The sequence below is a fragment of the Balaenoptera acutorostrata genome, chromosome 1, assembly GCF_949987535.1.
Source record: "Balaenoptera acutorostrata chromosome 1, mBalAcu1.1, whole genome shotgun sequence".
Taxonomy (NCBI): Eukaryota; Metazoa; Chordata; class Mammalia; order Artiodactyla; family Balaenopteridae; genus Balaenoptera; species Balaenoptera acutorostrata.
The window spans coordinates 97952874-98024962 of NC_080064.1; the positions used below are offsets into that span (position 1 = coordinate 97952874).

At 40.6% G+C, this 72089-nt stretch overlaps 1 protein-coding gene across 1 annotated transcript; it reads right to left on the reverse strand.

Annotated features, from left to right (window-relative positions):
• Positions 1-21222: 21222 nt before the first annotated feature.
• KCNA3 (potassium voltage-gated channel subfamily A member 3) lies at positions 21223-41490 on the reverse strand. The gene is made up of 2 exons (XM_007169627.2): positions 38136-41490; positions 21223-26887 (listed from the first exon to the last, which is right to left on the reverse strand). Exon 1 carries the CDS (start codon positions 41488-41490, stop codon positions 39748-39750), a length of 1743 nt encoding a protein of 580 aa, XP_007169689.2. The 3' UTR covers positions 21223-26887; positions 38136-39747.
• Positions 41491-72089: the final 30599 nt, after the last annotated feature.

The following is a 72089-nucleotide window of genomic DNA, read 5'->3' on the forward strand; positions in this document are numbered from 1 at the left end:
TTTAGACCCATCTCCCCCAACCAGATCCTCGAGAGCAGAGATGGGTTGACTTGTGCTCAGTGGAGGACAAGTGAGGGCTAGATTATTTCTGGGTGAGTGCACACAACTTCACACACTGTTGATTGACTTAGGGCTTAGGAGGGCCCATTCCTTGAGGGTCATGGTCTTGTCCTTCAGACTCAGGAGCAAGTCCCTGGCTGCAGGACCTCCCATGCTCTCCTCAAACTTGCATTTGATTCCATTCATCTCCCAGGACAGATCCTTGAGGATCTTCAAGAGTGGTTCTCAAACTTGGCCTCCTGGGAGAACTTTTAAAATTCCTGGTATCCAGACTACATTTCAGATTGATTAAATCAGAGCATCTGGGTTGAGAACCTGACATGAGATTTTTAAAAGATCCCCAGGTGATTCCAAGGGCTGATAAGTTTTAGAAACACCTGTTTGGGAAATTGAGTAAGTCTCAATAAAGCAGAAAATTAAATAAACAAGGACACCCATGCCTCTGACACAGCATAAATAGAGGTACCATTGTAGGACATTTATTAAAGAGCCAAGTATCTGGTGTGATGACCAGAATTTGTCCAGATGCTGCCAACGTTTGCAGATCACCCTGAGAAGTAGGCCCTGTTGGGTACCTCCTTGTTAGCACACTTGTTCTCTCTTCCCCTGTGTGTTTATTCAGCATTTGAATATTTCTTGCCATGTTTCTCCCCTCACTAGACCATGAGTAACCTGAGAGCAGGAACTGTGTCTTCATAAGCACACTGTCTGACCCGTGGTAGATGAGTGACATATATTTGTGACATAAATGTGTCCATGAATTCATTCATTCATTGATTTACTCATTCATTTATGCAAGCATGTATTCACCAAACGATAATAATGACAGAGAGAAAGGTATTGCATTGGCAGAGAAGGGGAATTAATCAGGAAGAGAGGAAAGAGAATAGATCCCACAAGGAGAGAGAATCGAAAGTAGGGAAGTAAAAGCTGAAGAAGAGAAGAAAAGAGAAAGGAATATTCATCTGTGTAATGCGGTGGTAGGTAAGTCAGGCTTGGAGAAGCCAATGTTTTTTAATCAAATGGACTCAAAAGTTAGTTAATAACATCTGTAAGTACTCTGTACTTTTCCTCCTTTTTAGAAAATCCATTAATTACTATGGAGTTATTTGCATCACCTCTCTCTTCTCCAGGGGGTTAGCTCTTGAAGAGCTCCCACCTCTGGCATTTCCCTCCCCGTCCCCAGTGTCTAGCACAGTATGACACATAGTGAAAGCTCAGGAAATACTCACCAAATGACTCAATGAATTGCTCAGTTTCAGTTCCCTCCTCCATTAAAAAAAAAACTCATACCTATCCTCACCTCAGGGTTGTTATGGGAAATAATTTAGATAGTATACATAGGCACCTGCTGCATGGTAGGCATCCAACAATTGTTAGTTCATTATTAGTGTTAAGAAAAACAATAAATACTAAGTGCCGACTCTGCGCCAGGCCCTGTGCTAAGTGGTGGCCGACAAGAGATGACCAAAAGTGCAAAGAAATTGCCCCTTTTAGAAAAAGTAAGGATTTGAGGACTCCAGTGTCACCACCTCTCCCTTCACCCCCAAAAGAGCCTCAGCAAACTCCCACATCCACCCCCAACACCCTCCCTGGCCACGCCCTCCCTGCAAGTCCTGGAACCTCACAAACTGGCCTTGCACTCCACCACCACCAGATGGCAGCACAAAGCCCATGGACTGCTCAGCCTATGGCAGGCCAGGCACAGTCAAAGCCCTGTGCAGGGTGTCTGTCTGAGAAGGAGGAGACCCAGCCCCTGCCCCTCTGGCCTTGATATGCTGGTTGGGACTTATAGTTAATGTTTTGGGATTGGCCCCTTCCTTTCCATTTCCAACGCCCAGATTCTAGCCCCTCATCCTGGGGTCACCACCCACCTGCAGGGTCCTTGCTCAGAATCCTTCCCAGAGCACCTTCCTTTCACCTCCGTTTGCTTACAGATCCCCTGCTTTTGTGAAGACTCAGAATCCCCTGTATGGCTCTTAAGGGACACCCCCATCAAAGCTCACCTTCTCAAGCCTTGTTACACCTCAACATGACCTGCGATTCATCTCCCGTCCTCTCTGCCTTTACTCACATCACTCCTTGTCTGATAATATCCATGCTCATATATGCGGCCCCTCTTTTTCTCCCACCCCCTCGGAAACCCAGCTGAATGCTCACTTTTAGGAAATCTTCTAGATTGACACCGGATGATGGCTTACTCTTCTGTGTGCCCCATCAGCACTTCCTTTCTTGGTAACTACTCTCTGGGCTTCAGGTTTGGGTTGACCTGTTTGCATAATGCTTTATCAGCAATCTTCAGGTGTTTCCTGTCACCCCAGCAAGGGAGGGCAAGAATGGGTCTTTCTCTTAAAAGAAAAACAAGCCCTTTCTCACTGCCCTAGTCTGTACCCTGAATAGTCCTTAATAGCCCTTAACAGTCACTGATGGGCTGAAAGGAGAAAGAAGGAGGTCTGTGAGTGATGACAGCGCACAGGAGCCTGGACGTCAGGGTGATGCCTGGACTCGAGGGGAGGACTGCGGGGCAGATGCCAAGGCTTGCACTGACTGGGGAGGGACAGATTGTTGACAGACGGCCAAAAAGGAAGGGAATCTGGTGCTGTACCGGGTCCAGGAGCCTCCTGAGAGCAGGGTTGTTACAGGAGGGCCGGGAGCAGTGACTCTGGGGAGAGGGGCGTGGGGAACAATAGCCTTCACCATTTGAAAGGGCAGCAGCTAAGTGCGGGCAGAGGAGACAGGTTTCCTTAGGGTGAGGAGTGCAGGAGCAGCATCAGGCAGGTGAGGGTCCAGATGCAGGGGGAACACATGGGAGAGAGGAGAGCCGAGGTCGGCTGGCTGAGCAGAATCTGGTTGCAGGCAGAGGCCCTGGGGTGCTGCCTTCCCTCCCAGGGCTCTGCCCCCTCCTTCATCCTCTCCTCTGCTTCCTCTTTTTTCTCCACTCCCCACGGCCAGAGCAAAGCACCAGTCTGTGGCATGTGAGCGGTGCCCTGATGACAGCCGCGGTGGCTAAGAGCTAAAGGAGAAATGCTGAGCCCTCGAGGGCGGGGGTGGCCCGGGCACGGCGCCTGCCAACTGGGCGCACCCTCTCATCTGGATCCCTGTTCTCCACTCACCCAAGGCTCTGTTCTGCTGAGGACTTGCCATTTTCTAGATGCTGAAGTTTGAGCAGGAGAGGCCTCAAGAAGACACTGGACCTAGCCCCAGCCTTAAGCCAGCTGAGATGGGTGGCTGGTCTGAGCACAGGCAGCTGCAAGGTGGCAGAGACAAAATTAAAATGAACCTAATGTGTGGATTCACCTCCTCTTCCTACCTGTTTTAGCTGCCCGTTTGTACAGATGTTTTGGTTTACTGAAAGCTCGGTTTACAAGCCCTTTTATTCTGTTGAATCTGTAGTATGTATTCACCACGTGACCTTGGGAAATGCACAACATGTACTCTGGCCCTCAGTTTCCCCCTTTGTACAGTGAGGCACTGAACCAGAGCAGTGAGTTTTCAGCCATGTCAGGTGGAGCCCAGGACTCAGCAGAAGAGGCTAAGGGACCCCTGGGGGCGGGTGCTGGGGAGAGTCTGAGTGGGGATGTTTCCCGGTTCCATCTGGGTTTCCACCTGAGCAGCTGCTCTTGGACCTGCCTGAATACTGTGGTTCTGCATGAGATTGTGTTTGGAATGAGGATTCAGCTACTAAAACAATGTTAGGATTTGTGGTCTTGCCTAACCCTGACCCTGCATGAGCCTGTTGCAGCTGTGCTGTAAGGCGTGTCCTTGGTGGTGTGTCCCCATCTGTGGGCCCCTGTCCATGTGAATGCCTAAACACTTGGGGGGCACACAGGCAGCTTCAGGACCTCTCTGCTCAGTGAAAAGCTGACGCTCTTTGGTGGTGGTTGGGATGCTCTCTCAGAAATCTGCTTTTGCTAAAGTGGTTTGATGGGCCCAGGGCTTAGGTGCTCCATAGTAACCCTGCTGATAAATTACATCCCAAGTCTAGCGAGCAGGGCAGACAGGTCCTGTAGCCAAGGCACAAGGCCCGGACCTGTTCTTTGTCACCTTGCACCGGCTGGAATCCCTCATCGCCGGGCTAGCAGCTGTGAGGGATCGCTTGGCCACCAGGAAAACTCCCCAGCTGGGACCTTTCTGAGAATCTGTGACAGAGATGCGACATCTGTGAGTCTGCTCAGGGGAAAATCCAGCTGCTTGGCTCGGTCGCGGCCCCAGTGGCCACGGGGAAGAGCCAGGAGGCAAAGAGAGAGCAGAAGATGATGGACTGCTTTGCTTTTCTCAGTTTCCACGGCAGCTCACCAGATCTGCATTTCCCCCTTTTCATAAGGGAAGCTGGCAGGAGGGGCTGGAACCGAGAGAGGCCCCACCTTGTGGCAGCCGGTGAAGCCCACAGCTGTCGAGTATGGGAGGTTTCTGTCCTCTGACCCTCTGGGTTCTCACCTTTGACTCATCCCTTTTGCTTCTGACCCACAGCGGCTCCGGCCAGGCTTTTAGTCTGCACGTGGTACGTCGGGACAGTGAGTATCAGGCAATGGGGCGAATCTCTGAGCGTGATGAATCATAGAAAAATCCCCCAAATGTTGGGACAGAGGCACCAGGAAGGAGGACGGGGTTTGTTTCACAACTCAGTGGGATGGATCCTTGGTGCCACAGGCTGTCTTTTCTGAAGGGAGTGGTAGCCAAGTGTGGGTCTGACAGCCATGGGTGTTTAGAGGGCTAACCCTGGAGCAGTCCCTGTAAGGACTGGGGTGATTGTTCAGGACCAAGGTGGGGAAGGGCTGGTGGCTGGGGGTGTCACTTCCCACAACAGTGACAATCAACACGGGGGAGAGGGACCAGAATCCCTTCACTAACCTGACGCAAATTCTCAGCTGCCGAGGAAGCCAAGTGACTTTGGGTTCCATTCTTGGACAAGTCTTGGTGGGGCAGAGAGCCAGCCTTGCTCTGCATGGCACAGGCCAGATAGAGAGGGTAAGGCTCAGCTCCAAGCAGTGGATTTTGGGAGTCACGAGAGAGGGCAAGAGTGTGTCTGGGGCCAGCATGGCAAAGGTCCTGCCAACCAACCAAGACAGGTTGCTTGAAAGGGTTGGGGTATTTAGTCCAGAGAAGAGGATGGGAGAAGAGTGGTTTGGAACCCCCGTCGCTCCCAATGGCAGAACTGAGGCCATAGATGAAATAACAGGAAGAAAAATTCCAATTCACCAGAGCCAGACCTATCTGATCATTTGAAGACAGCAAATCCCTGTGGCTAAGACCCTGGGCTCTAGAGTAGTGTTACAATGAGTACCGTCAGGAGCTGCTCTCACATGTGGTGTATGAGACCCACTCAGTGTTGGCCTGCATCGTGAGTTTTTAAAAATTGTATCAACAACCAAAACAAATTGGGAGAGTATGCTTACAAATCTATATTTATAACCTCTTTTGAAAAATCTGAAGGTCTGATCACCTAGGTTCATATTCTCTCATGGAACAAGAAATGGAACCTAGGCGGCCGCTGCCTCCTCTGAATAAGGTAATTACACCCTAGATCATCATAGGTGCCACCTCCCTCCACCTTTCTTAGACCTGCATGGCTTCACTGATCCCCAGGTAAGGATGGTAGTTCACAACCTTGTTCTAGTTAAGAGCTCAGAGTCTGCATCTTGGCTTGGCCACTTTAAACTACTGTGATTTTAGACAAGGGGGTCAACTTCCGTAAGCCACAGCTTCTTTACCTGAATCTGGGAATCATAACAGTACTTACCTGGGAGAGTTTGAGAACTCCTGGAAAGCAGCTGGCCCAGAATATGGCGCACGATGAGAGCTCACCAACTCTTAGCTACTGGGGAACTGTCCAGCAGTGGAGGGGGCAGTCTCACAAAGCTTTGGGAGCTCCATCACCAACATTGGGCCTGCAGAGGATGGAGAGCCCCCAGGAATCTCTGAAATGAATGGGCTATGCATCAGTTCTCCTTGAACCTTTCCCAATGACCAAGTCAAAGGTGTTGGTTTAGGGCTGCCCTTGATGCTTACTGAAATCAGATTTGCTCTGGAAAAAACTGTGAGGAGTAGGAAAGAATGTGTCACTTAGAGTAACTTGCACCCACTTGGGAGGCTGCTGTGTGCTCAGTGAGGTGAGGGCTCCAGCCCCAGCTGACTGGGAGGTGGGAGTGGCCCCCTGCCACTTCCTTTTCTGCTTCTGGGTTACTCTGCGCACCCTGGCAGCACTTCCTCCCTTGGTAGCCAGCATGGGCTCATCAGTCAGCTCTGCAGGCAGCCGAACCCATCCCCATTCCTTGGCTCCATGATAGAGCATTAGTACATTAGGACCTGCCTGGGCCCTGGCTCTCCCCCTGGATGGGGCCTTGGTGGTGTGGGTGTCCTTCCGGAGGTCTGGACCCAGTCTGATGAGAGACACTTTGGTAGCTGGCTCCCTCCGGGCTCTGAGAAGTCCCCTGCTGGTGCATCATGGAGCGTCTGAGGGATTCAGTTCTGTATCCTAAGCCTCCATGTATTTCCTGGCTCTGGGAGCCAAGTCTGCTTTATGGACTTGGAATGCTGAGCAAGGAGAGGACACCTCCTTCTCAGGGAGGTATCAGAGGGGAGGAAACTGGATCTAGAGGCTGTGAGCATAGCAGTATAAGGGAAGAAAGTCCCTGGGCAGAAGCGTGGGAGAGAGAGAGGAATCATCTGAAGGCCACAGGAAGGCAGCCTGTTGGGATCAGAGGACAGTGGCTAAGATGACATGGGTGCCAAGAACTAGCAGGGGAAGTGGGGTGAATTGAATGAGCTGGGGAATCCATGCTCTGAATCTGCTTCGCTCACTGTGTCTCCATTCCCCCATCCTCCATTCTCTCTCCTCTTTGGCATTCACCGTGGTCCTGACACCTAAATATTGTTACAGCCAGAGAGCAATTCTCAGTAACTGGCCCACTCGCCTCAGCCCTAGGTGGTGCTTCCTGTGCTTGTATCTCCTTTCTGGTTGGCCTGGGGAGAACGGAGCAGTAGGAGGCTGGTGCTGATGCTGGTCCAGAGCCCAGACTCCTACAGAATCATTAGAACAAGCCCCGACTTGGCAGGCTGACTTATCCAGATGTCAGGGCTCAGGCTCTTTGCTTTCTGTACTGGAGATAATTGGTCTCCTTGGAGAAGCTTTTCAGCCTCTGCCCTCTGGGCACCTGTCCCAGGGGAGTGGCCCCTCCTTGGCCTTTGCATTGGGCCTCTATGGCTGCTGAGTATCGTCCCAAGCCATGTCTGATGGCCTCTGGCTTGCATTTGGGAAGCTGGAAAGTCATTCAGACAGTAAGTCTGAATTAGATATTAGGTCTAAGAGAGTTTCACATACTTCATAGCATGACCTTGTTGGGATATTTACTTGCTGTTCTCCCAAATTAATAATCGATTAAATCTTGTTTTGACATTCAGAGCTGATTTGCTTACATTCTACTGAACTGCACCTGCTCTGTGAGTGGGTGTGTGTCAGGAGGCTGGGAAAAGTCAGGGCAAACAACAGAAGCTTTAAAGGAGATGCATGGCTTGGGAACTGATTTTGTACATCAAAATACAATCGAGCCCTAAAATTGTGGGTCATCTACCGTATGAAAAGCCTTAGATTAGACTCCAGTGGCAGAATAAAATCATGGAAGGTACTGCCTTCTCTCTGGAAACTTGTGTTGGGGGAACAATAGCAGATATACAAACACCAGCTAGATTGCATAATGCAACCCCACACCCGTTTCCACTGTTCCTACACTCACAAACACAATCAAATACACATCTGCGTGTGTCACGTCATACATGTGAAGATCAGCCCAGGCTGTGGGTTTTGAGATTTTGGCCATCAAAAGCTACAAGTAAAATCTCCCCTTTTTGAATCTGCATGTCATTACAGCACTGTGGTCAGAGGATGGGCTCTGAAGCCAGAGGGTCTGGGTGAGAATCCAGCTGCCTCCATTCTAGCTAACTGAGCTTAGACATGCCATTGAACATCTCTGTGCTTCAGTTTCCTCATCTGCAAAACAGGGTTTACAGTGCTAACTTTGCAGGGTTGCTGAGAGGTTTAAAGAAGCTAAAACAGGTGCGTGGCAGTGCTCAGTAGCTATGACCATCATTCTTAAGATCTCACTGCTTGCAGAGGCAAATGGTTAACATAGAAGCCTGTTTTTAAGATAGGAACGTGGGGCAAATAAAGATAGGAACGTGGGGCAAATAAGAGAATATTTGCCTGGTTTCAGGAGAAGCGTGAGCCCTGGAAACTTGGTGCTTCCCACACAGCTGCTGAGTCCCACCTCAAATTCATTTATTAAACATATAATGAAGATCAGCCCTTTACAAGTTATGTAAGGATTGTGGGAAAACAGATGCTTGAGGCATGGAGTCTATAGGCTACTTCAGGAGGTGAGACAAACAGATCAAAACAAAGAGTACAACAAAAACTTAGGAAGCCTCATTAAGTTGTGGGTAAGAAGGTCAGGAAAGGCTTCATGTGTGTTGGAAGAGGAGTTCAGGTATCAGGAACAGCATGAGGCAGAACAGGGAGGCAGGAAGGCTCGGCATGTGTTTGAGAACAGGGCAGTGGCTAGTTTGGTGGGAGCACACTTTGGTAAGCAGTGTTGGTTTGGGCTACCAATGGAGAGATGAAATGCAAAGACAGGGTGAGCACTGGCTCTTCATCAACAAGCAGTGCAAGACCACTGAAGGTTTTTGAACAGGGTGCTAATAAGAAATATGTAGTGAGAATTTTTTACTATTTCAAAACTAATAGAATACAGTGAGTGAGGAAGAGGGAGGAATCTAAGATTACAACACATTTTTCTACCTGGGTGACTGAAGGTGGTATTTACTAGGAATAGGGAAGACAGAATGTGCTGGTTCAGTGAGAGACAGTGAATGCTTTGCTTGGGCAGTTGGGATCAGAAGGGCCAATGAGTCATCCCAGTGATCATGCCTGGATTGCAGAGTTAGTCCTAAAGAGAGTGAAGCCATGGAATGAATTTGATGGCCCAGGAGGGGATTGGAGGAGAAGAAAAGAGGACTGAGGGCTGAACCTTGGAGACAGAACATTGAGGGGAAAGGCAGAGGAAGAGGACCCATGAGGAAGGTGAAAGAGGAAGAATTAGTATCGAGGGAAGCAAGGCAGTACAGTGTTGTGAAAGCCAAGAGATGGAGATGTCAGGAGAGTAAGACCCGAGAAAAAGCTACTTGGAGGCTGTGGTGACCCCTGAGAGGCATCTGCGTAGGATTCTGGGATAGTGCCCTATTGGAAAGGGTCTAAGTAGTTGTTGGTTATTGAAAAAAAAAGAGGTACTGAAGAATAAGGGGAAGTAAGGAGAGTGAGACAATATGGTAGTATGGAGAAGAGGCGGGTCAAAGGATTATGGGGAAACTAGAGAGGCTTTGTAGAACTAAAGGAAGAGATCAGCTACTCGGCTCATTCAGTCCTGCCTACCTTCCCAATGTGTGAAATTAAGATCGGAGAAGAGAACCAGAGCAAGAGGCCAGGTGGTTGCTGGATACCAGAATATTAAGAAATTCATGTGGGTGGCAGAAATGGGGAGTGTGAGAGGGCATATGTTACCCATCACTGAGAAAACAAAGAAGATTATCTACAAAACAGAATAGCCTGATTATGAACTGAATGTTGAATCAGTTAAAATATTTTAATATGAAACATTTATTCTTGAGACAAGAGAGAATTCTACCATGGAACCACCCATGCACCGACACACTTATCCTTGAGGAAAACAACTTAGACAACGTCAGATATATTTTCAACATTGGGTAGGTAAAGGGGAAGCAGTTCATGTTTCCCTCACCCCGCCATTTACCAGCGCTGTGAGTTTCTGTGAGTTACCCACCCCTCTTTGCCTCAGGGTCTCATCTCTATAATAGGGACAGTAACACTTCCCAAGGTGGTGGCATAAGTAAGGACTGAAGGAGATATTCAGGAATCTGAATGCATGAGAGTTATTACCCCAGTGCCTAGCACATGGTAAGTAGGTGCTCAGTAAATAGTAGTTATCATTACTGTAAGCTTTTCTTGGCTGTCTGTTAGTTAATGCAGTCTTGGTGGGAGCAGCTTGGTAGTTGCAGCCTTGGGATTTAGCTGGACAGATGTTCAAACACTTGTCCTGAATTGATAAATGCAGCTGCTGTAGAAGTGAAAGACTGTGTGTGACTAAACAAAGATAAAAAGGAAGAGAAAAGAGAGGTTTGGGAAATAACAGAAGTACATTGTGTGAGTTTCTGTGTGTGTGTGCACGCACATGTGTGTGTGTGTGTGAGTTTGTGTGTGTGTAGGGAGAGAAGATGATAAGACTAGGGAGAATTTCAGGCAGCATTTTATGACTGGTAGAAATGGATCATTTCAACCATTTCACGGTTGACTTAAGTACAGGAAACCCACAGGTTATGGCTTCATAACTTGCAGTTGTGAATACTGGTGCCCTTCATCCACTTCCCCAGCCAAACCCGCAAGCATATATTCCAAAGCCACAGATTCCTCTCATTTTTACTTTGTAGCCATGTCTTCCTAATTAATGAGTATCTATCCTCTCCCCACCCCAGCTGCAACCTCCACCTCAAGAACTGTGAGAAATACTGAGAGTATCAAACGCAAGATTTGGTGTATGGTTCAAATTCATGGTCTGCCTTCTCTGAGTCTGTTTTCTCCTCTTGACAATGACCTGATATGTTCCATTTTGAACGTCTGTGTACTTACTAAACTTACTTCCCCAAGTGTTCAGCTCTTCAGGAAGAGCATTCTGGGACATGATGATCAAGTGTGCATTTATCTCACCCAGAACTTTCCCTCTCATTCATCATGTTTTTCCAGTCTAAGGAGGCCCTTACTCTGCTTGGTGAGGCAGCTTTTCTCTGGCAATACTCCTCCCTTCAGCCACGATGTCAGCTTTCTTGAGCCCTGCCCAAGGCTTATGCGGCTTGTGCCTGAGATCTGACCTGTGGGGAGGCACAGGAGTGGATGCTGTACTCCAGATGTATGTGTCATGGCTCACTGCCCTGCAAGGTGATCAGTGGATTATCTGGGGCCAGTTTTCAATTCCTGCCTGCTTCCTCCCTAACCGCCCCCTGTTTGCTATTTCTTGCAGAGTGCATGGGGGAAAATGCAGTCACACTTAAAAATTATCTCAAACATCTACTAGTAGCCTCCACTACAATATATGTCATGAATTACAAAGTCCTAAAATGATTTTTGGATGATCTTTTATCTCCAGCGTTACTCCCCTCCATTAGCAGAAATGATGTAGAGCTGCTTGTGTGTTATCTACATGTACCTGTCTCTCTCTCTCTCTCTACATACACACACACACACATGCACACACACACACGAATCTCAAAAAACTGAAGTGTTAATTAATGGGGGTAGTGCATTGTTCAAGCTGTCATAATGTGTGATGAAGGCAGACTGGAAATGCTGTAAAGCATCAGCATTAATTCCATTCTCCAGGAGAGTTGGAAAATTCTTGCATGTAGGGGAGCTTAATTACTTTATTTCAGTCTGAGTTGCACACCAGGTTCTGTGAGCTGCTGCAGGGCTAAGTAGTCCCAGGTTACTGAGACTGCTCCCATGCATCAAATGAGATAATGTGCAAGTACTTCGTGTCCTGTAAAGTGCTGAAGAAAGGTTATCCTTTCACCCTAGTTTCCCTTAAAAACATATTTTGAATTTGTTATATGTGAATTCATCTAATGTATTATGAGTGGGTAGAGTTCTGGATGGTCCTGATCTTTCTTGATCTGCCTGGAGTCAATCAACAATCCTAAAGTGAGGGGTGGGCATGAAGAATAGTGATCCCAGAGCCAACATATTAAAATATGCCCAGAGATCATGGAGGATAGTTCCTAGGAGGATGCCGGGAGAACTCCTGCTTCCTTGTGAGAGACAGTTGTTTATCCATAAATCATTTGTCGAGAGCCGCATTGTTTGGTGACCTCTGTAGCCGAGCCATGCTGTGAAGCTGATGATAAAGATTTGCCTCCGCCAGGCTCCTTGCTCTTTGAGGAAGGGCATACCCATGTGAGGCCCGCCTCTGCTTCCCAGATCATCACTCAGTTTGAAACTTGTTCCTCTGAGCTGTCTCATTCCATTTGCGATCACGTGTCATCCAGACTTCCTCTATCTCCTTTTCTTTATTTACTATTCCTTGGTCTTCCCCACTCTTTGAAAACTGAGGGATGGTTGAGTTGTCATGGCAACCTCCTACCCCATCGCATTTCTGTTTCTCAACAATTTGTCTACATTTTAATAAAATCACTATAGTGTGCAAAGCTTCATTCACCTCCACCGCAGCTCTGCAAGGGAGGTTTCCTATCTGACCAGAATACTAATGACTAAATCATGGCTTTCTAGTGAGGCAGCAAGGAGGTCCTCTAGAGTGAGCACTTTGGTAGAGGTTTGGGTTCAGGATCAGGGTTTGACCCGTATACATGATCACAGTTGACAGGGCTGCAAACCCATCCTTGTAAAATACACCGTGCTGGATACATATAAAGTATACATGTTGGATATGGCTGGAGGGGAGGAGGTGTGAAGTGAGGTGTTCTTACCTTTGTTACATTGACAGAAGGAACTGAACTCCTGAGCTCTAACAGTACCAAGTTGAGATGTCATAGGAAGAGCTGGGATTTGCAATATTGAAAGTGGCTGGGGGGTAGCATGAACTCATGGAGGGGGGAACACAGGGGCTTCATCATTTCCTAGTCTATGAGACCCCAGTGTTCTCCACTACACACTATGTACCCCGTAGAGCTGTTGTGAGGGGCAGAGATACCATACCACTGGCGTTCGGTGGTAATTACAGCCTTGTGACTGGGTGTCTGGGCTCTGAAACAGGCCTCAGATCCCAGCTCTGACATGGCGTAATTTTATGACCTAAGACAAGTTACCCAACCTCTTCATGCATCAGTGTCCTCATCTCTAAAATGGGGATGGTAATGATAGAACCTATCTTTTAGGGTGGTTTTGAGGATTCAATAAGTTAATATAGGTAAAGATTTAGAACCATGCTTGATAAAACTGTTGTCATTGGTTATTGGCATTTGATAAATGAGAACTACTATTTTACCAGTTGATCAACATCCATGAAGACTAGTCCAAACCTGGGCTTTACCAAGGGTTTACAGCTGTTGAGGGGTAGGCTTGGGGGAGAGGTTTGGTAGAGGTCATTTTGTAATGAAATGAAAGGTTTCGGCTACGTTGAGAAGTAGAATCTGATTCTAAATAGAAAAATGTAGTAGCTTTCCAATGCTTAGGGTTCAATAATGATAATATTCGTTCTTTGCCATGTTGTTTCTAGACTTTAAAAAAAACAAATTTATATAGGAGCAAGATGGCTTATTTTAGCTTAAGTCTAATTTGAACTGAAGATACTGTTATCTGTTCTGATGGTTCACAGATGGAATGTCTCTGAGTGAGGTTATGTAGTAGCACTCTGAGAATAGTGCTTCTGGAACTTTCATGTGTATATGAGTCACTTTAGGATTTTATTAAAATTCAGATTCTAATTTAGTAGGTTTGGGGTAGAGTCTGAGATTCTGCATTTCTAACAAGCTCTTAGGTGATGCGGATGCTGTTGGTCCATGGGGACCAGTATTTAGCAGAATAGTGAGGTTTTTGAGGCCAGCTCTTCCAAAAGACATCTTGAAACAAAGGTGTGGGTTTAGAGGAAAGGGTTCTTCCATTTCCTATTCAGATACAAAGCTGGAATTACCCAATAATAATAGAACTGAGCCCTCATCAGGGAATGAGATTGAGAGTAACCAATGGAAGCATGAAGCCTCTTTTCTTCTGAGGTCTTTTGACAGAGGAATTCAGGTAAAGCTATATACAATTGTTTGGCTTTTTGTCCAACTGCATATTGTAAGGGTTTTTCTCTTGCTTTACAAGTGTGTGATTACTAGCTTTGTTTTCTTCTTGAAGTGTTTTCAGAACTCAATAAAACTCATCATTTTGAGGATTTTGTTTTTTAGTGTTTGATTTATTCAGAGTACTTTGAAGAGATGATTATTGGACCAAAACCCAAGTGAAATTGAGCCAAATAAAGATGTAATTTTTAAAACATTAACTTGAAATTTCAACTCCTGCTTAAAAGCATTGCTTTCTGGCAATATCTTATTTCAGTCTAAGCTTTTATTTATTTATTTATTTATTTAAAAAAACACCTCAACACAAAACTCTTGACATGTTCTTAACAACTAACAATAATGGTGACATATAACAGCTGCAAGCTGACTTCTGAATTACCAGTGGAGGAATTAAAGGTCTGTGTTATAAGATGAGGGGTTTAGCAACTTTATAAGATGAATCAGCCAGAGACTCACAATTACAAGTTGTGTGATTTAAAAATCCAAGTAATTGTGAGCTTCTTTTTGGAGAATGCGCAATCTTCAAAGGAATATTTGATGTTAGAGAAAGAAACAGGAAATATACTTCTTTAAATTCTAGACTGACCATGATTCAAAAGAGCATGGTAGGACATCTATGTATGCTCATTTCATTAGAAATGTCATCACAATTGGATTTAGACTTCTAGCCATGTAATATTCCCCTTTATGCAAGGCAGTTATTGGATCCTAGCACAGAAAAATGGTCATTTCTCCTAGGTTATTAGACAAGATCTGCGTCATTTCTCAAAAAGGCCCACAGATCAAGATATAGTGATGCCAGTTAAGGGGAATTTGGCCTTTTAGTGGCACATTTAACCATTGCAGATGCCTATTCAATTAACTAGTAACAACTCAAATGGGGGATGGGAAAATATGGCAGAGATGGACAAGAATATATATTTCAAAATGCAAAGTTTTAAGCAGCATTAGATGTTAAAATCTTTCAAATGAAAACCACACATTAGGATTCCAGATGAAAGTCTCCTCAACTGACAGATAACTGGTGGGAAAAAATGAAATGAGACTTATCTGAGAATGGCTATTATGACCCATTCTTAAAGCAGAGAGCTTTGTTTCTTCTAAGCTAGTGGGGACTTTTTACAGTAGCAGCCTTATAGTTTGTAATTGAATAAATCACCAAGTGACATTAATTATATCTTCCTCTTTGGCTCCCGAAATTCCTCTTTAATAGATCTGAAGCAGTTGCAATGAATAATACGGATTGAGAGCCATTTGAAACTTTTAGGCTCAGTATTTTACTTTCTAATAAATCTATATTCTTTCTCTGTTATTGCAGGTAGCAAAATCCATATTTTTAATTTCGTTAAGGAGTTTTCTTAGAATTACCAGTAACCAAAATCTTACTCTAAGTTAGTTAATGGTTCTTGGTGGTTATAATGATCTAAAGTTTGGTGCCTCCTAAAGGCTAATTTCTGGTAGATTCCACACGAATAAGAGAATGTGTGTATATTTTTGAACTGGGAGTCATTTTGACTGAGGATTTATAGAGATATCAACAGGAAAATTCTGTACAATTTAAACACAAGAGCTTTTGTCCAAGTGGAATACTTCAAAGGACTAGAGATTGAAGTAGTGCTTTGATGAAATCTAGAAAGTACTGGAAATGTTTAAATACTGAGGTTAAAATTACACTAGATAAAATCTGATTTCCTGTTTCTAAGTCTAAAAGATTACAATAAAGTCTCTGGAGGTTCCTGGAATAATACACAGATCTTCTAAAACAGCAACTGGATGAGGTAAGTGTGGTTGACTTGAAAGTACAGATTAATTTCTTCCACACTACTCATGTGTTTCAAAATTAAGAGGGAAAATTTCCAAGAGTGAGACATATTTGGGGTTTTATTGAATCCAAAATATTTTTAAGTACTGCAATAGCTTGAATTTTTTTTTTAAAGGTTTTCCACTGCTAAGACAGCAATCTAGTTTCCCTGGAGTAAATTTATGTATGAATCTAGTGTTGAGATCCTCTAAACAGTGGTACATCAATGCATAGCAGCTTTTACAACTTGTGAAAGAGAAGTAGGCTGGCATTGGCTGCAAGTGGCTGAACACCCTTTCCTCTCTCCATTTGCCTTACTCAGTCCTTTCTACTTTCTCATCAAACCTAAACTCCTGTCTTATTTCCTGAAGGTCCTTGGACAGAGCTAATTGCTCTTTCCCACTTCTCATAGTACTCCAAGTCTACCTGGTATAGAACTTAACACCATGCCATAATCATAGACTTTCTCATTTTCCACTACTTCTATAAGGTCTTTGAGTGCAGAAGTTACATCTTCTCGGTGTCCCATTTATTCAACAAATGTTTATTGAGCTTCCACTATAAACCCAGCACTGTAATTACAACGATGGCTAGGGCAGCTTTCAAGTTGCTCACAGTTTTGCAAAGGAGACAAAAGAGTAGAGAGTTATATCTGAGTATACATCAGAGGAATACTTAACTTAGGTCTTCCTGGAGGAGATGTCATCTAGAGAAAGTCTTGAAAGATAGTTAGCCATCACCCAGCTGAGGAGAAGAGTGTGGGTGGGTGGAGTGGGGCAGAAGAAGATGTAAGCAGAGGAAGCAGTAAATGTGAAGGTACATAGAAGAGAGAACATATTACATACAAGGAACTGATAACAATTCAGGGTGACTGGAGCAGAGCCTATCTGTTGGAGAATGACAAGGGATGAGGTTAGAAAGGCGACAGGAGCTAGATTATGAAAGGCCTTGGATGTCATACTAAAAAGTTTAGGCTTTATTCTTAAAGAATAAAGGAGTCATTGAAGTATTTTAGCCAGGAGAGTCACTAGCATATTTGCTGTTTACCCAGATCATTTTTGCTGTAGTATGAAAATCTACAAGGCTACTGCAGCAAAATAGGCAAGAAATGACAAGACACAGAAACAATTCAGAGGTGGAGGTGGGGGAGGAAGTTGCATCAAGAATTTATTGGCCATGAGGAGTGAGTGAGAAGGAGAAGTCTGAGATTAGAAGATTTCCAGATTTCTAAATGGTAGCATTAAGAAGTGGTTCCTTTCCCCAAGATAAGGATATGGTTAGGGTTGGATGTGGTGCTGAGTGCAGGAGATGAGTCATTCTGGGTTGGACATGTTGAGTTTGAAGTACCTTGGATAGTCTCGAGATCACCTAATAAGATATTTCTAGCAAGGAGATTGGTATACAAAAGATAAATCGTGCATGTGGTCAGGAAACCCCGTAAAGCTGGCTAACAAAATCCTGGCATATTGGAAGGTTATAGAAGAATCTCATAGAACCCAACAGCAGGGGGTAGAGTTGGACCTCCCACATACTGGAAATTTGTCTGTAGTTACTTTCCATTTTTCACTGAGGCAATATGATTGTTCTGCTTCATTTCTGTTTCATTCTCTAAGCTTCTCTAGCAGGTTTAGTTACTGCTTCACCAGAACATGGATTACATGGATTCAGGGTTGTCAAGAGGCTGACCTTGGCTCAACTCCATATGACTTATATCTCTGCCTACTTGTTTCTACCTCTAAGTCTCCAAGTCTTGATTATAAATTCCAGGGAGAGAGAATCTGATTGGCTCAGTTTGGGTCAGGTTACCACTTGTGGACGGAGAATGGGCTTATGTGGGTTCTAGGGCTGTCCCTTCTAGGCTGTGGATTGGGGAGTTCTCTAAGAATGGAATGTGAGCAGAGAGGAAATGATGGGCTGAGAAAACAGGCACCTGGAGTACAGTAAGAAGAGTATTCAGGATATAGATCTGAGCTGGAGATAAAGATTTGGGGAAGTAGTTAAAATAAGGTATTGGTTGATATTACCTGGGGAGAGTGTAGACTCTAAGAAAAGGTCAAGGTTGAAATAAGAACCTTGGGGAACAGTGGTGTTTAAGAAGCAACAAGAGGAAGACAAATCCGTGAAAGAGACAAAGACAAGATGGAAAGAAGGTTAGTGTTGCAAAAACCAAGAAAGAGGGAGAGACCAACAGGGTCAAACCCTGCAGAGACTGGGTAAGATGAGAACTGAAGGATGACAAGGAAACTAGTAGTGAGGAATTATTCAGTGAGAGGTGGAGACAGAAGCTAGATTACAGTGGGAGGACATGATAGTAGAATAGCAAATAAATGAGAGGTGAAGGAGTAGAGACAACTCTTTTTTAAAAGTTTGGCTTTGAATGGAAGGGGGAAAATAGAACTGAAGATGGATTTATGGTCCAGGGAACATTTATACGCTAATCAAAGATTCTGGGGTGGGAGATATCAAGTATAGATCCAAGGCAGTCAATATTTGATGAAGGCAAGTTCAGGAGGGGGTTGAACAATCTGGACCAGAGCTCCAGAGATTGGGACAACTTTTCCACTGAAGTGAGAGGGAGATATGGCATATAAGGGGTATTCAATAACTATTTTTGAATAATAAATGAATAGACTCGTGGAGTGATGGTTGAGCCAGTTTGCAGAACTTAGGTTTGCATTTCTCTGGGGTCTCACTTTAAGGCAAGGGGATTGGGTGGTGAGGGCAGGCTGAGGCAGGACGAGGCTTGCCAGCATAAATGCAGAGTAAGACAAACACAGTGGAAAGGCCTTTCTTCTGCTGTTCTTCTAGATATCCCTACGACAACCCCCTCAGTTACCTCACTTCTTAGGGAAGCCAGAACTTAAGATAGCAGGGGTGGTGAGGAGTGGGGAATGTGGTTGTGAAAAACAACCTTGGCTCAGGAGTCAGGAAACGTTGGATTCTAGTCACTTTTTAAAATTTACTAACCCCATGGTCTTAGACAAATTGTATAACTATGTATCCAGTTTCTGTATTTGTAACAAGTATGTAATGTGACCTTCTCTGCCTATTTTACAGATCACAGATTTTACAAAATGCTTTTAAATATACATATATATGTATGTATTGTAAATATTGTAAAGCACAGGCCAGCTGCAAGGCCCCATTCATTTATACTCTAGATATTCTGAGAATGTGGCTTGCCTGCGCAGTGTCCCCTGTGGAGCTAATTCTAACTATACGCATGCATGGCATGGCCCTGGAGGACTGTGCGCCAGGTTCCTTCTTGGCTACTACACGTGTTGAGAGCTTGGCCTGACTGATAGTGTAGAGCATTCCTGCTGGCACAGAAAGTGCCTGGAGGGAGAAGCATATTAAAATCACAAGCTCATTACTTTCTCAAGACCAGGATATATAAAGTTCAAACAGCTTTATAAACTGCCTCCAGAAATTGTAAGGCAAAAATTAACTCTGCCTCCCAACTTTACATCCACATTATAAATGCCACTTCCCTCTCTCGCCTAATTATTTCCATCGTCATCACCACAAATCAAAGACAATACAAGCACTTCCCTCTGCAGACTTCCCCAGATTTCCTATAGAAATGAAAGAAAACTAAAGACATAGGTATATTTATCATCATTTAGCTCAGCTTCCAGATTCCTGTTAGGCCCTCTGACTAATTCCCACCATTGCTTGTAGATTCAGGTCATGTGGAAATAACTGTTTGTTTTCATGGCTGGCATAATGCGTATAAATTAAACTAGTAATACGTGGCATCTACTTCTCACTGACGTTGTAAAGGTTAATGAGATAGTGCCTGGGAATCAATTTGTGTTCCTCATCATCATCTAAAAGCATTTATTATGCCAAATTGAACCAGACATGGGTGAGGACTGTGCCACATACACACATTTCCTTATCAATTGTGTGTTTTGAAATCAGATTTCTGGGTTCTCTGTTTTGTTCCTTCTCTGCAGCTTCATTTCCAAAACAATGACTTCACTGACCTTAAATTGTAAAAGCCAGTAGTGTCACCAGAGGTTTTAGTTCTTCATTTGGCCTTTTCTCCTCTACCATGACTCAAATTGCCAGGTATCATTTAGAGTGAACAAAGAAGGATTAATGGAACTTACAAAGAAATGATAAATGGACCTAAGGGAGAGAAAGGCTCGATATTGATAAAGGTTATAATACAAAAGAGAGTACAGGAAAATGAACTGAGGATTGTGTGGTCCCTAACCCATAGGAGATGTACAGCAATAATTATATATAAATTTGTTTCTGTCGAAGTCCAACAGAAATGTAAAAATTCTCTTGGATGGAGGCATGGTTCAAAGAGGATAGCTATAATCCATTGGAAACCACCTGCATCTCTTAACTCACCCTGTAAATGTTTACAAAAGACTTTAAGATTTGGCTCCTTAAAATGAAATACTTACAAATTACGGCTCATGGAGTCCACAACTAAAGCTGCATGGCCAGAAAGCTTAAAAACAGCTATTTCTTATATCAACTGGAGACTCAGAAAAATACGTTTTGTTCTTTTCTCTAATAGCTAATTACTACATGTGTAAGGCAGACTAATCTGCACTTTTTTTTTTTTTTTTTTTAAGACAAAGTAAAATTCCAGATGGAAACAAGAGGGCCTCTGTTTTGGTGATGTAGCATTTGTTGACATTCCAAAAGCACAAACACATTTGAGTAACTAGCTGCTACTAGGAAAAAGATTTAGGATCAACACTGCTAAGTACAAAATAAGAACAATGGGTATGTAAAGGCTGATGCATAGAAATTATAGTCTGTCATGGTACACAAAATATTGTACTTACATAGATGATACATATGGAAAACAAAATGTTCTTATTTAACACTTGACTGTTCTGGATCTAAATGAGAATCCTAACCTATAAGCTCAGGAATATATATATATCACCCACTATACTCTAAGTTCTCTGAGAGCAGGGTCACCTTCGTATTCACCTTCACATCCCCTCACAGTGTTTTGAACAGAGCAGTTTACACAATTGATGCTCAATACATATTTTTGGATGAAATGATGTACATTTGCTTTCTCACCATTTTCTCGTATAATTGATAGTATGAAGGCACAGACTTATTACATAACATTTTTTTTCTTCCTTGAGACTTTCCTGGGCCCTCAACAGTGTACAGTTGGGAGCAATAAAAGAAACCTAGGCAATGCTGGCATCCAAAAGACTTGCTAAGTGTAATGCACAGAAGTTTCACTATAGTCATGTGAGAGGACACAAAACAGTCTGTAGAACTGTCCAAATGTAGCTGACACTTGAGCTGTTGCCAATAGCTCAGCTTTGGTGTTTCCTCTTTTGCAAAGCAAACAAAGAAAGAAAAGAGAAGGAAAGGAAGGAAGAGAGAGAGGGAGGGAGGGAAGGAGGGAGGAAGAAAGGAAGGAAGGGAGGGAGGAAGAAGGATTTGGAGCTAATTATTAATATGAGTAACAGGATATTGTTTTTTGGTATTTTTATTGAATTCTGCACATAACATTTGCAATGAAAACACTTTAAATCCAATGACAAATTTATAAAAGGAATCAGAGGAAAATATCACATAATCAACTCACAGGTATTTACTGTTATTTACCTAACAGAAGGCCCAAAATTATTATGTCAAGAACATTACAGAACATGGCATAAGAGCTTATTTTAACTTTACATTAATATGTGATAAATCAACATAATTCAATGACAAAGGAAGACAAATATAGAAAAATACAAAATATGGTTTGATTTTACACTTTATTCAGAGTTCCATTATTTATTATGTCATTGTTTAAGAATGATTATTATTTCATTCCATACAAAATAATACTTGTTTGACATATCTGTCTGATGAAGAGAACTAAATTTAAGGTTACAAAATTTTAAATTCTGATATCCTATAGCTTATGTTCCATTTAATTGTTTACAGTAACACTGCATTGCTAGTCAGTAAAAGTAGAGAATGTATCACAGACTGTTGATTTACAAGGGAAAGCAATTACAGTGTCTCTCTGTTGTTTGAGAAAAGAATTAAAATGTAGTATTATGTCATGGATTAACACATGAATGTTCTCCATATTCAAACTGAGTGGTCATCAAATTTTAATTTTATCCAGGAAATTACTTAAGTGGATTTTTAAATATGTGTATCAACTTTACCACATATTTGAACTATGGCTAAATGTTAATAATCCTGTTATCTAATACTTGATACCAATTCTTTTTGAATAGTTACAGGAAATAATGAGTTTTCTCAAAATAAAGGCAGTTTTTCTACCCACTCCACATTCCCTGTCCTCCCCTAATCACAGGATACATGTGATGAAAAACAATAGGCTGAAAAATGGCTAATATGGTGGGTCTCACAGTATGTTTTCTTTGAATTAGAATGTTTGTGGTTTCTTGGGTTGATTATTGCTTCTTTCAACTGTTCAGAAATCAGTCATTGTGATGGACTTTTTAAAAAGGAAATTAGAAAGGAGACCAGTGGAGAAGATAATCTTTCAGTCTAGATTTTTGACATCATACGATTTAATGCCTGTGGTCAGAGTGTGGGGACTTAGTATGTTTTAGATGGAAAATGTTTGCTATCTACCTGAGGGAGGACTATATTTTGGAAGTATCTAAAAAGGTCTGACAATATCAGCAGCCATGCCTTGTAGCTTAGACCTGAAATTTCCCAATGTATCATTTAGAATTAAATTTTAGTCAAAGTTTTAAAGATCATGCCAGTGGTAGAAAAAAAATAACTTGACATAGAATGAAAAGTGTAAAGAACATGAGATTTAAGGTCATTTGCTGGCCATATGATCTTGGACAAGTCACGATCTTTCTAAATCTTGGTTGTTTAATCTGTAAACTTCAGATAGTATTATTACTTCATAAGGATATTTTAAGATTAAATGTTAATGATCTTTGCAAAGTATGAGATAATAAACAAATGCAAGACATCTCTGAAAAAACTGAAGTGTTGTAGTTGTATTTGTTATTCTGATATGTGCATACTTTCTATCTGCATAAGATTTCAAAAATGAATTCTAAAACATTTAGCATATTACACAGAAATACTACACACACTGTTTGCTTTCCCTCATATGCGTAGAAACTTTTTAACAGAAATTATATCATTTCAAAAATGGTCTATACAGTGTCCTTAATAGGATATTCCTATTTGGTTTATAATCATACACTTTCATGGCATTTAGGAAAAACAGTTTGACAGTTAGTTTTACGTAAACTAAATACTTAATCTCCCCACCCCAAACCTGGTATTAAGAGATCACACCATGGAAACAATTTACTGGAAGAGATACTACTATGTTTTGTTTTCATATGGTCAGTTCACAAATTGTTGTAAGATACACTATTAACACAGTATGCTAGGATCACCATTTAGCAAATTTCATCAACTTTAAAAAAAAATAGTTAAATTACTTCTTACAAAGATCACTAACACTAATACATTAAGAGACTTAATTACACCTAAAGTGAAAATTCAGATTCACATAACCAAAATTATCAGATTAAATGTTTTAATGAATTGCTCCACTAGTCAAAACATACATTTCCTATTATGATAGAGGCCTTAAAAACTGCCCCCTTTTCTGAATGGAAGGATATAAGATTATACTTCTGGACAGATAATCTCAGTATGACAAAATATTTCTGTATTATTCAAATGGACCATCATTTTAACAATTTCTGTAGTGTCCATATTTTAGCATCTTTCTATACTAATCTCTTTCTACCATAAACCAGCAACCAGAATATACTCTTCTTTTACAATGGGTATAATTACCTATGGGCATCTTACCTATGTTGTACAAAACCTATAACCTTTCGTTTTCCCAACTGTCCACTAAAGCCAAACAGAAGCGTTTGGGTTATCCCTGAATTTTGTTTCTCACTCCTGAGCAAAATTAATTACAATGTGGCTCTATCAAGTCTCTTTTGTATTCACAAAAATTTACAAAATTCTGTGAATATTATTTTAAGTCATAGCCATTGTTTCTGGGACCAAAAGGGTATTAACTTTTAAATGTGACAAAAATGCACCTTAAAATCAGCTACAGTTCACTGGGAAGCATAATATACTTAATTTTGATTTGCTAAGTGTTTATTCAACTACAACATTTTTAAAAAAGGTTCACTCGAACAGACATTTCATTTAGACAATTAACAACATTCAAAGATGAAATGATAAATCATAATAATTAAACCGTGGTCAAAATCAAAATATTTCCATGTTTTACATCTTGCTGAAGTCAATTAGCAAATATTGGAAACGTGAATGTTTGGATTTGCAGTCTGTTCAGTCACATGAGTAGAGATGTGGCATCTAAGTGACTGGAGGGGAGCGACATGGACATGTATATTACAACCATCTGAAAACAATATAGAATTTTCAAAGATGTAAAGAAACGTACAGATTACTAAAAGAAACTGGGGCTCAGTGACGTTAAAGGGACTTTCCTAGGGCACATGAGAGTTACTGGTAAAGCCAGCACGAGAGCACAGACACCTGCTCTACCAAACTGCGGCTTATGCGGAAATAATCAAGAGATCATAAGGCAAACACTCCTATCCCTCTAACCTTTTCCCACCTTCTCCTACTCCCAGGATTATAATGTTGAATATGATAAAGCTCTGTTATAGTTTTAGCATTTCATATATGATTTCAAATCACCTTAACATCAAATTAAATTAAAAAAAATAACCCCCCCTCCTTTTCAGGTAATACATTCATCTGTTTCCATTCCGCAGAGTGATTTTTTCTACTTTTTCATGATCCCATTTATAGACCAGTGACAATTCTCAGAGGAGAAAAAAAATCCCATATTCTCTCTCACAAGCAATTTGAAGAATGATATATTTATGACACTTTCAAGACTTAAATCTTATTTTAATTTATTCATTCCTTCAGAAATTCATAAAAAATCAGAGTACTTAAGTATGCTTCAAAGCCTTTTCAAATGCATATAATGAGAATTTGGGGGCTGGAAAGGGCTTTGGAGAGTAACCCAGAACATCCATTTTGCAATTAGGAAACTGAAGCCTAGCAGTGGTAAGTGACTTATCTAGGGTCCCACAGGCAGAAAGTGGGTAAGAATTCTGGTTTCCTGATATCTAGAATAATACTATTTTTACTACCCATTTGGTGAACCATATTTGATATGACAGTTTCTTCATCTGGTACCATTCTGTGCTTTTATTGCAAAGTCCAGATTTTGTCTTTATTTGAAACTGTAGGCTATAATAATAATGTGGATATGATATTAAACATACTATAATGCTTAAGGTTGTGTCATTGGTATTTTATAAAGGTAGCTCTTGTGTCTATTTTGGTAACACCTACTGATCCTTACTAAAACATCTGCATGTCTAAGACCTCCTATTAGGACAGTTGTTTGGTTTGTTTCAATCATCCCAATAGCTGATGTGACCAGGCTGTGATTATCAGTTATGAGTATTAAGGTGGCTGGAAATGGACTATTCTCTGGGCCAGTGTCTCTACTACACAGGCTAACACAGAACAAAAACACTGTGGTGGCTATATTTTCACTTTAATCACAAATTATCCAGATTGGAGGTTCACATAGCTCAAATCTGAGACATTTGTCATATTTTTAATTTCATTTTTTCCTAGAGTGATCTGGTCTCAAAGTTTTGGCCAGAGAACTTACCAGCAGATTGTGCAAAATCCATTGTAGACGTTGCCTCAAAGAAAGTTACCCAGATTGTATCTCCTGTCTGTTTCGCTGCTAGTAGGTATAAGATTGTTTCAGTTACTGATAACAGTGAAATTCATCACCTGCATTTCCTTCTACAGGACATCAAAAAGTGTTATAATTTTGGCTTTCCTACAACAATATTTTGATAGTAATTGAAATTCTACAAGTACTCGTATTATAACTTAGCATTGTTATGCATTTAAATAGCAGGAGATTGGAGTTTTACACATTTGTTCAGGTATATTTTGAAAATGAAATATGGAAATGAAAAGTCTTCTTTATATTAAATGTTCACAGTTTAACTTTCCATAAGGCTTATTAAATAATATGCAAATAGCTACCATTCTGCTGAAATGTCACAGTAAATACATTAATAATGGCACAGAAGTGAAATGTCCCCAAATGGGAAATCATTTTCATGATCTCCTAAATCTCTTTTACAAATAAAACTTTGCTTTTCTTTTTAACTGAAAAAAGTTCTATTTCTAAAAGAATATAAAAATAGAAAATGAGGCAAGAAACCTTTTACAGATACAATTTTTAAAGAAATTCTTAAAACATTAGATGAAATATTATATATATCTTTAAGAATGTGCTTTGTCTCACCACACCAAACATCGCATGAAAACTAAATTAAATGAGTATATTATATATGAACTGTTGAAAGGTATAACTAAATGTTAAAATTTTAGTTAAGATAGACAACTTAAACATATAAGTACTACTATATTTTTTAAAGCTAAGCTCAGCTAAAACCTACCTACAAGACTAATTTGCAAATCTATCATTTTGAATCAAAAAATAAAAGAATGTTTAATCAAGCAAGGCACATTTCTTTTAGGCAAGTCTGTCTTTAATACCATTCATCTGGGCACAGTATAGACTTCGCTTATTTACGTATAAATGGGCTAATTTATGTATGAGAGGCTTTGGTACAAAACACACTTTCACAAATAAAGTTGCACATAACTCAGAACAGAGAAGATAACATTAATATACATCATGATTAAACATAGTCCAGTAATTAAATGAAAGAAGAAAACAGTGTAATTAGTTGCCTTGTTAGAAACAAACATTTAGGTTTTCTTTATTAGCAGTACTGATTAGTTTTTGGATGATTAAATATCATCAAAATGTCAAAAGGTTGAAATGATACTTTAATATTTTTAATGTTCTTCTTTATTTATTGGTCAATATCTTTTATATTGCACACAATTTGAACAGAATCCTCCAGGTTCAGAGCTGTTTCTCGTATATGAAGCATTTCTTAGAGACATGTTATTTAACGTCAGCTGAAACAAAAGTATGTGCTGGCAGACAGATCACCGTCCATCAGCAATATAACCAACACTGTATTCTTGATCTAAGCAATTTAAAAAGAGCATCCTACTGGTCAGTGCAGCTCTACTGTTCTTTATGTGGGGCTCTTCAGGTATCTGTTGGACAGAGTAAACACAATAATTTACTGTATATTTAGTTTTTAAAAAATTGTAGACTTTAGGTCAATATTAAATATTCTACTCATTACACTTTTCCAAACTTTATTTTTTTTTACTGTTACCTTGAGAAGTTTGAGCAACTTAATTTTCTAAATGCATTAACCACATATTGAGTGCTTTTAATTGATAAGTCAGAAACAGTTTCAGAGTATGCTGAAATTATGAACTTTTTCCCCTTATTAATAATGAGCTCCAAATGTAGTCTAAACCATTGTGATTGTTTTTGGAATAGGAAAATTTATCTTCATCTTTAGAACCATCTGAAAGTTACTGAGTGTCTACTGATTTTTAGAAAAATACATGTATCAATTTTCTCAGTGTATTTTCAAGGTGTTGTTTCTTTTCTGGCTGTACTTCCCACTGTGGTAATCTAAGATGAGAACTCCTTTGAAGTGAATAGAAATCCCATGCTCAGATAAGTGTTATGGAGAGGAAAAAAAAAGGAGAGAGAGAAACAGTCTCAAAATGAGTATTTTGACAATCATGTTCTAGGTACTACAGATGTAGTACCTAGAACTACAGATAATCTGTAATGACAGATTATCCTGTCATTACAAATAACTTTCAAATCTATTGATCCTTTAAAATATGAACTCTGTACAGTTATATACCACTTTAGGGAATAAAAAATTAAGATAACAATAACCACTTTACCAAGGTCTGTGGAGAACCAAGAAATAAAAGTTCAAGTGTATTGCTTTCCTCTCCCCAACTACAAAAAAATCATCTGGAAATAAGGATAATAAAGTGTTTCTTAAAAGTAGCATAAAGCAGCACATCTGTCTTGTTCACTGCTACATTCAGAATATAGAATGCTGTCTGGCACACAGTAGACACTTTATATGCTCAGTGAATGAATAAATCCCTATTATTTTGTACAGTGTCTACACATAGGAGCTACTCAGTAAACATATGTTGAATGAATGAATGGATATATAAAAATTAGGTTTATGTACTCTAGAGATTTACTAATTGTGATACTTATACATACAAAAACAGAAAATCCTACACCCAGCTTCAGGTTTCAATATGTGAATATAATCCATCATAATACATAGAGCAGACTGTTTCCCATATATACTCCTGGTCTTAGCAGGTGTCTCAAAACCAGTTGTAAATGCCTAATGATGGCCATCTGGAATTTGAGTGTGCTTTTCATGCAAGAATCATTCACTCACTAAACTACATGGTGTATACGTACTATTCTGGGAAATTATCTAGTGAAAAGTCTTCCTTTTTGGCCTGGATTATACTTGCTCATCCTTCATGAAAGAAGTAACTTCTTCTTAACCCTGGTCTTTAGTCAAAAAGCAAGAGTACATTCTTGCATCATAGTACACTTAATGTTCATTATGAAAGTTTTAAAATTACAGTAGTCTACTAGCTATTGATGACAACTAATTATAAGAATTCACAAGTAACATGAATGATATGATAACCTTTTTATTTCCTCAGTGCCTAGCTTCTGCTCAATGCTACTGCAGCTTTGGTTACCTTGAGATGGTTCTATTAAGCTATTCTTTTCTTGATGCACCTTTTTTATATAAGGGGCTGGGGCTTTCTTTAACTTCATGTGTCAATACCTGCTTCAAGGCTCTTGGGATTATTAAGTCTGCTACAGCTTGGCATCCTAATAGACTGTAGGTGTGGAGGGAGTTGCAATTCAACAGAAACAAAACAAAAAACAAAAGTGATATTTAGATGGTAATCATATTATTTATATTAGTGGCTAAGAAATGCATTGAAGGGCTTAGAAAAATGAACATTGATTTAAGTATCGAAATTACAGAAGAGAGAAAGGAAGTATAATGGTGACATAATTGAAGATATCAATATTTGACCAATAAATATTCTAACATATAAAGCAAGAAAAAAGGATAAGAATAGTCAAATTTCAATAGCTATCAAGTCTGTGAAAAAGTAATTGATACCTCTACCCAGGTCTAAATGAAAGAGGTACAGATACCCAGGTTACCTGTTAGCCTCGCTAACTCGTGTCTGATGAGGAAAAAGCTGAAGTCATTCTGTAATGCGGGGTTATGGGAACTTTGTCCTCGTGTGTCTATACTTTGACATCTACTAAATAACTTGCAGTTGGCTGCACGTCAACAACTTCTACAAATTCTACCAGCTAAATGGTCATGAATTAGCCCCAAGGACTAGAAAGAGTTCTTGCTAAATTATGTATAATTCTCTGATTGTCCTCTTGGAAATTATGTACTCTTGGGGAGCAGAAAAAGTTTAAACTCACGCAGTAATTAAAACTGGTAATGTGCCAAGATGTGAGCTTTGTCAAAAATCTGAAAGTCATGCAAAAATGAGCTGTGAGGTGTAAGCAATACTACTTTAAGCAGTATTTAGGTCTACTAAAAATAAATCTCCTCAATTCACATAGCTATAAATTTATAGTAATATATTTATAATTTAGTAATTTATAGTAATATAATTTATAGCAATATAAATTGACCTTTCAAAATGAGTTAAAATGTTTGCAGGTAAAAAGTTTACAGAATCGAGGTATAAGGCAACTCAGACACAGTTCTTACTTGGAGAAATTACTTCTATCTATGGTTTTTAATCGCTTACTACATTTTGAAATCTCACATATAGTCACTCTTGTTTAACTGATTTTAATTACAATTTCTTATAAAAGTAATAGATTAGTGAATTCCTCAAATACACATTGCTCTTCCTCAAATACACCAGGTATTTTGTTTTGTCCTGTAGTCTTACCTGAGGTAAATATAAAATGTAATGGCATGTGAGGCTGCCTCTTAAATATCTAATACCTTGGCTATACCAGGTTACAATAGAATATCCGGAAAAACCCATATTGAGTTAAATAATAAAAGTAAACAATGTTACAATTCTTTACCCAAAACCAGAAAACAAAAAAAAAAATAAATGAAAATTATTCATTTTCAATTCTCTAGTCTGTGTCATTTCCTTAAAAAGTCCTAACAATGTGTCCTCAGAAGACAGACATGATCTCTGTCCTATGTGGCCTTAATTGTACAAAGTGATAGAAGATGAAAGAGTTTCTAAGTTCTACTGGTCTACAGATGTAATCTCAAGCATATGCAGACATGCATTAGCTTTGATTAATTTGGTGACGTATCTGGTAAGGAAATTGTGCCACTGCATGTGCAGAGGCAACACCCAGGTGAATCTCTGGTCTGGTCTGCCTGAGAAATCCAGGGAAAGGAGAAACTTCAGAAGTGGTGTGGGGAAAGTTCCTCGCTATTCACATCAGGAGAATCCCCATTTCCTACAGCAGAAGAAAGTGCATTTGTTATCATATTGCCTAAAATCATGGCAATATCTGCAGTACTCATTTATATCAATGTTTTAATTAGTTTCAGTAATTCCATATTACACTTTGGCTTTTCAAGGCTGCTAGGAATCTCCCAATACCAACATACGCTACTGGACTGCCTCTCACCTTCCATCTTATTTTATTTAGAAGCAGCTTAAGTTTTACCATTATAACAGTCATTCTAAGAATCCACCCTTATTTCTCATGGATGGATCTTCTTTCATACATGAACAAATCACTTTTTAAAATAGCCGATTTTTGTGATCCTACCACATAACTTGACAACTACATGAAAAATTAGGTTATATTGTAAAAGAAATAATTTTATCCAGTAAGGCCTTATGTACGGTAATATAATTCTTAAACGTGATTCATTGATGAGATCTCTAATAATTTATTCAATCAGCTTCCATAGCCCTGAAGACCCCATGGGTGTTTAAGGACCCACTATTAACTGAAACCAAGACTGAACTTACAGGGAAGTTTCTTAGAATGTCTGCTAGATAGGTAAGTTCCTGGGTATATTACTTGCTTGTTCTGATTTTTGCTGTCTGTACTACTTGGGTCAATCAGTCAACAAGTATATACTGAATATCATTTATAAACGGCATTCTATTAGCTATTAGGTAGGAAACACCGTCTCTGTGAGGCATTCTGACTTCCAGATACCCTTGGCGATTAGGAGTGACATCACATATAATGTTATATTTAACACGCCCCTGCTGGAGCATGTTTTGCCAAATGGAAGCCTTCTCCAGTTAGCCAATTACGAGGAATTTTATCCAAAAGAGCATGGTGAGGAGTACAAGCCTCACAGTGGTAAAATGAAGCATAGATACACAACACGAAAATTTTGTTTGTAGTTTAAAAACGCTCAAACTGGAATGCTATATTCCCTTCTTCTCATCACTCCCTCAAATAAATACTCATTAAGCACTAACCTTATTCCAGGTAATAGTCCAGGCCTTGGAGGATACAGTACCAAAGAACAGACAAAAATCTTTGTTCTCATGGAAGAGAAGGGAAGACAACAATAAACAAAGTAAGTGAAATGTCTAATATTTTAGAGGAGAAAATAGATCAGAGGAAGGTATAGGGAGTCCTGTGGAGGTGACAATTTTAAACAGAGCAGCCAGGAGAGGCTCCACCGAGACAGTGACACCTAAGGAGGTGAAAGAACGAGCCGTGCAGAGAGCAGATGCTACAGCCTTCCAGGCAGGAGAACAAGAAGTACAGAGACCTGAATAGAGCACGCCTGGTGTATTTGAGTAAGAGCAAGGAGGCCAGTGCAGCTGCAGTTAAGGATGAACCTGAAGAGGAATCAGAAATACGGTCAGAAGGGTAACGGGGGCTAGATGAGGTAGGGCCTTGTAGGCCACTGTAAGGTCTTTAGTTTATACTCTGTGTGAAACGGGGAGCCAAATGGGGGTTTTGCCGCAAAGAAGTAACATGATCTGACAAGTGTTTTAAAAGGAATATTCTGGTCGCTAGGTTGAGAATAGACTCAGGCAGGGGAAAGGATAGGAGGCAGGGGGCCAGTCAGGAGGGTAGAAAATCATCTGTAAAAATCCAGATGAGAGATAACGATGGCTTGGATGGTAGCAGAAGTGGTAAGACTCTGGAAACATTTAAAAAGTGGAGCCAACAGGATTTGCAAACAGATTGGATAAGGGGTGTAAGAGAAAGAGAGAAAGACAATTCGAAGGATTTTAGCTTGAGTAACTGGAAAATTGAAGTTGCCAGTAACTGAGATGGGGAAGAAGTCAGGAGTCATGGGCCTGATGGCGGGGGGTGGGGGAGGAGAAGGAAGCTCAGTTTGGGCTATATTAAGTTGGAGATAGACATTAGCTGTGCAAGTGGAGATGTCAAGTAGACAGTCAGAAATTCAATCCGGAGTTCGGGAGAGGGGTCCAAGTGGGAGATATAAATTTACATATAGATCATCTAAAGCTATGAGAATAAGACTGAATGCAGAAAGAAAAGAGGTCTAAGGACTAAGTGATGGAGCATGGGGTTCTCCAACATGAAGACCCGGGAGAGATGAGGAAGAACCAGTAAAACAGTTTGAGAAGGAAAGGTCAGAGAGGTAGGAAGAAAATCCAGAGTGTGGTATCCTGGAAGTTAAATGAAAAATTTCTTCCCAGAAGTGGGAATGTATTCTACAGTGCCAAATGCTTCTGATAGGTCAAATGAAATGATTATTGAGAAATGGCCCTGGGTATAGCTATAGGAGGTCACCACTGACCCTGAAAAGTACACTTTTGGTGAAGTGGTAGGGGTGAAAGCCTGAACAGATTCCAGAGAGAATGGGAAGGGATTCAACGGTGAACAAAGAGAGATACAGTCCCCACTCTCACAGAGGAAACAGACATTAATTATACAACACAAGTTAATGTAAAATTACAGCTATGTCAAGATAACATACTATATTGAACTCATTCTAAGATATACTTTTTTAGATTTGAGCATCTATGAAATTAGGATGTACCTTAAAATCACTGGTACTTTCCCATATAATTGGCAGTTTTTCTTTGTTTTTAAAGGCATATAAAATAATGGTGGTTCTAATAATCAAAAGCACTTAAATTTGCTGAAATATACCATAATAGAGGAATTGATTAAACCAGAGTCATGAGAGATATCTTGGAGGAAGTACTGAAGTAAAAATAGAAGTGAATGAGATGAGGAGAGGAGGAAGGGGCCAGTAGTGGGAACATTTGCAAAGATCCCCATTCTTAAAAAGGGAGCTTATTCTGTAACTGGAAGAAGATCAGGTTGCTGGAGTACAGCAGAATGAGGGAAGGAGCACAGGTATAGGATACGGCTAGACATGAGGGCTGAGCCAGATCCTATGGGGCCATGAAGGCTATGTTAGGCCTTTGGGTCTCTATCCTAATAGACTCAAAGAACAGGAAAAGACCTTGAAAGAATTTTAAGCAGCGGCAGGTGATATAATCAGATTGAGTCTCAAAAAGATCATTCTGGCTAGCAGGTGGAGAAAGGGTCAGGTTGGCCACAGGAAATGTGCGAAGGCCAGTTAAGAGACCTTCACACTTATCCAGCATAGAGGTGATAGGAGTGTGGACCCTGGTAGTGGTAGTGATCTAGAAAAGTGGATTCTTTTTAGATATATTTAGGAGGTGAAATGACAAAACTCAGTGATAGACTGAATGTATTTACTACTTTTTGAATCTAATACATATTACTACATTGATAGATACAATAAAACTGCCTTTTAAGCAAGGCTTTAAACAATAAAAATGATTTGCAAATGTTTATGCTGCACATATGAATGAAAGCAAATATTCTGGAAATTCACTAATTTTCAGAAAAAGCATTAGACTCTTTAGATCTACAGACAACAAGTAAATACATCTTAGGATAGGGAATAACTTATGAAGAGGTGAAGTGTGTGTGTGCGTGTGTGTGTGTGTGTGTGTGTGTGTGTGTGTGTGTAATAAATTAACCCCACTGGCTTCTCTTCCAAATTAAATTAAAGGCTTTAATTTAAGGAACATGTTTAAATGCAAAAAAATAAGAACCTTAGGATTCTTAAAGAAAAAGAGTTTAAAATAAACTTAATGGAAAACAAGTGAAACAGCAGTGCTGACTGACCAATAACGTAGGCACAACGCTGATTTTCATTCTAAGGAGTTGGTGGGGAACTCCACAGAGATTCCCCAGAGCCTTTGTGCTCTCAAGGGAGGGGTGAGGGTGAGGGTGAGGTTGGGGGCTCATCGGAAGCGAAAAAGCTCCTCTCCATTCCCTATCACCATGCTGGGGGCTATGATCCCTGGATCTGCAAAGTCAGAGCCCTGCATGCACAGGTTTATTCCTAACATTCTTCACATAGGATGAAACATGATTTTTTGTTCATTTAAATGTTATCTTACTAACAATCAGAATCCCAGGATCTACTTTTCAAGCGAGAGTTCCTATTCTGCACTATTTAGATTGTAACAATAATAAAATGGCTCCCAAGAAAATGAGGAAGCCTCTTTTCCAGATCTCTTCTTTAATGCATTTGATGGTTTAATGGTGCAAAATCTGAAATGTAAGAAAAAACACATCCAGTACCAAAAAAAAGAAAAAAAGAGAGAGAAAAAACATGAAAATGTTTTTTTGTAATGTTTTTTCTTTACAATGTCAAAGACAAAATTAGTTCATAGCATCACTGAAAACAAAGACAAATATTTGAAAACTTTCTAACCTGTCTGAATAATTTAAAGATACTATTATCCTGTATACTCTGTGGCAATGGCCATTTGCTGGCAGGAGGTTGGGGGCTGAGTAACAATGGTAAGGTTTGGGTTCTGCATGGCTTCCCTTCTTCCTGTCTTCTCTGATTTGCCTTCTCTCAAAGATTATCAACCACTTTCAGCAGGTTATAAAAAACAAGTGATTTCATTTATGTATAAAATTACTAAACAAAATGTAGGAAATTAGTAGTATAAAAGCAATAGTTTTATCCTCCTTAGTTTAAAAGGCCAAATACAAAACAGAAAGAAGAAACCCCGCCCTAAAATGCAATCCCTCAATATCCTCCTCCCCATTCTTATGCTGCTCACCTCTATCTCACAGTGTTTCTGTAAGTCTTCAGACTCAGGGGCACATGTGTTTCTTTGCATTTCTTAGTGGGAGGGGCTATCACTTCTATTCACAGCTGAGAGGTGGGAAGAACTTGTAACTACTGTAGAAAATGTTGACATTTTAAATGTATAGAGAAGTCAGTAAATTACAGTTATGGTTCTCAAAGGAATAGACTATTGGTATATATTATATATATTGGATTTATATATGATCAGCAAAGCAATTACTTGAGTATGTTATATACCAAAGAGGTAAACAATAAGTTTTATGTATATGAACCACAGCTTTCAATTTCTTCATACTGTGTATTTAAAATTTCAATCCCAAAATTTTATTTCAAAGTTGAGAAATAACTGATATAACACTCCTCTCATGTGTAGCCATTTGTGATTATGTCACCTTAGTTGGTGGGTATTTAAATTTGCTATAATATCAGTTTAAAACAATACATAAGAAATAAAACAATAGCAATGTTATTGTTTTTATCTCTGGATTCACCAGCTATAGGGTATATACATTTTCCCAGGGTTTTGACAGATGTGCATTGATCCAATCACACCTCCTCCCATGAATCTCTTGTACACACAGACACACGTATACCTTTCAACATCCAAGACAAGCAATTGAGCTCAGTGAAGTCTGTGGTTTGACAAAGCTAAGTAGCATGTGTAAACTTAGTCTCATTAGCATTCTGCTCTAAGCCCAATTCACTACCCATTTTCATCTTCTAAATGCCTTAGGACATTAGGGAAGGGGCTACAACTATTATGTGGGTCACAATTATATTCTATTTTTTTTTTAAGCACAGTTGCTCTTAAAGATTCATGGAGTGGTTAGGTAAGGCAATAATGTCACAAATTTCAATGAAATGGCAACCTCCTTCTGCTTTCCATGCTTTTGTTCTAAGTAATTTCCCCCTTCTTAATAAGGGAGAGTCAAAATGTTTATACTATTTTCTGGCATGGTTCTTCAGTAACCTAAGCAAAGTATGAGAAGATGGAAAAATAATAGTCTGCATAATATCAATACTATCATCTCTTGTAGATTAAAACACATGAAAATAGGAAATTAATCTTAAAACTGAAAAATATCCATTGTCCTAGCAGGTATCACTACCAAGAGTAATTATACTTTCTGAGTACTATAATATTAAATCCAGATAAATCAATCGTGTAAGAAAATAATATTTTGTTACTAGAAAAGTCAGTCTCTTCATCTGATTTAAATACCATATTTGGTCCCTATGGTTAAAAATATCTGACGGTTAAAAAAGGGTTAATTTTTCAGTATGCTGAATGAATTACGTTTCTGGAAATATGTTCTTTACATGAATTCATTAATTAGTAACATGGGCTGAAGTCAAACCTAAAAGCATAAGAAATTTATTTTCTCAATCTCTTTCAAGTCACTCAATAAAGGGAACGTGGGTTTTTGGGCCACAATGACCTAGCTTTAAATCATGCTGGATCTCTTGCTAGCTGTGAAGTCTTAGGGAAATCACTTAGCTTTAACCATCTATTTTTTACCCTCCTAAGATGGGGTTAATACCACTTACCTTGCTGAGTTGAGAGGTGTCCTGGACATGATTGACCCTTAACAAATCGTAATTATTATTGTTATTATAGAAAGTAAATAGGAAGACACTGATTACTGATGTATTTCATGCCATTCACAAGGCTTGATATTAATTATACAATGCCTGTAATGATCACAATCATAATGTAATCTCTTAGCAAATAATGTAATGTAATCTCTTGGCAAAATCTCTGATGCAATATACCTGCATTAATATTTACCCTATGAGGGTAACACAACAACCCTATGAGGTACTATTTATTATCCTCATTTTACAAATAAGGAAACTGAAGCACAGAGAGATTAAGTAATTTGCTCAAGGTCATACAGTATTCAAACCCTAGCAATATGACTGCAGAACTAATGCTTTAAATCACTTCATTAAAAGCCTGAAAATAACACTAATGTAAGATAATAGCCATTCACTCATCAAATGTATTGAATACAAACAAGGTGCTACATTTGGTGCTCGGCACTAGAATCCAAAACTTTGTCAAGACCTGTACAGAACCTATAACCTTCAAGGAGCTTACAATATGGCGACCAGAAGGAATAATACTACCTCAAAGTTATGACTCAAAAGTCATATTTTTCTGGGTTAAAAATAAGTCTCCTTTGTATTACTGTTATTTAAAAACCATACAATTCCAAAAATTATAGCACAACCATAATTTACTTATAGAACTAATCAGGGTTTCTACATCTTCTGAATAACTGTGAATAAAACTGCTACTGCACTTTGTTCATCTTTATGCTATCATCTTTTAAGAACAGATAAAAAATTATTCTTATGTAATTACTAGAGTGTATCTACATATCACCACTAAAATGGGTCCTAAAACAATTTCTGGTCATTAAGGATACCAAAAGTTTGGTCAAAAGGTGGATCAATGTTACAGGCTCAAACAAATAGCAAAGGGAACTAGATAAAGGAGTTCTATTTCGAAGACCATATATAAGAACAATGACTCTATGACCAGGTACACAGATTTCCTGCTTCTGTTTTTTGGGTTTTTTTTGGTCTTTTCCTCCTCTTCCCCCTCATATAGTCATAATCATTATTTTTCACTCTCTCAAATGCACAAATAATAAAGTAAGTAGGCTTCTGACTACTTGGAAAATGTTTTATGAGCTTTAAAAATAGTGTTACTCTAGGATAAAATAGTCAAACCTATCAAACCAAAAAGCAATTGTGGGTAATGTATAATTTATACTTTATATAATGTATATTCAATAAAATGAATATGTTAAAATAAAATGTTACCCTTATTGCAATTTTAACCATCTTTGTTTTGAAGAACTGTACAACTGCACACTACTAAATAATTATGTAAATGAAATCAGACCAATAATCTAACAGCAGGTCTGCCTTTTATCCTTTTTGCAGGGGAAACAGGTTGTTCAGAAGCCAAGGAGGTTAGTAAAAGGAATGGAATCATTTTCAGCTCAGTTTGGGTGAAGGTTATTCTGAAGAGAAATGACTTTTTTACCACTTTTTTGCAATAAACAATGGAAACCAAAGAATAGTTGGCAACCTGGACATCAAACAGAAAAGGTGTTATAAATGATCTTTAAAAGGCACCTAGCATATAATGAATATAAAACTATTGATTTTGCAAGTTAGCACAAATCTAGATATGAATGGCATCCCCCTGGTTCCCTGTGGAAAAAGAGAGTGTTCTCAGTAGCTCCCACAGTGCTCACCTGATGCTGTCTTCTGGCCATCCCTGGCACATGGCTGAAACTTGCAAGTACTTCCCCAAGGTTTGGTTACTTCCTGTTCCTCCTTCTTATTGATTGTCTGCAATTCCCTCAGTTAAAAGCGTGCATCCTTTATATTTTTCAAGTATATTTAGTTTTTCAAGGGCTGTGATGGCGACACTGTTGTTGTGGGATCTGGATAATGTTTTTAAAGAGGAAGTCTGAAGGTCCCTTGTAGTAAGGTTTCAGGTATATTGATTGAATCTTTCACTTGCTTATGTGCAGAACACTTTGATATCTGCTTTTTAACTTCATTTGTTGGCTTGAAACTTCTTGGGAAAAGAAAACAGTAGAGAAGCATCTTTTAAAATGATTGCCTAATTACTGGCATTTCATTCAAATCATGGCTTATTGTTGTGTATATTTAACATTCCAATGACGATATTTTCCTTTTCAATTCAGTCAATATGGGATGACATCAGTGATTTTCTGTAGTAAAAATATGCATTTTGTGATTCATCTCACCACTTTGGATTCTAAGACTTTACTTGTGCGGTTTATTCAAACAGTGGTTTTCCTTGTGAAATCATGTAAGTAGGAACCATCTGGAAAGGTTACTGTGGAAACAGCAGGGGCTAGGGGGTGGGGCTAGAGAGCAAGAGATGCCATGACAACCTTTTTCGGGTTTCCCGGGAAACATGTGTTGCTATGGGAACTGCATCAGTCAGGTCCGAATTAGTAACTTCTGCTGGAAGAAGTGTCTGCCACTTTAATCTTCTTGTGATACTGCAGAAGCTTATCTCCCAGATGCATTAGGAAATTTTTTTGTTTCTCTCAGCAGCACTGAAAACATCTGTTTCTAGACTTTGATAGATGTTAGCAGGAATGCATACAGAATTTCACAGGAATCTCTTAGCCTAATACTTTCGAAATGCTTAACAAGCCCCAAAGAGTTAAACTAATTAGTCAGATCAGGACATCTTGGGCATTTCCCTTAGTTCAAAGTTGTAGAGATCCTTAAAATTCCGGGAGGGGGGCTTCCAAATAGAAATTCCAGTTGAAAACAAATAAACTTACGGTGGGTTTACAAGTCATTGTTCTAAATAGACTTTTCATCCACATATCCACAGTGTTGGCAATTGAACTAAATATTCAATAATGTTGACGGGTCTATCAAACCGAAGCATCCTTTAAGTATGTGCCTGCTTTACTTAGTAAAGAAACAGCTGCCTTTCGATTCTGAGGTTAGACAGTTACTCCGTTCTTTAGTTTCATTTCCTTCCAGGATGTACAGTTTTTTTGTTTGGTTTTCTTTTTTTGTCTTTTTTTTTTTACAGAGCATGTGCTAAAAACCAAGTTTAAAGTAAGTTTGTTGTTCGAAATATTAAGAGAGGGAGAGAAAAAAAAAGGAGAGCTGAGAGAATGCAGCCCACTTGCAAAACAGACACCTGTTTCAGTATGAAGCAGTAGGGAGAGGGAGAATGAAGTGTGCTTTCCACTTCTTCATGTCCTTTCCTTGATGAATGGTCTGGAAATGTATAAAACAAGGGCATACACAGACCAAGGGGGCACGTTCTACACAATACTGGGCACAGCATGTCACTTGTTTCATATATTAAACATCGGTAAATATCTTTTTGATGTTGACACAGGAGTTGGGATTATTGTTCGTGGTGCAGGTGGCCGTGGAATTGCCCGTTTTGAAGGGGGTCTGGGGGAAAGCGCTATGGTTCATACCCCCCTCTTCGATCACCATATACTCCGACTTACTTAGAGTCGAGTTACTCCTCGCTTTCCGGAGCTCCTCGGCTGAAGGGGAGAGGTGCTGGCAACTTCCCACGTGCAAGTACTGGGCTTGCTCTTCCCCTTCTGTCTCCCGGTGGTAGAAGTAATTGAAGTTGGAAACAATCACAGGGACTGGCAAAGCAATGGTCAAGACACCAGCGATGGCACAGAGTGACCCCACAATCTTGCCCCCTATGGTCACTGGGTGCATGTCACCGTAACCTACTGTCGTCATGGTTACCACAGCCCACCAGAAGGCATCAGGGATACTGCTAAAACCTGAAGTGGGGTCGTCTGCCTCCGCAAAATAGACTGCGCTGGAGAAAAGGATGACCCCAATAAAGAGGAAGAAGATGAGCAGCCCCAACTCCCGCATGGAAGCCTTCAGCGTCTGCCCCAGGATCTGCAGCCCCTTGGAGTGGCGGGAGAGCTTGAAGATGCGGAAGACCCTCACCAGGCGGATGACCCTCAGGATGGCCAGGGACATGGCTTGCTGTCCATTGCCTTGTCGCTCAGCCAGCTCGGTGCCCAGAGTGATGAAATAAGGGATGATGGCCACAATGTCTATCAGGTTCATGATATTTCGCGAGAAGGTGGCTTTGCTGGGGCAAGCGAAGAACCGCACCAGCAGCTCAAAGGAGAACCAGATGATGCACAGAGTCTCCACCACGAAGAAGGGATCCGAGAAGCTGGAGGCTCCCGCGGGGGCCCCCGACGTGCTGTTGCTGGCCGTCTCGAACAGCTCCTGCGAAGGCGAGGCGGTGTAGTACTTCTCATCGCGGAACTCGGGCAGCGTCTCCAGGCAGAAGATGACGATGGAGATGAGGATGACGAGCACGGACACGATGGCGATGCCCCGGGCCGGCCCGGAGCTCTCCGGGTACTCGAAGAGCAGCCACACCTGGCGCTGGAAATCTCGGCGGGGCAGGGGCCGCTCCTCCTCCCGCAGGAAGCCCTCGTCCTCGCGGAACTTCTCCATGGCCTCCTCGCCCAGCTGGTAGAAGCGGATCTCCTCGGAGAAGATGTCGATGGGCACATTGACCGGCCGGCGGATTCGGCCCCCGGACTGATAGTAGTAGAGGATGGCGTCGAAGCTGGGCCGGTTGCGGTCGAAGAAGTACTCATTGCGGAGCGGGTCGAAGTACCTCATGCGCCGCTTGGGGTCGCCCAGCAGAGTCTCCGGGAACTGGCAGAGGGTCTTGAGCTGCGTCTCGAAGCGCAGCCCCGAGATGTTGATGACCACGCGCTCCCCGCAGCAGTCCTGCTCGCCGGCGGCGGGCAGCGCGGGCGGCAGCGGCTCGTAGCGGTCGCAGCCGCCGCCGCCACCGCAGCCGCCCTGAGGCGGGTCCCCGCCGCCGTCGGTCGCCTCCGGCTCCAGCAGGTGGTCCCCGGCCACCACCGTCATGTCCGGCGGCAGCTCGGGGCCCGCGGCGGGCTCTGCGTAGCCGGGGTTCACCAGCGTGTGGGCGCCGCCGCCGCCGCCGCCGCTCGCGGGGTGCTGCGGCGGGTGGGCGCGGTGGCGGGCGGAGGGCGGCGGCGGCGGCGAGCGCAGGAGGCTGAGGTGCTCGTCCATGCGGCGGGGAACAGGCGGCGGCGCGGGGCCGGCTCGCTCCTCCTCGCGCTCCCCGCCCCTTCGCCGCCTCCGCCTCCCGCCGAGCCCGCCGCCTGTTGCTGTTGCTGTCGCTGCCGCGAGGCTCGGTCTGGGTCTGGCGCTGTCCGCCGGGCTCCTCCAAAGAGACGCCTCCTCAGCCCTCCTCCTCCCTCCCCCGCGGGGCGCGCGCCCGCCCCTCCGCGTCCCCTCCGGATTCCGGCCCACCGCGCGGGCGCGCGCCCCGCTCCCCGGGAGCCGCCCGGCCCAGCTCTTCCCCGCCGCCCTCCGCGTCCCTCTGGGTCACCCGAACGCCCACATTTTGCACTTCGGCGTCCCCACGGAGCCCTCGCCCAGCCCAGGCGGCCCCCCGAGGCTTCCCGATTGGCCCTGGGCCGCACCGCAGCCGGCGGGCGCCGGCCTTCTCGCCCCGCAAGATCCACCTGGGCCCCCCGGGGAGGCGGGCTCCGCAGAGCCGAGGTGGCCAAAGGCGGGGGCGGGCTAGGAGGGAGGATGGGGGCTTGCTCTGGGGCCGCCGCGGTGTCGATGCAGGGAGTGGCAGGCCAGGTGGGCGCCCTGGGCAAGAGGCAAGCGGGGTGCCTGCATCCTGAGCCCACTCGAGGGTGAAAGACCTGCAGGCCGGGAGGGCTGTAGATAATTTCGCTCCTGTTTGGATGAGAAGCCCAGCGGAGTACTGTTTGGATGAGAAGCCCAGCGGAGTAATGGGTACTGAGGAGTTTCGCACCCGGAGTCTGAAGAAAATGGTCATTAAAGACGTTCAGGGACTTCACTTCTGCAGTGGATAGTTCACACTACCTTTCGCAGCTGCGATTTCAGCCATCAGGAAGAATCAAGGACCCAGTTTCTGGTTAGGTTTGGCGAGGGAAGCCTGGCCTTTTCAGTACAGTGAGTTTCCTATCGGTGCAAAAATAAGAGGAAAATGCAAAAGGAAATTCACATCTCAAATCCGTGGTGGGAGGGACGAGAGCCAGACCCGTACCTAGACCGTGCCTGATGTTCCACCTCTGGCCTTGCCGTAGGGAATTTGTCACGCTCTAGTTGTTAAACTGGGAGAACAGTCATTCCGCAACTTGTATCTCTGTTGCTTGATTTTGGCTTGGAGATAATAACTAACAATTGTCCCCTTTGAACCTAAACTATTTCTTTAAATTGTTGTGGGCACCCTGAACACAATTTCTGTTTCCAAACGTTTTAGCAACTCCAATTTAGAGTCAACCCTAGGCTTAAAAATGTGTTTTCGATGGTATCATTCAAATCATTTACAAAAGAGGAACTGTTGTGTAGACAATTCCCTCACCCTTCATACCTTAGCTGACAATTTGACTTGAAGTAATAGTGATTTGTGGTCACTGCTTTCCATACCACTCTCAACTGTGAGGTTCTCTAGGGCAGAGCCAGATCTTATCCAATTTATATTCCTAACAACTACCAAAGTGCCTGATCAATAGTAGGAACTCAGTATACGTTTGTTGAATTGAATTCCCCAACAAGTGATGCTTTGTATTTCTATCTGCTCTGGAGTGTCAACATTTCTTTCTTCTGAGCCCAGGACCACTGAGATTCCTGGGATGAGTGGTGGGGAGAAACCGAGCTCCCAGTACAGCATGTTACTCAGTTATGCCACAGGGTTTCCTCCTTTGCCTCTTCTGGGTACAACAAGCACCCATGTTCTTTACCGTCCTTTATCTTCCACATCGCCTCCAGGTCAGTGCCAGGCACTGCAGGCAGTAACATATGTTGTAAGATGGTAAAAGTGGACAACCATGTAAAGTACTCTCTCACAAAACTAGAACAGTGTACTTGAGCTGGTACTTAGGGTAGCAGTATAATCAATCATTCATATATTTAAATCTAAGACAGATAGCTCGCTGCAAGGATGGCTGGTAGAAAGGCAAAGACCCTATTTTTAAAGACCGAATGTTTCATGCACTTCTATGTCTGACTTAGAAAGTGATTAATTTCTCCATTTGCAGGAATTAGTACTGAAATTAATATTAATCAATGGCAAGGAAGAGCAGAACAGAGGATGGTCCTGTGATGGATGGTCACAGATTCTCCCTTCTGTGATCTCTCTCCTTCAGAAATGACTATTTCCATTCCTTTCATGTATTTGTTTTGTTTGGAAGACTGCTTATGAGCTTCTTAGGATGGTCCTTACTTTATATTTGAGGCCCAGAGAAGTTTGTTTCTTCAAGCTCACACAGCGCATTTGTGGCAGAGTTGGGCTTAAAATCTTGGATTATTTCCAAATCCAATGTTCACTCTACTGTATCACACTGTGAAACTCTTATGTTGATCACTGTGAGTGCTTTGTAAATACTAGATTTCTAACAGCACCCAATTTTCTTCTGATTGCTGACTAGTTCCCTTCAATTCATATTTATTTTAAGTGAAAACCACTTTCTTCTGATGGCTAGTCTATTGTTTACAGGAAATGAGTTGGTGGGCAAATTCCAGCCATGTCGGACAGCAGAACCCATCACAACAAATCAATGTCAAAAATGGCACTTGAGGAACAAGACATACCATTTATTTAGTACCCCCAGTGGAGTAGCTCAAAGTGATTTGAAAATGTCTCATTAATCCTCATGACACCCCTGTGGGATAATAATAATATTATTATAATGTTTAAGCATAGAACTGTGGCAAAGCCGACAGCTTCTTTGAGCATGTGCAGAATTTCCTTATATTTCCGTCTTCAATGTTAGAGCCTAAGTAAAACCATCAGATTTGCAAACAGCAAAGGTAAATCTTGGTGTTTGGGCTTTCTGTGTTGCTCTGGATGTAGCTTGAGTTTCTTACTGATCACAACAGTACTAGAGATAGCTTATCAGTGGTTTACTGGATGTTTAGCAACCTCTGGAATTAGCCCAGAATTGTTTGAGAGTGGGACAAGGCAGGCCTAGAGATTACCACTAATTACAATTATACATAAATCAATGGAGAAAGAACACCTACTACGTGCAAAGCATTGTTCTAGATACTGTGGGAGTATGAAGTTGGAACACAGATCTTGACCTCAATAGGCTCACATGGAGTTGGGAAGATGGGATATAAATCCAGGAAAAATCTTAACAGCAGCATTTAGTTAACAATACAATAATACCGGAAGTGTCACAAGATACCCTGTGATTATTTGGTCTATTCTAGCCAACCTGGCTGCCTTGTTGTTTCTCAATTATGCCAAGCTGGTTCCTACCTCAGGGTCTTCGTACTTGCTCTCCCCTCTGCCTGAAACACTGTTCCTCCAGATTTTCATATGACTTTCTCCATTATTTTAGGCCTCCATTTAAAATGTCACTTCATCAGAAATGACTCCCCTGATGACAACCACTCAATTTCAAAGAGTTCCCCTTCCTCTCGCATCTTGGTAACTTTCTAACCTCTTACCTGCTTTATTTTTTCCTTATTGCATTTATTTACTTGAAATTTTATCTTTATTTGGTTACTTGCTTATTGACTGTCTCCTGCACTAAAACATAAACTCTCTGATGGCAGGGTTTTGACTTTTTCACTTCTGTGTCACCAAAATCTAGAACAGTACCTGGCACAATAATAGATGCTCAATCAGTATACATTGAATGGAGGAAACAAAAGGGGCAGAGTGAACACACAAGACATATGAAGGTACAATGAGTGAACCAGTTTTGCTGGTGTAGAGAGGTTATTTTGGAGAAGTATTTGTCCAGTTCTGGTTCTATTTCATAGAACCTGCTGGGCTGTGCATATATATAAGGATCGTTTTTTAAAGTGTCACTTCCTCCCTGTTTCTCTACTTTCCCTTCTCCCTACCATAATGGATGGGTCTATCTTGCACTCCAGAATTACATTCTCAACTCCCTGCTTGGGTATTCTTCCTGCAGATACCCCAAACTTAATATTTATAGCACCGAACTCATTATCTCTCTCTTTCCAAACTTGCTTCTCTTCCTGTATTTCTTATTTCATGTGGGAATGTGAAGTCATCCCTGAATCGTTCCTCTACCCCCACACCAAGTCAGTCACTAAGTGCTTTCTATTCTCTCTCCAGGTCCCTCTGTATTCTGTCCTCACCTCTCCATTCTCACCGCCATGATCATTTCATAACAGGCTCCCTGCTTTCAGTCTCTCTTTTATGTATTTCATCCTCCAGGAAGCAGCCAAGTTATTTTTGTAAAACGTAGATTTGATCACATTGCTCTCTAGTGCTGCTGTGATGATTGGCCCTGACCTGTCCTTCTGGCAGCCTCTTCTGTATTCCTTCCACACCGCTTGCCGGTCCCTGGACATGCCACCCACTTACACACTGCCAAGCCTTTGCTCATGCTCCAGCTCCCTGGTCATCCTGCACCTTTTCCCCACTAGTGAATTCAGTCTTCAAGGCCCAGCTTAGAGGTCACCTCTTGTGAGACCCTGAGCCTTGCTGTCAGCCATGATTACCGCTTCGAAAAAAGCTCAAAATAAAACTGATTATAAATGAACTCATGATTCTCTTTCTCATCAGAGCTTCTATGGCATTTTGTTCAGAGCTCCATTAGAGGGCTTTACTGAACTATATTTAGTGTGTATGATATGATCTGTCTCCCTATGAGAATGTGAACTCCATAATACTGATAGTTAACATAGTGAGCAGTGAATACACTGTGCTAAGCCAGGACTGTGTATGCACCTTATATGCAGTAACCTTCAACAGCCCTGTGGGTGGGTAATATTAGTACTACTAGTTCACACGTGGAGAAACTGAGTGCAGACTGGTAACATCACTCCTTGCAAGAGTACACAGCCAGGAAATGATAGAACCAGGATTCAAACTGAGAAGTCCACAATTTCAAGCCCTACCTTAGACCACCTCTGTGAGGATTAGCAAGCGGGCTTGTCTCATTCATCTTCATATTTCCAGTGTCCAGTATTGTGCTGATATATGAAAAATGTTTTTTGAATAGTATAATAGAAGAAAAGCGATTATGAAGCATGAATACTTATTCATTAAAAAACTGATAGACCATAATAAAGCTATTAGTCCTGTTCCCCAAGGCAAAGGTTAAAAAAGTGCTCTTCTGAATTTGTACCATTTTTTTAAAAGAAGAAAGAAAGATGCCCTATACAAGGAGGAAGTGATTCCAGAAGTAATGGGTTGTCCAAAAAGTTCGTTCGGGTTTTCTGTAACATCTTAAGGAAAACCCCAAATGAACTTTTTGGCCAACGCAATAAATGCAGACTCCTGGGGTTTGGGGTCCTGACTGGGGTTAGGATGGCTCTCTCGTGTTGCTCTGTCCCTCAGAATGACCCAACAGTCTGTGTTCCCACATGGCAGGGTGATTCTCAGAAAAAAATTTCTATCCTGAGAAGACTGAATTCTGTCAGCAAATATGCCAGCAAAAGAGTTAAAAGTATTATGTGAGGGCAAGCATTTAAATAAGTCCAATGTTTCTTCTTGAGCCTCTGTGTATCAGAGGATGCAATCAGACACTGAAACACCTGCGTGGCTTTTTCTGCTTCTGGTTAATTTATTGAAAAATCAGGCACAGTCATACTTCTAATCATAGACAAAATGTGCGATTAATGATGAGACAAGCAGTAAACTCCCTGGTATGTACAAATTATTTGTTTGCAGATGGAAATCTTAACATTTGTAGAAGCAATTGAATGGCTTTAGAACACTACCAAACATATTCACTTTCCTGTAGTGAGATGTACATTACAAATAATGCTTTCGGGGCTTCCCTGGTGGCGCAGTGGTTGAGAATCTGCCTGCCAATGCAGGGGACACGGGTTTGAGCCCTGGTCTGGGAAGATCCCACATGCTGCGAAACAACTAGGCCCGTGAGCCACAACTACTGAGCTTGCGCGTCTGGAGCTTGTGCTCCGCAACAAGAGAGGCCGCGATGGTGAGAGACCCGCGCACCGCGATGAAGAGTGGCCCCCGCTCGCCGCAACTAGAGAAAGCCCTCGCACAGAAACAAAGTCCCAACACAGCCAAAAAATAAATAAAATAAATAAATAGCGTTCCCTTAAAAAAAAAAAAATGCTTTCACCATGGTTTTCCTCAAAGTGGATTTGACCAAGAATGTTTTAAAATATCTAGAAAATTCCTTTTATTTGTTTCTTCACGGTCCTCTGTGACGCACTTTATTGTGAGGCTATGAGTGAGCTGCAATAAAATTAATTTCAAGAGCTAAAAGGGATTATTTTAGTTATATGATTGAGTTGATTATAATGTGAACTTTAAGCATACATTGACACAAGATTGTAAAGCTTTAGCAGACATTTATAGAAATTTATTGAAATACTGTAAAGTCAAGGGTAAACTTTGAGATTTTTTTTGTATTGACATTCTGGTGAAAACTAAAACATAGTTTATTAATCTACAGACATAATGTCACAGTGTTATTACTTTGTCATTACGTTTTGCAATGATGTTGACAAAGCAATTCAAGAACAGCATTATCATTTTATTGAGTTTTCATGACAATGGTAATAATGTTAATGAAAGTGTATAAAGGCCCAGAATGATCCAATAAATACTGAGTATTATAATGACAAAAGAATATGAATGCAATTCTTTGGGAATTTCATCATACCTGAGGTAAAATGCAAAGGATACATCAGCTGGTTATAAAATGGATGCAAATAAAACTAAACCACATTGTGATAATGTTAGTCCCTTCCCGATCCAGACTCAGCTACAAGTATTGAAAATCTTCATGTATAGTCTTCACTCAGGACAACTCCATTCATGAGCCAATTCTAAGCAAACTTGTCAGAATATATTGGAAATCTCATTCTTACCCTCACCCATGGCAGTGGGTCTAGAATCTATCTTGTTGCCCTAAGTACAGTGTGCCTGGGATGGGACCCCCATCGCCTATAAAGCTTCAGCCTTGTGCTGAACCCCTGCCATATTTTGCATGGCAGTAGGACCAGACCTCTACTTCAGCTTGCTACTATCTCTCCAGTTTACCCATTGAGACAAAAACCCTATCCTGAAAGCTCAACTGGCTTGTTGAGATCCCATTTCTCCTTTTTGCCCTTAGTAGGTCCCCCAAAGGCTGAACCCTGCCATAGGCTGGAGTTCTTATTTATGCCAGGTGGGCCTCTTGGAGCTACATAGCTTCTACCACTCACCTGACTACTAGGATTGCCATTGTCTTTGCCCATTCTCTGGCCTTACATCTGCCACTGGTCTGGACCCCAGTCTGGAACTCATGGATAATGAGACTTTCCCAGCTTGCACCCAGATTTTATTCTCCCTCCTAGGATTTTATGACTTGAGAAGTTGGCCACTCTCCTTGGGCACCTGTCTTAAAGGTGAATTTATTCTCCTAGCCTGTACTCTCACCATTCCCAGCTTCCCTCCATATCCTTACCATCCAACTGAAGTCCTAGAATGCCTCATGACTGAATTACATGGGTTGATGCGCACAGCTAGAAATGCTAAACCAATTAAAACTGAAGTCCATTGTTTATATAGTCATTCAAATGAACTGATATATATATATATATATAATCAATATATATAATCAAATATATATAATCAAATATATATCAGTTCATTTAAATATGTATCAGTTATATATATATATGCATCAATTCATGTAAATGTAAAACGGGGATATATATATCCCCATTTATATATCCCCATATGTATATGTTTTATAAAGGATAAATTGTCCTGATTTCCCACCCCCATAAAACTCCATTTGAATTTAAGAATCCACCTGCAAGATGCCAGTCTCAACGTGCACGTGAACAGAAATTTCTGCCAAATGTTTTTATGTCAAAGATTAGTTTTCAGAAAAAGCCTACTATTTGAGCATGTTTATCCAGTACGTCGTTATTCAGAACAAGCTAACGTTAAGCTGTGCTGGGACTTCCCTGGTGGTTCAGTGGTTAAGACTTGGCCTTCCAATGCAGGGGGTGCAGTTTCAATCCCTGGTCAGGGAGCTAGGATCCCTCATGCCTCATGACCAAAAAACCAGAACATAAGAAAAACAGGAGTGGGACTTCCCTGGTGGTCCAGTGGTAAAGAATCCGTCCTGCAATGCAGGGGATGTGGGTTTGATCCCTGGTCGGGGAACTAAGATCCCACATGCCATGGGGCAACTAAGCCCGTGCACCACAACTACTGAGACCACACCTCAACTAGAGAGCCCATGTGCTGCAAACTACAGAGCCCATGTGCTCTGGAGCTCGTGCTCCACAACTAGAGAAGAGAAAGCACGCATGCCACAACTAGAGAGAAGCTCATGTGCCGCAGCGAAATATCCCGCATGCTGCAACAAAGATTCCACGTGCCTCAACTAAGACCCAACAGCCAAAAAAAAAAAAAAAAATTAAAACGAACAAATAAACAAACAAAAAAAAACAGTAGCAATATTGTAACAAATTCAATAAAGACTTTTAAAATGCTCCACATCAAAAAAAATCTTAAAAAAAAAAAGATGTGCTGTAATGTAGCAGAAAGTGTTCTATCATTGGATTAAAACTATCTGAAGTTAAAGTGGCCTTGACAAATCCATTTTACCTCTCTATCTCAGTTTTTCGTCTGTAAAATGAACAAAATTATATCTAAGCTGCATGATATGAGAATTAAATGAGATTATGTATGTGAAAGTACTCAATTCCTCATCTTGCATACACTAGGTGCTCAGTTGTTGTTCGTTCACTCATACTTTCCATACAACATAAATGCATGGGGGGGGGAGTGAGGAGAGGGTGAGATGATTGTGAAATCACAATCATACTTCTGATTGTGAAAGCCCACGTGCAATGCAAGCCCTTTATCTGTTGTGTCTCAAAGAAGGACAGGCCTCTCACTTCTGGCTTTAATCAACTTGTGGCCCAGGAGCACCCACACTGAGCAGGGCTTACAAAACTCATCAGAGAACAAAGGGCATCCTTTAGGAGCAGACTCTGGAATTTCCTGGTTTTAGTACTCTCATCTCAGTCTCTTCAAAGCTCAGTGCTTTGCAGTTAGTAGGCATGCAAAAAATATTTGTTGAAGTAAACTTGTTAAAAAAGACGATCTAGTCTAACACATTCATTTTACAGATGGAGTAATTATGGTCTTAAGATGTAAGTAACTTCTATTCAAAGTCCAGCATTTAGTTAGTGACAGAGTCAGAATAGAATCTAATATTACTAATATCCAGCCAGGTTCTTCTAACTTTTATCCCTACTTTTCTTCTTTACTAATTTACTCATTTGTTCAGAGACCTTCTTCCCTCTGTTCCTCCTTTCTTTCCTTTTCATGACACCTACACTTGCTAAACACCTGGAATTAAAGATGGATGAGACACATGCCTGAGACATCCTGCCTTAACTGACCTCCCTGGGCCCACCCTCAGTCCTGTCTGTATCTGCAGCACCAACCGGGCTCTTTTTGCATTAGCTGACTTCTCTGCCTAGATCTCTGATTACCTTCCTTTTCTTTTTAGCCTTTTTTACTCCTACAGACTTTCTGCAGCTTCCAAACTTAGTCGCCAATGCATAGGGCAGGATTTCTTCCGTAGAGCTCCTCTCCTTTGGGCCCGTAAATCCTGGCGCAGCTAGAGGCCTAGGCAGAGCTGAGATTCTGCCCCTTTGGTGACTCTACTGGTGCCCCCTGCTGGGGAGAGCATGACAACCTCTGGTTTCAAGCACGACACTGAAGAGCCTATCCTTGACGAGATCAGCACTACATGATTCTTGAACGCATTCCAACTGGGACAGCAACCTCGGCAATGGCAGCTGAATGGGGCCTGGAGTAGGTCATAAACCCTCATTCTGACATGCTGATGTGAACCTTAAGGTATCTGCATGTCTACCAAGTTGTCTGCCCTACCTCCTATCCTGCTCACCCAGTTCTTAAGACTTGAGTTCTGCCTCATTTTCCCTTTGTTAAAACTGGACTACCTCCCTACCAGCTCCTACCAGGCTCCTCCTTGGGAGACTGGCCCTGCTACCCGAGCCACCATCTGTTGCTTGAATCCTGCTCTCCAAGGGCTACCCTCCTAGTCAATATCAAGCTGTCTGGACCTCCACTGCTACACCAACCCCAGTGTGGACATGACTGCACATAGTTCTTCACACGATGGATGTGGCTGATCCGCCTTTCTCTGCCTCCCTGATGAGGAGATGCCCTGGCAGGTTAGGCCCTAGCAAGATGACAGGGTTCAGAGATGGGCACAGGGAACGTCACTTTCTTGCACTCAGGAGGATAAAGCAGCAAAATCTTGGAGCGATTCAACCCCCAAATGTCAAGAGATGTGGAAACTGACTGTGCTGTGGTGATACATATTATTAATGAATAGAAGTGCACCTCTGTGCCCAGAAAACACTGGCTGCATAGCTTTGGAAGATAATGCATTGCTAAGTACTTCTGACACCCCATCCTGAGGTTGATTTCTAAACAAATGGGTTGAAACTCAGCTATCCCTAATTCTGAAGCACAAGGGCTCTGGGCCCACCTCAGCATGAAGAATGGAATCAAGGGTGCCAACTAGAGAGAATATTACAGATGCTCACACTCAAATATGTAAGCTGAGAGTGTTTCAAGTGCATCTGAGTACTTTAGTGCTTCATGAATGGCCCAGCTACATTATCAAGCCCGGGTATTGAGAAACTAATAAGCGAACCACTCTTACTTGTTAAAATACTGTGTGCCTGAGTCAGAGGAAAAGCTGAAGATGATTAGATTACTGGAATATTCCTTTTTGGTCAGTTGTTACTGAATCCAGATTGACTTTGGAGGTCAAAAAATCTTAACTATGTGCCGCATAAAATATATTGTAAATGTGGTATTCTGAGTTTATTTTCCTAAGATAATAAACATGGTAACAGAAAATTGATAGCAAGACCAAGAAACATGTAACATTCAGTTTGCCAGTTTTTCTTAATTCACCTGGTGAATGATCTCCTGCTTCAATAAAGGAGCATGGGGCTTCCCTGGTGGCGCAGTGGTTGAGAATCTGCCTGCCGATGCAGGGGACACGGGTTCGAGCCCTGGTCTGGGAAGATCCCACATGCTGCGGAGCAACTAAGCCCGTGCGCCACAACTACTGAGCCTGCGCGTCTGGAGCCTGTGCTCCGCAACGAGAGGCCACGATAGTGAGAGGCCCGCGCACCGCGATGAAGAGTGACCCCCGCTCTCCGCAACTGGAGAAAGCCCTTGCACAGAAACGAAGACCCAACACAGCCAGAAATAAATAAATAAATTAAAAAAAATAAAATAAAAAAAAATAAATAAAGGAGCATGTTTAGGAAACTCAAAGATAGGTTGGTTTTATAATCTCTCTGTTTAGATTATAGGAGCAGGGGCCATGTCTTCTTCAACATTTCCCTCCTCAGTGCCTGATAGAGTGCTTTTCTACATAGTAGGCCTCCATAGATATTAATAGAATGCTTAATGAATTATTCATTTCCTATGCTGACCAAAAGAGCCAGCTCACAGATAAATTTCAACATATTCTTTTGCTGCCTGAATGCAGTCTTGGTCATAGTCTGCAACCACTTATGTAATTTCCTCCCATTTTAACATATTTAGAAATTTACATTATGTACCAGGACTATAAAATCTCTGAGACAGAGTGTGAAGCGCAAGGTCAATGCTGCTTTCGCACCCGAACATAACCCTCAGGAGAATAAGGTAATGGATTTCAAACTGTACATTTCAATATGACAATAATATAAAGGCAGATTAATATATGTTTTTAACCATTTTTCTTACAGCTTTATCACCACTCACCCCTCCCCAAAGCCTCATAGAAGCTTTAGTAAGATGTTTACTTATTTAGATACACCTTACACATAGTATGGAGTTTGTATAAATGCAATAAAAGTCCATAACACTCCTGTATAATATAGAGCAGGGAAAAGCAGGGCCCTTTGGCTCTGGGGCTAGAATATAAAGCAGTTTCAGTTGCTAAGACAGGTTAATTCTTGAGAGTCAGAAAACAGTCTTCAATCCCAGTTGGTCCAATTTCTGCCAAATAACCAGGATGATAAATGCATCATTCCTCAAGGACAGAAGACATGCTGGAAATCAGGTAACTTAATTTCAAATATGAAATATATCTAATTGATTTGCAATGCTGTCCCTGGTGTACTGCCCACTAAGGATGAAAAATTCTAAGGGTTCTGAACCTGTGACACCAGATTAAAAAAACACCAGCTGCCACTCCTGCTTAGGAGACAAGAAGACAGAAAAAGCATGAAGGAGAGTGATGCATGACCCGTAACTCCTGTGGGCTGCTGCACTTTATCAGAGACTAGTAGCACGAAAACATATTATGGGGCCAATTTTGTTGTCAGCTGTACCTTCAACTAGTGTATGTGAAATAGCCTGGCTTTTAATGGGAACCTTCACATACAGAGGCAGAATTTAGATTAGGATGTGAGCAAGCCAAAGAAACCGTCTACGGCAGTAGATAAACGTGTCTTTTAGCCTATCTTTATCTGGCTTATGAAATAATATTACCAAACAGTGATTTCTCTTCTTTTTGTGGTCTGACGTTAGTCATTTTTTTCACCCTTAGAACTGCATTAAACTGAAGGAATGGGACTTAAGTTAATATTGTAATAATCCCCATTGCTGATAGTCATTTTTAAGCTCATTGCCATCAAATTTCTGCATAATGTTTTAAAAGATGCTCAAGAGATTAAAAATCCTGATTAAATATTTCCAGTTCTTTCTAATATAAATCTGTACAGCTTAAAAGTATTAATATGATACATGCTGAGAATAGCAACATCCACAATAAATATGTTGGACCATTGTAAATTGCTATATTTATCTGATTTATTTTCCCGAATGTTGCCTTGGGCTCCAAAAACAGATTATTGGAGAGTTCTGCCTGGTATAAAAGGCTGTCAGAAATAATTTTGGCTAGCTACATGAGGACCAATTTATATGTCGATTACACATCTGCCAAGCATTTAGCATAACAAAGCAACATAGAATGGGAGAAGAGATATTGTTACAAAAGTAAAAACCAAGACCATAGTTAAATTAATGGTTGTTTAAAATATAATGTTTGTTATATCTCCTGAAAATTGGACAACCAGCAAAAACTACTAATACATTTTGGCATTTACATTTTATTTTTCCATTTAAAAGGTGTGATAATGGCTTTATGTGGATATTTGCTTTTTTTATTTTTTATTTTTTAATTTTTTATTTATTTATGGCTCTGTTGGGTCTTAGTTTCTGTGCGAGGGCTTCCTCTAGTTGCGGCGAGCGAGGGCCACTCTTTATCGCGGTACGCGGGCCTCTCACTATCGCGGCCTCTCTTGTTGCGGAGCACAGGCTCCAGACACGCAGGCTCAGTAGTTGTGGCTCACGGGCCTAGTTGCTCCGCAGCATGTGGGATCTTCCCAGACCAGGGCTCGAAACCGTGTGCCCTGCATTGGCAGGCAGATTCTCAACCACTGCGCCACCAGGGAAGCCCCGGATATTTGCTTTTTAAGACAGGTTGAGGGTCTATCCTATGAATGGGGAAACGGACCTAAACATTAGAGCTACCTTTTGAAGAGGCTGGTTTAATCAAATTCTTAAACTAGCTGTTTTTTAATTTTTATTTTATTTTTTAAATTAAAGTACAGTTGATTTACAATGTTGTGTTAGTTTCTGGTATACAGCAGAGTGCTTCTGAATATTGAATATATTTTCCTGTGCTACACAGTAGGACCTTGTGGTTTATCTATTTTATATATAGTAGTTCGTATCTGCTAATCCAAAACTTCTTTTATCCTTCCCCCACCCCCTTTTTCCTTTGGTAACCATAAGTTTGTTTTCTATGTCTGTGAGTCTGTTTCTGTTTTGTAAATAAGTACATTTGTGTCATATTTTAGCTTCCACATATAAGTGATATCATATGGTATTTGTCTTTCTCTTTCTGACTTACTTCACTTAGTATGGTAATCTCTAGGTCTACCTATGATTTTGCAAATGGCATTATTTCATACTTTTTATGGCTGAGTAGTATTCCATTGTGTGTGTGTGTGTGTGGTGTGTGTGTGTGTGTGTGTGTGTGTGTGTGTGTGTATTGAATATATATGCCGCATTTTCTTTATCCATTCATCTACTGATGGACACTTAGGTGCTTCCATGTCTTGGCTATTATAAACAGTGCTGATATGAATATTGGGGTGTATGTATCTTTTTGAATTATAAGCTAGCTGTTTAAAATGTAAAAGATTAGAAATAATATCCTTAAAGCATCAAAGCACCTCATACAATACTCTCTTACATCTACCTATAATATAGATATTCATACTTATATATAATATTTATACATGCCTATATATAATATATTTACATATATGTAAATATGTATATATACTCTTTTAAAAAGAAGATTATTAATAATAGTATTAATAATTATTGTTTTCTGGAGCTCTTAAATCATATTTATACATGGCCCATGTTGGCCAAGTATACTTATAGTATTCTATTTTTGGCACAAACCTTCCCTAATGATTTGATGAGTGTCTGATCTTCTGAACTGATCCCAAAACGGGGTAGAGCCTCAGCTCCAGACATTTAACAGGGCATGTCAGGCCACCTCAGTTTTAGAGACAATGGGCTCACTTTGATGTTTCTCAGTTTTCATTTTTGCTTTAGCCCCTCTGTCAGAGCACCCCACTTACTTTTCTGTGTATATGTTTGTGACATTTCTACTCAGGATTTCTTGTACAATCAACTCCATTTCATTATTTTTTATGAAGTGACATAGAGTCAGGACTTATGGGCACATTTGCATGTGTTCTGGTTCATCTCCTTATGGTTAAGTTCTAAAACATTCTCAGACCTATCTTTATATGATAACATTATTAATTCATCCTCAAATATGCACTGGAGATTATGTGCTAGGGTAGTATTTTAACATCATCACCCCCAAGATACATACTGGGTTTTTTTTTTTACAATTCCAAATTCATTAGGCAATTTTGAAATCCTCTTCTTCTCCTATAAGAGTCTTTTAAAAATTACTGAAAACTGTAAATAAAAGTATCTAAAATCTTCACTGGTAGTTTCCATAACGTACTCTAATTTTACTAAATAACAAAAATTGCTTAAAACGAAAAGTAGAATTTTATCTTCACAACTTTGCCTAATATGCTGGAGTAAGATACTCTATTCTTCTTTTAGTTAAGGCTTATGTTCTTGCTGTTGGCTTGTTTACAGATTATTTCATTAGGTTGCCCTCTAATTCCAAGCTTTTATAGTCTAAAATCTGCCCAGTGTATGTGCACGTAGAAGTCTAGAGGAGCTTCAGGGTAATAGGAAGAACTCAAGACTCTAAGCGCAGAGATAGGGTTTAAATCCTAACTCCCTGGGTTCCTAAATCTCTCTGAGCCTTCAGTTTCTTCATCTGTTATTAGGGGATGAAAACCAGTTTACAAGGTGATTGTGAGGATTAAATGAAATAAGATACAAAGAGTACCTAGCACTGTGCCAGTTATATATTTGATGTGATATGCTCTAAAAGTGTTTGCCCATTTTTGCTGGAAGTAAAATGTCAGCACAGCATTATCTCTCACTTGAGTGGAAGAACTGGCCATTGGACACAGACAGCTGTGTATCAACAGATGGCCCTGGGTCAGTTAAATTCAATTTGAGTGAATGAATAATAAGTGCCCGCACAGCACTTTGTCTATTACTCAGACCTTTATACTGGTCTGGATTAACTTCTGTAGCACATCCCTGGCTGCTGAGTCTCCTGGATTTGCTGAACTAGACAATTTCATCCACAACCACTTCTACCTGGGTTTGAAGAGCCATCTAAAGGGATGAAATGATTGGGGAAAATTTTCATCCCATCTGAGGTCTGCTTTACATAAAGGATGCTGGCTGCTGAAAAGTAACTCATCAGGAGAAGAGCAAGAAAAACAATATGACACATAGGGTCTGCCTTGAGAGATGAGATTCACAAATTCTTCAGCAAACCCGATGAAGAAAATCTTTGAGCACAGAAATATGATCTGAGCACTCTGGAGCTCAACTAACTCGTCTCTGGCAGCCCCAGGCTGTTCCCTACAAATTGCCCATTTCAGCTGGTTAGCCCTATCTTTCCAAAGGACTGTGTGTTACACATAATCCACAGCTGGGAAATAAAAATAATGTTTGCCTTGCCTTCCTTTCCCCTTGTAATCAAAGCTTATGGCCTCCAAAAATATGACAAGTAGGGCAGGAGAGAGGCAAACGAGAAATCAAAGAGGTCTAGGGAAGGCAGCTAATGGGGGTTGGGAAATGCAACAAATACCAGTTTCAAACCAGGTTGAATCATTGCCAAGGAACCCAAGTTGACAAATGTGAGACACTGTTGAGGTTCCTAGTGGCAACTGTTGTCAGTTTAGCAAAAGAGCAGTGCTTTTGAAGCCAGATTTGGAGAGCAGATTTTGTGAAAAATCTATAATTCTGCTGCTTCCCAGGACTTGGTTCTAATTTTGGTTTTGGGCTGTCCTCAAAGCTCCCACCTCTCACGTATTCATTCTATTTGGGGGCTTATTGTGGAGGAAGACAGCTAATGCTATGTCCAGAAAGAGAAAAAATAAGTCCAAATATATGTTTTTCTTCTTTTTTTTTTCTTTATGTTTTTCTTCTTGAAACAGAAACACAAATTCAAACGTATCTGGGTTTTATGTCTACAGCTGTCCTTCGTCACCAACAGAGCTCACTAGTCTGCTCATCTCAGCCTACTGTGAGCAGATATTTCCCTGACATTTTTTTTGCTCACTTGTAAATCTCTCTGCAGCTCAGCACTGGTTCCCCACCTTTCTCCCTCCTGACTCTGCTCTAATCCCCATGCCCTCCCAGGCTTCCTGGGGCTAACGTTAGGAGAAAGGAGGGATCCAGGAGTCTAACAAGAGGCAGTCTTCTGATATCCACTGATGTGGATCAGTGGGGGGGATGGCAATGGGGGCCAGCAGCATGGCAGCGTGACTATGCTCCCTGCAGACATGGCTTCTCCCTTGAGTTTGGTGACCATCCCCCATGAGCTTGTGCTGGGCGTTCCAGGTGCCTATCTCTCATTCTCAGAACCTCCTCTGCTGCCAAGACTTCTGAGACCCTAAGGAGTGAGGTCTGAGGCAAGGGTGAGCCTGAAGGACTCGAGGTGGCAGGTGAGATTTTGTCCTGATTTGGTCCTGGGGATGAGCACGCCGTACAGGATGATAGGTTGAATCCCCCACCCCAAGTCTTTGGGTGCTCTGGGTCCTTCAGTGTATGGGTATGTGCTGGGTTAGGGTCCCAGGATCCCCTACCTACCCACTGGAATGTGTAAAGTGGTCCTAGTTCCATCTTGATGCTAAGGAAGACCTTGCCTTCATATGCCTATATGATGACTGAAGGAATTGTCTGAGATGGCATTTTCCAGACCATTTGATCGATCTATGAGTTATAGTAACAAAGCAGATTAAAGATAGGTCTGCTCTGTGGATCTAAAGTGATGCGCATTACTTCCCTCTAATCACTGAATTGCTGCCCAACACCTCTTTTCCTCTTTGAACTCTTCGTCTTTTCAAGGGTCTGGGGACCACTTTCCTGATCAAGACACAATCTAGGGATTTATTCTGAACTTTCTGTCTTTATCTCTAGTGCTCTGAGCATCTTAGCTTGGAGTTGGAGTTGTGGCTGGGCATTGGGCCTTGACTGGGCTTTTCCCATTGTCAGCAGAGTGCAGCTGGCTTTGGTTGGGTTTGGAGATTCTCCAGCTAAGTCCCGCCCTCAGAGAGGGTGCCATGGCTCCAGCCATTAGAGAAGTTCTCAGGAGCTACAGTAATAGCAGCTTTCTCAGAATCCACAGGAGACTGAGGGGACAAAACGGAGAAAATGAAAAGCTTCTAGAGAGCTGGGATTTTCTTCTTTTCCAACAAGAGGTTTCATCATCACATTTCCCCCAATGTTGCTGCACTGCAGCTTTATAAGCTCCACATCTAATTCTGGCTCATTTGGAAAAAGGTCTGCTAGAATCATTTCCCACTGCATTCTCTTTATATTGCTTCTCATAACAGGCTAGGCCTAGAGTTGTGGTAACGATGAAAGCTCTGACTAAAATAATATTACTACTCATAATGGTTATGAGCCACCTAAATGACAGGAACTTTTGGTAAGTAAAAAAAATTGTAAGGAAATATTTTGTAAATATTTGACCTGTAGGTTGTTATCTCCATTTTGGAGATGGGGAAACTGAGCCTTAGGACTCATAAAAATGTTGTGAGAATAGAATAAGCTAATGTCTGAAAAGTGCTCAGGACGTAGTAACAACTTGATAAAATTATTGTTATTATTCTTGGTTTTATCTATTGCCGTTTGAGGATGACAAAGAGGGAAAAAAAGGCCATCATTTAGAATCTTTTGGAGAAGGACAGCTGGTCTCTCAGCCAGCCCTTGAAGAATAAGGACCCTGGTTGGCCTATCATAGTTGGCCCATGTTTCTCAACCTTTGGCTTACATCAGAATTAGCTGTGGAGTCTTATGAACTAGCGATTCCTAAGACCTATCCTAGACTTCCCCAATCAAAATCTCCAAAGATAGGTCTTAGAAACCCGTATTTAAAAAACAGCAACACTTGGTCAGATGATACTGTTGGGCACAGAGTCTGGGGGCTGACCTCTATTTTGGGTCTTGGAAAATTTTTGCTGGAGGTGATAAGTTTCAGGAGATGGACTCACGTTAACACGATTATCACAAGTGTCTAATGCATGGATCAGAGTGACAATTGACAGTGAGAACTGTAACAGAGCCTCAGGTTCTTGTCATGCCTTCCCAGCAGGCTGAATATGGCCAGGTAAGCCAGGGACCTAGAGGCAGGAGTCATGACTGGGTGATCTTGAGATTCAGGGCCATCAAACATCATGCACTTGAAGCATCCATCTCCATTAGAAGAAGGTACCTGCCGTGGAAACAGAATAATCATGTTCATGAGCCCAGATGCACTGCCAGATTTGATCTCTGATCATCTCCTGTACTGGTGCTACCACCCTGAAAATACATTATTTTTTAGATTAAAAAATACAATGTAGTTGGTTAGCTTTGTCCTTTTCTAGTTAAAACCCAATCCAAATGCTCATAGTTAGCAAGAGGTTAGAGATACAGATACAGACATTCTTATACTTGGCTCATTACTGGGAAATAAGCACAATCTTTCTGGAGACCTTTTAGCACAAAGTGTCAGTAGCTACAAGGATGTTTCTTGGCACTACTAGTAATGCAAAAAATTGGAAGCAAACTTGGTGTTCAATATATTCATTATTTTATATATATATACATAATGGGATGATATATAGTATTGGTTTAGAATAAAATTTAATTACATTAAAATATTCACAACATATTGTTAAGTGAAAAAGCATGCTTCAAAACAATATGACTAAATTATTGTGTTTCTGAAAAAAGATACACCAAAATGTTAACGTAAAATTCTCTGGGTGATTGGATTATGAATGATTTTATCTTCCTTTTTTACTTATCTATCTATACATTTAAAAAAAACTTTTATCATAAGAATATATATTAATTTTATTATAAGAAAAATCAAATAAACATTATCATAAAAGCCACAGTCCAGGTAAGTCTTTCTGAAGTTATATCTGGGTCATGATACCTATATTTTGGGTGGTTTCAAATACAGATCTTAGGGTTGTGCTATTTCTATAAATGGTGACTATCATTCATTACTGTTTAATCTGTACTGACTCCATTCACAGGAGATAATCCTAATTTCAGTTTTGGTGTTCATAGCTGTTGACCCCTGGTGTTGTGCACACAATTTAGCCACTGTGATGGGGACATTCATCCAATAAACATTGATTTATTAACATCTTTATTGGAGTATAATTCTTTTACAATGGTGTGCTAGTTTCTGCTGTATAACAAAGTAAATCAGCTATACATATACATATATCCCCATATCTCCTCCCTCTTGTGTCTCCCTCCCACCCTCCATATCCCACCCCTCTAGGTGGACACAAAGCACCAAGCTGATCTCCCTGTGCTATGCATCTGCTTCCCGCTAGCTATCTATTTTACATCTGGTAGTGTATATATGTTCATGCCACTCTCTCATTTCATCTCAGCTTACCCTTCCCCCTCCCCATGTCCTCAAGTCCATTCTCTATGTCTGCGTCTTTATTCCTGTCCTGCCCCTAGGTTCTCAGAACCTTTTTTTTTTTTTAGATTCCATATATATGTATTAGCATACAGTATTTGTTTTTCTCTTTCTGAATTATTTCACTCTGTATGACAGTCTCTAGGCCCATCCACCTCACTACAAATAACTCAATTTCGTTTCTTTTTATGGCTGAGTAATATTCCATTGTATATATGTGCAACATCTTCTTTATCCATTCATGTGTCAATGGACACTTGGGTTGCTTCCATGTCCTGGCTATTGTAAATAGAGCTGCAATGAACATTGTGGTACATGACTCTTTTTGAATTATGGTTTTCTCAGGGTATATGCCCAGTAGTGGGATTGCTGGGTCATATGGCAGTTCTATTTTTAGGTTTTTAAGGAACCTCCATACTGTTCTCCATAGTGGCTGTATCAATTTACATTCCCACCAACAGTGCAAGAAGGTTCCCTTTTCTCCACACCCTCTCCAGCATTTACTGTTGGTAGACTTTTTGATGATGGCCATTCTGACCAGTGTGAGGTGATACCTCATTGTAGTTTTGATTTGCATTTCTCTAATGATTAGTGATGTTGAACATCCTTTCATGTGTTTGTTGGCAATCTATATATCTTCTTTGGAGAAATGTCTGTTTAGGTCTTCTGCCCAATTTTGAATTGGGTTGTTAGTTTTTTTGATACTGAGCTGCATGAGCTGCTTGTAAATTTTGGAGATTAATCCTTTGTCAGTTTCTTCATTTGCAAATATTTTCTCCCATTCTGAGGGTTGTCTTTTCATCTTGTTTATGGTTTCCTTTGCTCTGCAAAAGGTTTTAAGTTTCATTAGGCCCCATTTGTTTATTTTTGTTTTTATTTACATTTCTCTAGGAGGTGGGTCAAAAAGGATCTTTCTGTGATTTACGTCATAGAATGTTCTACCTATGTTTTCCTCTAAGAGTTTTATAGTGTCTGGCCTTACATTTAGGTCTTTAATCCATATTGAGTTTATTTTTGTATGTGGTGTTAGGGAGTGTTCTAATTTCATTCTTTTACATGTAGCTGTCCAGTTTTCCCAGCACCACTTATTGAAGAGGCTGTCTTTCCTCCATTGTATATTCTTGCCTCCTTTATCAAAGATAAGGTGACCATATGTGCATGGGTTTATCTCTGGGCTTTCTATCCTGTTCCATTGATCTATATTTCTGTTTTTGTGCCAACACCATTCTGTCTTGAACACTGTAGCTTTGTAGTATAGTCTGAAGTCAAGAGGCCTGATTCCTCCAGCTCCATTTTTCTTTCTCAAGATTGCTTTGGCTATTCAGAGTCTTCTGTGTTTCCATACAAATTGTGAAATTTTTTATTCTAGTTCTGTGAAAAATGCCAGTGGTAGTTTGAGAGGGATCTGTAGATTGTCATGGGTAGTATAGTCATTTTCACAATGTTGATTCCTCCAATCCAAGAAGAATGGAGAGATGGTATATCTCTCCATCTGTTTGTATCATCTTTAATTTCTTTCATCAGTGTCTTATAGTTTTCTGAATACAGGTTTTTTGTCTCCCTAGGTAGGCTTATTCCTAGGTATTTTATTCTTTTTGTTGCAATGGTAAATGGGAGTGTTCCCTTAATTTCTCTTTCAGATATTTCATTGTTAGTGTATAGGAATGCAAGAGATTTCTGTGCATTAATTTTGTATCCTGCTACTTTACGAAATTCATTGATTAGCTCTAGTAGTGTCTGGTAGCATCTTTAGGACTTTCTGTGTATTGTATCATGTCATCTGAAAACAGTGACAGTTTTACTTCTTCTTTTCCGATTTGGATTCCTTTTATTTCTTTTTCTTCTCTGATTACTGTGGCTAAAACTTCCAAAACTATGTTGAATAATAGTGGTGAGAGTGGGCCACCTTGTCTTGTTCCTGATCTTAGTGGAAAGCTTTCAGTTTTTCACCATTGAGAATGATGTTGGCTGTGGGTTTGTCATATATGGCCTTTATTATGTTGAGGTAAGTTCCCTCTATGCCTACTTTCTGGAGGGTTTTTATAAAAAATCAGTGCTGAATTTTGTCAAAAGTTTTCTCTGAATCTATTGAGATTATCATATGGTTTTTATCCTTCAGTTTGTTAATATGGTTTATCACATTGATTGATTTGTGTATACTGAAGAATCCTTGCATTCCTGGGATAATCCCCACTTGATCATGGTGTATGATTCTTTTAATGTGCTTCTGGATTCTGTTTGCTAGTATTTTGTTGAGGATTTTTGCATCTATGTTCATCAGTGATATTGGCCTGTAGTTTTCTTTTTTTGTGGTATCTTTGTCTGGTTTTGGTATCAGGATGATGGTGGCCTCATACATTGGGTTTGGGAGTGTTCCTATCTCTGCTATATTTTGGAAGAGTTTGAAAAAGACAGGTGTTAGCTCTTCTCTGAATGTTTGATACAATTCACCTGTGAAGCCATCTGGTCCTGGGCTTTTGTTTGTTGGAAGATTTTTAATCACAGTTTCAATTTCAGTGCTTGTGATTGGTCTGTTTATATTTTCTATTTATTCCTGGTTCAGTCTTGGAAAGTTGTGCTTTTCTAAGAATTTTTCCATTTCTTCCAGGTTGTCCATTTTATGGCATATAGTTACTTGTAGTAATCTCTCTTTATCCTTTTTATTTCTGAAGTATCAGTTGTTACTTCTCCTTTTTCATTTCTAATTCTGTTAATCTGAGTCTTTTCCCTTTTTTCTTGATGAGTCTGGCTAATGGTTTATGAATTTTGTTTATCTTCTCAAAGAACCAGCTTTTAGTTTTGTTGATCTTTGCTATTGTTTCCTTCATTTCATTTTCATTTATTTCTTGTCTGATCTTTATGATTTCTTTCCTTCTGCCATCTTTGGTGTTTTTTTTGTTGTTGTTCTTCTTCTTCTTTCTCTAATTGCTTTAGGTGTAAGTTTAGGTTGTTGATTTGAGTTTTTCTTGTTTCTTGACATAGGATGGTATTGCTATAAAATTCCCTCTTAGAACTGCTTTTGCTGCATCCCATAGGTTTTGAGTCATCATGTTTTCATTGTCATTTGTTTCTAGGTATTTTTTGATTTCCTCATTGATCTCTTGGTTCTTTAGTAGTGCATTGTTTACCTCCATGTGTTTTTATTTTTTACAGTTTTTTTTTTCCTGTAATTGATATCTAGTCTCATAGCATTGTGATCAGAAAAGATACCTGATACGATTTCAATGTTCTTAAATTTACCAAGGCTTGATTTGTGACCCAAGATATGATCTATCCTGGAGAATGTTCCATGAGCACTTGAGAAGAAATTGTATTCTGTTGTTTTTGGATGGAATGCCCTATAAATATCAGTTAAGTCCATCTTGTTTAATGTGTCAGTTAAAGCTTGTGTTTCCTTATTTACTTTCATTTTGGATGATCTGTCCATTGGTGAAAGTGGGGTGTTAAAGTCCCCTACTATGATTGTGTTACTACCGATTTCCCCTTTTATGGCTGTTAGCATTTGCCTTATGTATTGAGGTGCTCCTATGTTGGGTGCATAAATACTTACAGTTGTTATATCTTCTTAGATTGATCCCTTGATCATTATGTAGTGTCCTTCTTTGTCTCTTGTAATAGTCTTTATTTTAAAATCTATTTTGTCTGATATGAGAATTGCTACTCCATCTTTCTTTTGATTTCCATTTGCATGGAATATCTTTTTCCATCCCCTCACTTTCAGTCTGTATGTGTCCCCAGGTCTGAAGTGGGTCTCTTGTAGACAGCATATATACAGGTTTTGTTTTTGTATCCATTCAGCCAGTCTATGTCTTTTGGTTGGAGTATTTAATCCATTTACATTTAAGGTAATTATTGATATGTATGTTCCTATTACCATTTTCTTAATTGTTTTGAGTTTGTTGTTGTAGGTCTTTTCCTTCTCTTGTGTTTTCTGCCTAGAGAAGTTCCTTTAGTATTTGTTGTAAAGTTGGTTTGGTGGTGCTGAATTCTCATGGTTTTTGCTTGTCTGTAAAGGTTTTAATTTCTCCGTCGAATCTGAATGAGTTCCTTGCTAGGTAGAGTAATCTTGGTTGTAGGTTTTTCCCTTTCATCACTTTAAATATGTCCTGCTACTCCCTTCTGGCTTGTAGCATTTCTGCTGAAAGATCAGCTGTTAACCTTATAGGAATTCCCTTGTATGTTATTTGGTGCTTTTCCCTTGCTGTTTTTAATATTTTTTCTTTGTATTTAATTTTTGATAGCTTGATTAATATGTGTCTTGACATGTTTCTCCGTGGATTTATACTGTATGTGACTTTCTGCACTTCCTGGACTTGACTGACTGTTTCCTTTCCCATATTAGGGAAGTTTTCAACTATAATCTCTTCACATATTTTCTCAGTCCCTTCCTTTTCCTCCTCCTCTTCTGGGACCCCTGTAATTCAAATGATGGTGCATTTAATGTTGTCTCAGAGGTCTCTGAGACTGTCCTCAAGTCTTCTCATTCTTTTTTCTTTATTCTGTTCTGCACTAGTTATTTCCACTATTTTGTCTTCCAGGTCACTTATCCGTTCTTCTGCCTCAGTTATTCTGCTATTGATTCCTTCTAGGGAATTTTTCTTTTTTTTTTTTATACATTTATTTATTTATTTTTGGCTGTGTTGGGTCTTCGTCTCTGTGCAAGGGCTTTCTCCAGTTGTGGCGAGCGGGGGCCACTCTTCATCGCACTGCGCGGGCCTCTCACTGTTGCAGCCTCTCGTTGTGGAGCACGGCTCCAGACGCGCAGGCTCAGTAGCTGTGGCTCACGGGCCCAATCACTCCGCGGCATGTGGGATCCTCCCAGACCAGGGCTCGAACCCGTGTCCCCTGCATTGACAGGCAGACTCCCAACCACTGCGCCACCAGGGAAGTCCCGGGAATTTTTAATTTCATTTATTATGTTGTTCATCATTGTTTGTTTGCTCTTTTGTTCTTCTAGGTCCTTGTTAAATGTTTCTTATATTTTCTCCATTCTGTTTCCAAGATTCTGGATCATCTTTACTATCATTACTCTGAATTCTTTTTCAGGTAGACTGTCTGTTTCCTCTTCATTTGTTTGGTCTGGTGGGTTTTTATTTTGCTCCTTTATCTGCTGTGTATTTCTCTGTCTTCTTATTTTGCTTACCTTACTGTGTTTGGGGTCTCCTTTTCGCAGGCTGCAGGTTTGTAGTTCCTGTTGTTTTTGGTGTCTGTCCCCAGTGGGTAAGTGGGTTGTGTAGGCTTCTTGGTGGAGGGGACTGGTGCCTGTGTTCTGGTGGATAAGGCTAGATCTTACCTTTCTGGTGGGCAGGACTGCATTCGGTGGTGTGTTTTGGGGTGTCTGTGAACTTATTATGATTTTAAGTATCCTCTCTACTAATAGGTGAGGTTGTGTTCCTGTCTTGCTAGTTGTTTGGTATGGGGTATCCAGCACTGTAGCTTGCTGGTCATTGAGTATTGCAGGGTCTTAGCGTTGAGATGGAGATCTCTGGGAGAGCTTTTGCCATTTGATAGTACGTAGGGCCAGGAGTTCTCTGGTGGTCCAATGTCCTGAACTTGGCTCTCCCACCTCAGAGGCTCAGGCCTGACACCCAGCAGGAGCACCAAGACCCTTTCAGCCACACGGTTCTGAAGAAAAGGGAGAAAAAAAGAAAGAAAGAAAGAAAGAAGGAAAGAAAGAAAGAAAGAAAATAAAGTTATTAAAATAAAAAATATTATTAAAAATAAAATTAATTAAAAAGTAATAAAAAAAAGAGAGAAGAGAGCAATCAAACCAAAAAACAAATCCACCAATGATAACAAGCACTAAAAACTATACTAAAAATAATAAATTAATTAATTACAAAATAAAAAATGGACAGGCAGAACCCTAGGACAAATGTTAAAAGCAAAGCTATACAGACAAAATCACACAAAGAAGCATACACATACACACTCACAAAGAGAGAAAAAGGATAAAAATATATATATTAATAAAAAAGGAAGAGTACAAGCAAATCAATAAACAAATCTACCAATGATAATAAGCTCTAAATACTAAACTAAGATAAACATACAGCCAGAAACAAATTAGATGCAGAAAGCAAACCCCAAGTCTACAGTTGCTCCCAAAGAAGTCCAGTGACTCAATTTTGGGATTATCATTGTTTATTCAGGTATTCCACAGATGCAGGGTACATCAAGTTGATTGTGGAGATTTAATCTGCTGCTCCTGAGGCTGCTGGGAGAGATTTCCCTTTCTCTTCTTTGTTCGCACAGCTCCTGGGGTTCAGCTTTGGATTTGGCCCTGTCTCTGTGTGTAGGTCACCTGAGGGCGCCTGTTCCCTTTTGGGAAGTCTGAGGTCTTCTGCCAGCACTCAGTAGGTGTTCTGTAGGAGTTGTTCCACATGTAGATGTATTTTTGATGTATATGTGGGGCGGAGGGTGATCTCCACATTTTACTCCTCCGCTATCTTGAAGGTCCCTTCCCAATAAACATTTATTGAGGACTTTCTCTGGGCCAGACTTTGAGGATACATACTTGAATAATATAAAGTTACTGCCCTAAAGCGTCAGGTGGGAGAGAACAAAATGTAAAACAAATTATAAGTGATTTAATAGAGGTGAGGATATGAGAACCCAGAGCCTTGAGGGAGCATCTAATTTTTGCTGGAGAAGTCAGGAAAGGCTTAATAGAAGAGACAACTTTTAAGCTTGGTCTTAAAGGTAGAAGTTTTTCAGGTGTAAAGGGAGGCAATGTCATTTCTAGGCAGACTGGGCTCATACATAGACACAGACTAGTGAAAAGCCATGATGGGGAATGCTGAGAATTTCAGTGTGGCTAGAGCATGGGGTACTGGGGAGAAATGAAGGGAAAAGGGCCTGGAGTGACGAATTAATACCTAATAGTAAAGAGTCTCGTGTGCCATGGTACAGAATTTTAATTTGACCTTTTGGGCAATGGAAACTGATAGATGTTTATAAACAAGAAAGTGATATAATAGAACTATTTTTTTTTTTTAATTTTATAGCTACTTTATTTATTTATTTATTTATTTTTGGCTGTGTTGGGTCTTCGGTTCGTGCGAGGGCCTTCTCCAGTTACGGCAAGTGGGGGCCGCTCTTCATCGCGGTGCGGGGACCGCTCTTCATCGCGGTGCGCGGGCCTTTCACTATCGCGGCCCCTCCCGTTGCGGGGCACAGGCTCCAGACGCGCAGGCTCAGTAGTTGTGGCTCACGGGCCCAGCTGCTCCGTGGCATGTGGGATCTTCCCAGACCAGGGCTCGAACCCGTGTCCCCTGCATTAGCAGGCAGATTCTCAACCACTGCGCCACCAGGGAAGCCCAATAGAACTATTTTTAAGGACAAAACTCTGTTGACTGTGTGGAGGATGGGCAAGTTTTGGGAAGAGTTTGGCAGTAGGAGATACTTGAGAAGCTATTGCAGTATTAAAGATGAGGGCTAATAAGTGTTTGGTCTAAGTCAGCAGCCCTGGGAATGGAGAGAAAAGGCTTGATTTGAGAGGCCTCTAGTCAATAGGAAGAAAATGTCCCCATTCCCGTGCTGTGTATTTTCCATGCATTTTAAAGATGTAAACCTCCATATTGAACATTACTCTGCCAACCCAAACTTGAATCAGTGCATAAGCGCCTGTGTTTGACAAAGCCCAATGGATTCAAATCCAGTTTACATTGAGTTTTTCCCAAAAAATGAGTAACTGCTGAAGTGTACAAAACAAAACCACCCCCAACTCACATGTGTTTCTGTGATTCCTTAAGATGCCGGAAGAAGATGAAAACAGTTACCACTGTTGGTTTTTAAGAAAATGTCAGATCCAAAACATTCAGCCATATTCTCCCTCTGACTCAACATGCCTGGAATATTTAGTGAGGCACCTTTAGAAATGATATAATCCTTTCAGTTGAGAACTTGTTGACTCATGAAAAGGATGTAAGCTTTGGTTCCAGACAGACCTGGATCTGTAATAACTGTGACCTTAGGTAAGTTACTTAATTTCTTAGTTTACTCATTTGTAAAATGGCAATAATTATAACTACTTTTCAGAGATGTTGTGAGAATTGCAATATATATAAAGCATCTTGTACATTTTTGTTCTACAAAAAAATATTCAGGCAATCGCTTTTTTTTTTTTGGCTGCGTTGGGTCTTCGTTTCTGCACACTGGCTTTCTCTAGTTGCGGCCAGCAGGGGCTACTCTTTGTTGTGGTGCGTGAACTTCTCATTGTGGTGGCTCTCTTGTGGAGCACAGGCTCTAGGTGTGCGGGCTTCAGTAGTTGCAGCACGTGGGCTCAGTAGTTGTGGCTTGCGGGCTTTAGAGTGCAGGCTCAGTAGTTGTGGTGCAGGGGCTTAGTTGCTCTGTGGCATGTGGGATCTTCCCAGACCAGGGGTCGAATCCATGTCCCCTGCATTAGTAGGCAGATTCTTAACCACTCCACCACCAGGGAAGTCCCAGGAAATAGCTTTTTATTTAAGGTCAACTTACTCTTTCATAAGCCTATTCTAGACTAACTATATCTGAAGGGTTATGTTCATTTTTGTTTATGGCAGTTTAAGGGAGATAATGGTAAGCTAGAATGCTTTTAGAGAAAGATGATGAGAATGGCTAAGAGTCTAGAAACAAGGTTTTGTAATCATTCTTTTTCTGATATTGAGAGGTATGTATACTCATCCTATTTTCCTTTTTGTCTTGGCTGTCAGGAAACACAGAGCCATATTTGATATTCAAATCCAACAACCCTTTGGATTGGTATATTTGCTTCATTCTTCTGTTTGCCTCTTTAAATTTTCTTGGGAAAGAGTAGTGCATAAAGAAATTCAGGAAATAAAGTAAAATGTTATATGAAGACTTGCAGAAAAAAATTGCACAGGTTTAACCTGCAAAATAGAAGTCTACAGGGGGAGTTAATAACTGTCTTCAAGTATTGAAAAACTGCCATGTGGAAAAGAAAATAGACTTAACTGCATTATCCCAAACATCAAACACCGGAACAATAAATGGAAGATGTAAGAGAATTATTTTTTTTTTCCCACACACACACACTGTATTTTATTTTTACAAGAGATAAATAGACTGACACCAAGCATTGTACATGGATGACCACAACAAAAGCAACAATGATTGCAATTACCAAACATGAAACACACTCATACTATGTCATAATATTGACATTCAGTCCAGTAATCCTCCACTGTAACAGCTCCTTTACTTTGCAGTGAAAATTGATTTGTATATTCTTTGCCTCTGAGTCCTTGTGGGATTTTTTTTTTTTTTAATTCAGACAGAAAGTCACAAAAATTATACTCATCCTCATCAGTTCACTCAGTCCCATGTAATTAATTTTTTTTCCATCTTGATCTTTTGTTAGCACTTTTATGAGTTCATCAGTTTTTCATTAGAGTTCTGAAAATGCTTATTCATTCAGTTCAGCAGTACAGTCAGTTACCAGAAACCTGTACTTGTCAGAGTCTTTTCCATGAATTTCTTGAAGATGAAACCCTTTTATAGGAACATATTTGCAAAATCATCAGAGTACACCCAGAACTGTCTGTAAATGACAAAAGACTTAAAAATGACCATGGTTAAAGATTTGATGAAAGTTCATAATAATGCAGTTGACAAGAAAATTAGTTATTTCCGAGATATACATTTTAAAGTAATAACTAGGATTATTACTTATAACATTATACCAGAACATATAAGATTTTTAGAAGTTTCCTGTAATGTCTGAAACATTTATATTAACATATTTCCATACATATTTCCATACAAATACAAATATAAGATTTTTAGAAATTTCATGTAATGTCTGAAACATTTATATTAACATATTTCCATACAAATACAAATATAAGATTTTTAGAAATTTCATGTAATGTCTGAAACATTTATATTAACATATTTCCATACAAATACAAATATAAGATTTTTAGAAATTTCATGTAATGTCTGAAACATTTATATTAACATATTTCCATACAAATAACCCAATGAAAGTTTAGTATTAGTTGTTTTGTTTGTTTTTTTTATACTGCAGGTTCTTATTAGGCATCAGTTTTATACACATCAGTGTATACATGTCAATCCCAATCGCCCAATTCAGCACACCACCATCCCCACCTCACCGCAGTTTTCCCCCCTTGGTGTCCATATATCCATTCTCTACATCTGTGTCTCAACTTCTGCCCTGCAAACTGGCTCATCTGTACCATTTTTCTAGGTTCCACATACATGCATTAATATACGATATTTGTTTTTGTCTTTCTGACTTACTTCACTCTGTATGACAGTCTCTAGATCCATCCACGTCTCAACAAATGACTCAATTTCGTTCCTTTTTATGGCTGAGTAATATTCCATTGTATATATGTACCACCACTTCTTTATCCATTCGTCTGTTGATGGGCATTTAGGTTGCTTCCATGACCTGGCTATTGTAAATAGTGCTGCAATGAACATTCGGGTGCATGTGTCTTTTTGAATTACGGTTTTCTCTGGGTA

Excerpts from the sequence above, each read along its gene's own strand:
- KCNA3 (XM_007169627.2), bottom strand. The coding sequence starts at position 41,490 with ATGGACGAGCACCTCAGCCTCCTGCGCTCGCCGCCGCCGCCGCCCTCC.